The sequence below is a fragment of the Hoplias malabaricus genome, chromosome 9 (assembly GCF_029633855.1).
Source record: "Hoplias malabaricus isolate fHopMal1 chromosome 9, fHopMal1.hap1, whole genome shotgun sequence".
In the NCBI taxonomy this organism is placed as follows: Eukaryota; Metazoa; Chordata; class Actinopteri; order Characiformes; family Erythrinidae; genus Hoplias; species Hoplias malabaricus.
In genome coordinates this window covers 35657446-35728604 of record NC_089808.1, presented here as the reverse complement: position 1 = coordinate 35728604, position 71159 = coordinate 35657446, and the positions used below count along the sequence as shown (strand labels likewise).

At 39.2% G+C, this 71159-nt stretch overlaps 4 protein-coding genes and 1 long non-coding RNA gene across 6 annotated transcripts in view; all 5 read left to right on the top strand.

Moving 5' to 3' along the window:
- LOC136706613 (uncharacterized) overlaps positions 1-64 on the top strand; it is a 1644-nt gene extending 1580 nt beyond the window's left edge. Inside the window, exon 3 of the long non-coding RNA XR_010804133.1 lies at positions 1-64. This exon is cut by the window's left edge and continues 74 nt beyond it. This is a non-coding gene — a long non-coding RNA (uncharacterized lncRNA).
- A 3234-nt stretch (positions 65-3298) lies between these two features.
- On the top strand, positions 3299-7798 carry rgs9bp (regulator of G protein signaling 9 binding protein). The gene is made up of 3 exons (XM_066680321.1): positions 3299-3421; positions 4625-4931; positions 7408-7798. The coding sequence occupies exons 1-3, from the start codon at positions 3332-3334 to the stop codon at positions 7770-7772; spliced, it is 762 nt and encodes a 253-aa protein (XP_066536418.1). The 5' UTR covers positions 3299-3331; the 3' UTR covers positions 7773-7798.
- Positions 7799-11491: 3693 nt separating this feature from the next.
- mcur1 (mitochondrial calcium uniporter regulator 1) lies at positions 11492-18854 on the top strand. Of its 2 annotated transcripts, XM_066681602.1 has the most exons (9): positions 11492-12006; positions 12901-13020; positions 13343-13446; positions 13555-13656; positions 15199-15240; positions 15337-15408; positions 15512-15565; positions 16844-16958; positions 18295-18854. In XM_066681602.1, the coding sequence occupies exons 1-9, from the start codon at positions 11625-11627 to the stop codon at positions 18348-18350; spliced, it is 1047 nt and encodes a 348-aa protein (XP_066537699.1). In that variant the 5' UTR covers positions 11492-11624; the 3' UTR covers positions 18351-18854. The 2 variants fall into 2 exon arrangements, with proteins under 2 accessions (XP_066537699.1, XP_066537700.1); XM_066681603.1 differs by lacking the exon at positions 12901-13020.
- Positions 18855-23222: 4368 nt separating this feature from the next.
- On the top strand, positions 23223-52169 carry LOC136706678 (immunoglobulin superfamily member 1-like). The gene is made up of 13 exons (XM_066680272.1): positions 23223-23286; positions 24287-24322; positions 25480-25521; positions 26164-26430; positions 32388-32657; positions 34307-34579; positions 34999-35274; positions 35714-35815; positions 35973-35996; positions 43049-43333; positions 44291-44557; positions 51824-51925; positions 52083-52169. Exons 1-13 carry the CDS (start codon positions 23256-23258, stop codon positions 52106-52108), a joined length of 2001 nt encoding a protein of 666 aa, XP_066536369.1. The 5' UTR covers positions 23223-23255; the 3' UTR covers positions 52109-52169.
- A 5015-nt stretch (positions 52170-57184) lies between these two features.
- On the top strand, positions 57185-67234 carry LOC136707860 (low affinity immunoglobulin gamma Fc region receptor III-A-like). The gene is made up of 10 exons (XM_066682149.1): positions 57185-57316; positions 59627-59662; positions 60802-61086; positions 61698-61964; positions 62734-62838; positions 63264-63356; positions 63724-63780; positions 63924-63995; positions 64600-64659; positions 66327-67234. The coding sequence occupies exons 1-9, from the start codon at positions 57286-57288 to the stop codon at positions 64656-64658; spliced, it is 1005 nt and encodes a 334-aa protein (XP_066538246.1). The 5' UTR covers positions 57185-57285; the 3' UTR covers position 64659; positions 66327-67234.
- Positions 67235-71159: the final 3925 nt, after the last annotated feature.

Here is a 71159-nt window from a genome sequence, read left to right as displayed (position 1 = left end):
AGAGTTAGCAAAGCCCTAGTAATGACACTGCATCACCATTTAGAGAGAAGACCGAATGGAAAATTGGAAATAAAAAGCTTGGATGGAAGCTAGAGGCAGTGCCACAAACCCAGTCAATCTAGGATTTAAAAACAACAAAAAAAATGGATTCTCCAGTAAAACCTGGCCTTTTCCACATCCTGATATCACACGGATCTCTGATAAAATTTCTGCTTTGTTATTTCTGTCTCTTTAGCAGTGAACGAGTGAAGCAGTGGCCCTAACAGAGAAATTAACTACTCTGAGTCCTGTAATATGTCATATATGTCACAGCTGATGTGAAGATATCCAAAATAAAGGTGATTATATGTGACAGTATAAGATTTACAGTGAATATTTTGTTGGTGACAACTTGATGACAACTCTGTCAATACATTCATTCATTCATTCATTCATTCCTTCATTCATTCGTTATCTGTAACCACTTATCCAGTTCAGTGTCACGGTGGGTCCAGAGCCTACCTGGAATCATTGGGCGCAAGGCAGGAATACACCCTGGAGGCGGTGCCAGTCCTTCACAGGGCAACACACACACTCACACATTCACTCACACACACACACACACACCTACAGACACTTTGGAGTCTCCAATCCACCTACCAACATGTGTTTTTGGACTGTGGGAGGAAACCGGAGCACCCAGAGGAGACCCACACAGACACAGAGAGAACACACCACACTCCTCACAGACAGTCACCCGAAGGAAACCCACGCAGACACAGGGAGAACACACCACGCTCCTCACAGACAGTCACCCAAAGGAAACCCACGCAGACACAGGGAGAACACACCACACTCCTCACAGACAGTCACCCGGAGGAAACCCACGCAGACACAGGGAGAACACACCACACTCCTCACAGACAGTCACCCGGAGGAAACCCACGCAGACACAGGGAGAACACACCACACTCCTCACAGACAGTCACCCGGAGAAAACCCACGCAGACACAGGGAGAACACACCACACTCCTCACAGACAGTCACCCGTATGAGATTAATTATTTCATATTTATAGTCTGAGGACAAAATATTTACTGAGGACAAAGGACAGGGGTTCATGCTTTTTAGCTTCAGGCCTCGAGGACACTTTTTGTTATTTTAATGTAACTTGCTGGCAGCATGTTAATACAGACAAACAGTTTCAAAGATCAGCTCTCCACAAACAATACAGATAAGACTTATTTACCAGTAGTTTCACAAACTCCAGTTTTAAAAACTTGGAACAGTAGAATGTTTAACTGGGTTAATTCACTTTTCATTTTATCAACAGATAATTTACATTTGGGGACCAAACTTAGTGTTTTGATATTTTTGGCAAGTTTTATGTGGAGGTGTTGTGTTCTTATGATTGGATCAGATGCTATGAAATATCTCCCACATAATGGCCCTGTGGGTGTCCAGAACATTGAGGAACATGTGAAAGGGTGCTTAAACATACGCTGAGCAACAGCTGGACTACAATCTATAATTGCAGAACTACAAAGTAAACCTTTAAAGTGAATGGAGCTGATAAAACAGACAAGTGCACACTACATGAGTCGACACAAACATATGCACAAAGGAAATGGTTCATCTGAACTATCCAGGGCAACACTGCAGCTGCATTTCAAGGCTTATTTTAACCTGGCTTACATTGGATTTGTCCTGACACAGTGGTCACTAATACTTTATGATTATGTTTTAAGGAGGGTATGCAATGACTGCTGCAGTCTATCTGAATGATCATCATATTGCCGTGTACTGATGTGTAAAAGACGGAGAAGAATTTAACCCTTTGCTTTCTTGAATCAAATATCGAGGACAATGTCTACATTTAAAATAGGTCATAAAGCTTCAAGTACTGTATGAGAATTATATGATAGAAGATACATGCCTGCACTGCTGATAAAAGCTTTCACAGTGCATTCAGGGCTAGTGTAATTTAAACCTCAAAACGTTCACTTGAAAAGAGACCCATTACCCAGTGCTGCCCAGTTAAATATCAAAAGACCAAATCTACAAAGGCCACCCTTCACAGCTCACTTCGGTTCAAGTTCATGTCAAAACCTTTATCTTCCTCTTACACACAGTTATTAACAGAAAAGGGCTTTCTGTTGTGTTTCTGGATATAAGTTGGAATACTGTAAGGTCACCAGGGCCCACACTGACCTCGAACACTGGTGTGTACAGCTATGTATCTGCAGTGAGTACTATTTATTTAATAAATATATAAATACATACATACATGCATTGTCAATAAAACTAATAACACACCATTTAAACACTAGGAACACTCTCTATTTCCTGAATCATTTGATGAATTTTCACAGTTGTTGAGGGTGAGATTAAACGTCTTCTAATTATTAACTGAAGAATGTTGTTTTTAAAACAGCTGGATTACTTGCTGATACACGATAGATGTTTGCACCACCTCTTTAAGGTGTTTTTATGAACGTTTTACCTTCTTTGACTGAAGTTCCCAGAGTTAAGTGTCTGGCACAGGGGTCTAAAATCTCCAACACTGTGCTGTGGAGCAGTGGAATGGTGTTCACTGGAGAGATGGCACTCAATCCTTTACCTACGGAGTGAACTTTGTGATCCAGAATTTATCATCCATCATCAGTACCTGATGTCACTGAAGGTCATGTTACTGAATGTAACCAAATTTTCACAGCAGTGTTTCAACATCTGGTGTAAAGCATTCCCAGAAAACGAAAGGAGTCACTGCAGCAAAGACCAAGCAAATTGTACCAAGAATAATAGAAAAACCAGACCCCCACCCTGCTGCTTTTCTCTCAAAAGAGAGAGAGAGAGAGAGAGAGAGAGAGAGAGAGAGATAACCCTCAGTGATAGAGGGTTTCATATATGAATCTGAGGCAGTGCTGTGTTCTCAGGTTCCAGCATCGCTGTAGCTCTCAGCAGCAGATAATGAGCTTAGCTGCCCCAGTGGCCTGCTTCAGGACACAGGGGTCAGTTGCTGGATTAACACCGCACTGTTTACGGCTTAAAAACGCGATCCCTCTTCTTTTTCTCATTCTGACTTTTCTCTTGTTGAGCTTTGTGCACATTTTGGATGTATCTGTTGGTCTGTTTTTTTTCCAGAGTCTTGGATAAACCTTCCATTTTTAATGATTTTAGATGCAGTGAACTTCAGGCAGTGTCCGTTTCTGGGAAAGTTAAGGATGTTAAAGACGACTATGACTCTGCATCACCTTCAGACCGTCAGAAGCAGGTGAAACTGGGGAGTTGAATCGAGGCTTTTCTACAGCAGGAAAGGGACAAAACCCTGTCCACAGACAGAAACAGCCACATGCTGCTCTCTAACAGTAAAGTTGCTGATGATGGAACCTCTACACAACATTTACGTGAGGGCCAGGCCATGGTGGACTCCCTCATAAAGGTGGGTTTTATTTAGTTAGGAATAATTCTGATACGATTTTGTGCACATACACTTTGGTTAATGCTAAGGTACAATAGTTCATTTAGGATTATGTGTTGTGTGTATTTGTATATCTTAATATATCAAAATATACTTGTATATACTTGTACACATACCAATTTAATGTGTATTTCTGAAATGCTGAGGTTCCCCTGTTGCACACATCTGTAAATGGGTAAAAACTTGAAACTTATATTCTATTAGAATACAGACCAACTTGGAGCTTTGTTAAATTAAGTACTGTATTTATTTTCTGGTTAAGACCTGGTGTCCTCATTTCCTACGAGAGCATCACTGGCGCACTGATATGAAAGCATCTTGTAATGGCACGTGCCCCCAGCCTTAGGGTAAAAAAGCACTACCTCTGTAAGAGAACATGCCACGGTCCAGTGCATAATTACTTGCATTGAAACTTACAAGTGGAAGTGTGTTGAATTCAAACAGATCTATTAGGTAAGGTTCAGCAGAGAAAGTCAAATGACTTATAGAATCATATAACGAAAAACACATAGCTAATAGATAGATATACAGAGGCACAGAGAGATAACTTATGATATAACAATATAAATCCAGCAGAACTCTAATGGAGCACTTGGGTAATGCTCCTCCCAAAATAGACCTCTTATGACAAGTAGCTTATCAGCACTATTGGGTGCCTATAACAATCTCTAGTGCAAGCTCAAGGCCAAAGTATTACCTGACTACTGTTAAATGCTATGTAATAGTGAGACATTGAATGAACAACTCCTCCCCCTTTAGGAAAGAGGACAAGAGTCAAGCCACTACAACATTCCTGAAGCTTAGAAAAAGACTGATTTTGCCCAACTTTCTCCTATATAATTTGTCATCTTGTATTCACCAATCAGTAAGCCAGTTGTTCTCTCTAGACTTCAGGAACTGGATCAAATCATGCAGTGGTCTCCTGGTGATATGACTATTACCACAGCAAAGGAGACCACCATGGTCTAATAACAAATACCCCAACTTTCAGAAGGTGTCTATTAATCATTGCCTATATATTGTATTTTCCATCATGGTGTTCACATGGGCTTTCTTACCTGATCTGAGTGACATTGAATGTAAATTTGAAAACCAAACATTTTATTTCCGTGATTAACAGACCATATAACCGCTAATGAGATTTTGAAATTGTATTACTTATAGGTGGTGGCATGTTATCGGCACATGGCTTCATGTCTCGGTGGTTCTACAGACAACACAAGCCTGCGGCAGGAGCTCCGTCAGACTCGAGAACGTGCTCAGAACCTCGCAGTGTCCTGCCGCAACCATCTAACAGCCAGGCTGAGGGACAAGTCCTTGTCCCAGCATGAGAGGAAGGAGACAGAGCTGCAGTGGGTGGCCTTCTCCTCCTGTCTGGAGCTCTTCCACGCAGATATGTGCAAGGTCTACCACATGGGAAACTGCTTCTCTGTGGCCAAACACAGCGCCATGGTGCAGACAGGCCTACAGGGTGAGAACATGGAAGTGTGTCAGTGTGATAAAGCCATGATTCACTTTCTTGTTCGCTGATTACAACTTCGTGCGCCCCTCAGGGTGGTTGACCCAGTTTTAACCTAAATCGAAACACACTATATGTCAGGGCTGAATGGTTAAATTTATGTTGAAATTGCAGTTCAATAAAGCAAAATTAAAAACTACCACAATATAATCATGTACAATTTAAGTTAGAACCTTTAATAACATGGGGCTAGTAAACTGGCAGTTGATAAACAATGTCCGCTCAAGTACAGTGTGGGTACTGATGGCACTTAAAGGACACACAGACAGCAGGATATTTTCGATGTGATTTAACTGGCAGTATTCAAATGTTGAACTAAATCATACTTTATGTTAAAATGTTGTGAAACATGTCATGCACCTTGAAAATTAGACTACTGTTATCAGGGTCCTGGGGTTGTGGGTTCTAGTCCCGCTCCAGGTGACTGCCTGTGAGGAGTTTGGTGTGTCCTCTCTGTGTCTGCGTGGGTTTCCTCCGGGTGACTGCCTGTGAGGAGTGTGGTGTGTTCTCTCTGTGTCTGCGTGGGTTTCCTCCGGGTGACTGTCTGTAATGAGTGTGGTGTGTTCTCCCTGTGTCTGCGTGGGTTTCCTCCGGGTGACTGTCTGTGAGGAGTGTGGTGTGTTCTCTCTGTGTCTGCGTGGGTTTCCTCCAGGGTGGCTTTCTGTGAGGAGTGTGGTGTGTTCTTCCTGTGTCTGTGTGGGTTTCCTCTGGGTGACTGTCTGTGAGGAGTGTGGTGTGTTCTCTCTGTGTCTGTGTGGGTTTCCTCCAGATGACTGTCTATGTGGAGTGTGGTGTGTTCTCCCTGTGTCTGCGTGGGTTTCCTCCGGGTGACTGTCTGTGAGGAGTGTGGTGCGTTCTCTCTGTGTCTGTGTGGGTTTCCTCCGGGTGACTGTCTGTGAGGAGTGTGGTGTGTTCTCTCTGTGTCTGCGTGGGTTTCCTCCGGGTGACTGCCTGTGAGGAGTGTGGTGCGTTCTCTCTGTGTCTGCGTGGGTTTCCTCCGGGTGACTGTCTGTGAGGAGTGTGGTGTGTTCTCCCTGTGTCTGTGTAGGTTTCCTCTGGGTGACTGTCTGTGAGGAGTGTGGTGTGTTCTCCCTGTGTCTGTGTAGGTTTCCTCTGGGTGACTGTCTGTGAGGAGTGTGGTGTGTTCTCTCTGTGTCTGTGTGGGTTTCCTCCAGATGACTGTCTATGTGGAGTGTGGTGTGTTCTCCCTGTGTCTGCGTGGGTTTCCTCCGGGTGACTGTCTGTGAGGAGCGTGGTGTGTTCTCCCTGTGTCTGCATGGGTTTCCTCCGGGTGACTGTCTGTGAGGAGTGTGATGTGTTCTCCCTCTGTCTGCGTGGGTTTCCTCCAGGTGACTGTCTGTGAGGAGTTTGGTGTGTTCTCCCTGTGTCGACATGGGTTTCCTCCGGGTGCTCCGGTTTCTTCCCACAGTCCAAAAACACACGCTGGCAGGTGGATTGGCAACTGAAAAGTGTCCGTAGGTGAGAGTGAGTGTGTGTCACCCTGTGACTGCCACCCCCACACCCAAGGACTGTTCCCGCCTTTCACCGAGTGATTCTGGGTAGGCTCTAGACACACCACAAACCTGAATTGGATAAGTGGTTACAGACAATGAAAGAAATGATGGATAGGTAACACTTAATATTTTTGCTCCTGGGCTCCCTCTACAGAGTTTCACAGCACTGTCCTAAAATCAAGGGCGAGGGGGCTAGATTCCTACCCCTCCCCATAAGTTACATAATGCAGTTTCTTTAGTGCTCAGCCTGGATTAGCAACAACAGGGGCTTTGTTCTCCCTATTACAGGGCAGTGAAGCTTCACGATGATTTCAAAGCTGTAATTTTAATGTAAAAATTCTACCTAGTGTTCCTTTAAATGGCATTCATCACAAATATTATATTTAGGTATTTTCCTCAAATTGTCCAGACCTGTGTTTATTTAAACACATATAGAACAGACTACTACAATATCTCCAGCAACTGTGTATACATCCATTAGCCAACTTGAAGGGGAAGAAAATGCATAACATTCTATTTCACATCACAGTGGGTTGAGAGATTTTTCTTACAATGATTTGCTACAGTAAAGAGGTTTTAAATCTTTGAAGTTTGCCAGAGATAGTCATGTTTTTCAAGCATTTGAAATGTATTTGTTTGTTTGTATTTAAACATATTTCCCCTTACCTCAAATTCTGTCAAAGAGAGTTAACACATCTGAGAAGCTAACAGTTAGATATGCTTTAAGGATTTTCACATTGCTAAAAACAATAGCAGCAGCCATCTTGAATCCTGAATTTGTCCATGGTTCTGGCTGAAATGGATTCCTGCTCTCCTTGCTCTCCTATTATTCTACATGGGAGAGATTTACTTGGTTGACTAAATAGCAGTAAAATCTAATGATTGTTTAACTGGTTGTGTAAAATGTCCCTCAGGAGGAGCCACTGAGGTAGCAGCCCGAGCCCTAAGCCTGACTGACCTGCAGGAGCACAGCGGTGTTCAGACTGTCAGCATGGAGGGCCTAGACCAGAGTCAGCTGGAGCAGGAGATCGCGCAGGTGGACAGCACTCTGGAGGACATGGAGCTGAAGGTCAATGTGCTGCGCTGGACAGTGGAAGCCAGGGGACCTCAATACGCCGATCCAATTAACAGTGATAGCGCCTCCCTGGCACTGCTGTCTGTGGATGAGGAGTCATCTGCCAGGTTCTGTGACCGCAGCCAGATATTTGTGGTGATGCTGCTGTGTGGCGTGGCTGTTATTGCTGTGGTGCTGTCAGTGTGTGTGGTGTTTCTGGCATGAGGTCAAGACTACTATAGGTTTCATATCCATCTCTAGGAGAGGACTATTAGGCCTCTTTCAACTCTTTAAATGACTAGTCCAGATCCAGAAAGTCGAAAAGACTGTGTTCATTCCAAATCTTTAGCTTCTTTAATAATCTCAGGCCGTTGAAGCAAAATCCAGGTGAGCATTTTTACTTTCTGGACCTGTACTACACAACACTGGACCTCAAAGAAGCACTTTTTCAAAGACAGCATTTTTCACAGTGGGGAAATATGTCAAGTAGTTTAATAAAAACATATTTATTTTGGCCTCAATGGATCTCACAGAAATCATACTTTTATCAATGAAATTACAAGATAATCAAGAGTTCAAATTTGAACTGACCTTTGCTATATTTAAAGATTGTGTATTCTGACAGAATATTGATTAAATTTAGTATATTTATTATTTACCATCCAGCCATAACTTTGTAACCACCTCTTTCCACACTCACTCTATTCTCTCAGCTCCACTGACCAAAAAAAAGAGCAGCTTGTATCTCAACAATTACAGAGAAATACAAGGTGAGTCAAAAGTCACAAGACACCCTAAATACCCAGCACCATTTTCAGTCAGAATGGATGGGAACACTGTTTCCTGTAGCATTATCAAGTAGTGCTAAGCATTTCTGGTCTGGTCGAGCCTGTAATGAACAATAGAAGTTTTGAACTTTCTGGGTTGATCAATTTTGAATCACCATTAGCAAGCAATAAACAGAGAAATTCCAAATCTGATTGCAGCAGTTGATTTCTCAGACAATTCTGGTCTTTTTTGATATGCTACATGACCACCTTTCTATTAGATAAACTTGCTCTTGATCCAATATGGTGACTTTCAAGATGGTGGCCATAACCTGAAAAACAGGCCCCTCATCCATTGCTGGGGTATTCAGATGTCATTTTCCCTTTTGTGTCTGAAATAAACAGTTACATGTGTCCTTTGACTTTGACTCACCCTGTACTCTCAATCCAGCAGTGACACGGATGGAGTACACTCTGTAATTGTAGAACTACAAAGTGCTCCTTGATGCACAGTGAAGCTAAGAGAATAAACAGTGAATGTAGAAACAAGGCGGTGGTCATGATGTTATGGCTTCATGGTCTATATTATGAGTACAAACTTGTTTATGCTTCTCGATCCAACACAACTAAAGCCAAAACATTAAAGCCAAAAGTGAACAATTGGTTTGAGGAAATGAAAAGCTGATGTATATAGTAGTGTCTCCTCTTTGCTGCATTGTTCCTTTAGTAACTGTATGTAGTTTGTAACACTGGATCGCACTAACGTCTCCTTTAGTGTGGGGAATTAGGAAGCTCTAGGCCTGGAGGGTGCGTGGTGTGTGGTTAGCCGTTAGCATTTAGCACTCAGGACACATACTTGTGGGTTACACAAGGGCTAGTTTATTTACTACAGGGACCATACAAAGCCAGGTCACATGGCTGCTACTCATTCCGTTCATACAGAAGGGAAAGGTACAGCGGGGAGCTTCTTAATAGTGTTACTGGATTAATAGATAGTCTACACTAAGATGGAGGGGTGCAGCCTAAATCTGCCGTAGGAGCTTACCCTCTTCTCCCTGGGGTCACTCTACTATTAACTCTCTCATGGCAGAGAGCCCTGTATACATACACACATTTAAAAAAAATTGTATACTCTCTTAAAGGCACAGCGTAGCTGTAACCATTAGAAGTTGTGCCAGGTGAATTTAAAAGGGCTGCATCCAAAACACAAAACTTTATTATTGAATGCACAGCTATTGGTGCTGCACTGCTGTGATATACCTTTAAGTACAGTAATGAGTGCTTTTGGACACAGATCTTGTAAACCACACAGTTGCCATGACTGAAGGTTGTGTCAGATATTTCTGAACAACAGAAGTGAGCTAATAGCTAATAGATTTACCACAGATTTGATGATTACAAGTTTGAAATAAAGAAGTGTCAGCTTTCAGATCGCAAACCGGAGCTTGACATATGTTTCCAAAGGGGAGTAAAAATCCTAAGACCTATTCAGACTGGAAGATACTGGGACTGTCATTTGACAAAACTCTTGCATGTGAGCAACAAAAGTACAACAGGATAATCATGTTTCTAAAGTTTTCTATAAAACCAGATTACTCTCCATTTACAAAATGCTGCCCAAGAGATACTAGAGAAGAGAAAGGCACTGGATTTTATTTTCAGTTCAGGGTTGAGGTAATTTTTAAAATGTATACATTTAGGAGAGTACATAATAAAATCTCATTATTTTTATTTTTCTACTATAAATAACCCAAGTACCTCTGCTTTTGGCTAAATATAGTAGCTGTTCAAGGCCTTCAAGAACAGAGCAACGCATTGACATGGCTGTAATGAGGAAATTAACCCAGGACCACACTGAACTTAATACTGTCTCAAAAGGGCTTTGTGTTACTGTGCTCATCAACAAGATAATTACAACTGAAAGATGAACTCCATGATCAGCATTAAGCGGTCATGGGTTTGTTTAATTTTACAATCAAGTGCTCACTAAGAAAGCAACTTCTGTATTTTGTGATGTTTCATTTGTTTCTTCTACAGCACAATTACTTTTCGCATGCTTACTGTGCATTTTACTGCAAATACGGTATGATAATAGACATTTAGTATAGTTTCCTTTACCTCTTTAATTACATACCTTGACTCAGTGACTAATTTTATATAGCGTACGAACAAATGTGTGTTGGCTTCTTGCAAACAAACACATATTAAGGGACTTTGTTCCTGCCTCCTTTTCATACAAACTGTATTTATGAAATTATGGGAAAAATAAACCAGTAAAATACTCAACAAAAACTGACTGATGTTTAATTTATTTACAACAATAGTATGAATAACATTACATAACATAGCTTGTCCAAAATGGCATATAATTTGTATATTCTGTAAAAACATAAATCAGCTGCTTCTGAATATTTGAGGGTCTCTGCCAGGGGTCCAATGCCATCAACTTTCAAAAACTTTTAGAACAATGTAAAGTTTAAAAGTGCATCTATGGGGCCCTCTAGTGGCTGTAGGTTTAATGACTTCACATAGAGTAAAGTTATTATCTAAAGGTTTGTCCTACAATATTTACATCACAAAAATAATGCAGTATTAAATACATTTAGTCAAACAAAGTAGGTAATTGCCCATTAATAGTTGCAGAAATTTTAAAAATAGTTTGCTGCCTGGACAGTGCTTACTCCTCTTAAAATAATAAAGACCTTTAAACTGGACAGTGGCCATGTCTGTGTCCTAGGGGTCACTCACACTGCCCTTACCCAAAATAATAATTAATAAAAATTAATATTGGTCAACCGAGATGAGATATTAGGATTTATTAATGAATGGAGAGGGATTTTTATATGTAAATATAATTTATAATATTTTAAATTAAAAAAAATTAATACTGAATTTACTTTATTTTTTGTTATTTTTATGTAGTTATTTTGGTTACTTTGTTACTTATTATTAGTCATTTATACAGTTGTTTCGTGGTAAAATTGCTGTTTAATGTTACACATAATTTGACAATTTTTAACATTTTTATATACGTTTTTTTATTATTTTAACCAACTCTGGAGAAGAACGATAACCAAGTTTCATACAAAACTTTTAAAAACCTCTTTTTTAGTTGCGGTTTTCTCGCAGTAGTAACCGTTAACCCCTTTGTTTTGTGTGAGGTAAAAAGCAGCGCTGACGTTAGTCTCAGCCCAACGGTCTGGAGCAGGAAGTGAACTGTCTGTGGAGGAGAAAGTCTGGAGGGTTTCTCAGTTTATTTTTTATAAATATAAGATTTTAATACTAACAGTAACACACACCACACTGTACCATGTTTGTGAAGGTTTCTCAGAACAGAAGTCTGCTGAGAGCTGTAGTGAATAAGCGCCGTTTTCATTGTTGTTGTTTTGAGTGTGGACGAGATAGAGGTGGCGGGGTTCGGGCGGTTTCTCCCCGCTCTACTGCAGCTCTGAGGCGGATCCGGGTAGAGGAGCTGGCGCCGCTCTCTCCTCTGCCTCCTACACCGGTAGGATATAATCAGCGGCTCACACCTCGACCACAGCCCACTGGGTTTACTACAAAATTACTCTCATTCAACAAGGAGTCAATACACCTTATTTTCGAGTTTGGAGCTCCGTTTAACAGGACTCAGCCCAATCCTGCTCTTAAAAGTGCCACTGCTCTGAAAGGCCTGCGGAGGCTCTTGTTCAGAGGTAAGTTCAAATTTAAACACAACTGGGCTGTTTCAGTAACTGCCCTAATGCCCTACAGTCCTCTTTGAGGTGCACATATTCGTGACTGCTGTGTTCAGTGACCTTGCTCCAGTTCTTGCACTATGCCATCTCTGAAGTGCACACTTCCATCACACACTCAGAACACATCAAGGGTGTAAGTGTTCAGGCGACAGGTTCTTGAAAACAGAACCAAGACGCACTCCACTTGTGCACTCCTTTTTAAACATTCAGTTAGCTTCATTAAAGGCGCACTAAGCATTTTCACCAGAGTGCCTGTCTGTGTTGTTGAATTTCACCTACTTGACCACCAGAGGTCGTGCATTTTCGAGACCAACTAAAGCATTAGGCAAACTACAACCAAAAAGCCATTCTGTCCTGAGGTTTAGTTTTTCAAACAGGATTTCTCAGACACAGAAAGCCTTTTACTGTTTTTGTTTTAATTTTACTCCTCATATTTAACCGTTTAACTGTACCAGTTAGCTCCTTTGAAAGTACAGTGGGAGATTTTTTTTTAATTTTCTGTCAATCATTGCTATATTTATGCTATATTGATGACCAGTGGCCTGGATATGGCAGAGAATCTGCATTCAATCTTTTTTAAATGTATCTGTCCACCTGTGGAGGATGAGGTTTTCATTAAAAAAATCAAAACAATAATTTCTTTATCACATGAATCATCCTCTATAGAAAAAAATATGAAAATAATAAAGTACCACAATTTATTGTTGTTTTAATTGAAGGAAAATAGATTTTAATATCTTTTGGATAACTGTTTCATAGCTGAATAATTTTATAGTGTAATATTTTGTAGTCTGGAATTATGTTTTTCAGCATTACTTGACCCATTAATCAAACTGACCCATTGTATTACAGAGTTGAGCACCTCTGTCAGAGCCATGCAGTACGATCTGGGCAGGACAGACCTCGCCAAGTGTGGACACAGAAGACTTCTGTTTGATACTCACGCAATGGTTCAACTCATGGAAAACAGTGGTGAGAATGTGTTTAAAGTGTTTTCTAAAGCCGCGATTGTAAGTGGTGTGAAATATTTTTCAGATTGGATTTCTGAACATGTGGCTTAGTACCACCTGTCAGCTTGGATGTAGTGAGCTTCTTGATGTCTACGTCATTACTATGACAACCAGCAGATGCAAAAACAGTTTGAATTTGTTCACCTGTAACTTGCAAATCTGATTTACCCTGTTGTATGAGCACTGCATCCTTTGTGTTACAAAGCCTAGATACAGTTTGTCATAAGCTGATTCAGAATCAGTATTTAAGAGTTGGAGATAAAATTGCTGATTCTTGTCCTCAGGGTTCACAGGCCAACAGGCTGAGGTCCTCGTCAAGATGCTGGTCAACACAACCAACTCTAACATGGATGTGATGTACGCTGATATGGTCACAAAGACCATGCAAGTAAGTTTCTTTTATTTCATTCTTGGTTTTGGAAGCTACAGGTTTTGAATAGTACTTCTCTCCCTCTAAAATTCACTGCTTAAATTTTCTCTCCTTGTTATCTGACAGGAAATCATGTTGCAGAAGGTGATGTCTCACATTGCTGCAGTGAAAAAGGACATGATCATTTTGGAAAAAAGTGAATTCTCCACATTACTGGCAGAGAATGAAGTAACAATCTAGTTGTTCTTTATGTCTACATCACTGTGACAGATTTATGTAATTTCCAGTGAAAATGGCCATTAAATAAATATACAGACATGTAAAGATTTATTTCTAAAACATTAGATATTTGATAATGCACCTTAATAAGGAAAGAAATGAATGGTCATCAAAAATCAAATACAGTGGGATCTCTACCTACGAACTTGATCCGTTCCGTGACCCGGTTCGTAAGTGGAAAAGTTCATTTCTCGAGTCAATTTTCCCCGTTTAAAATAATGGAAAAGCAATTAATGCGTTCCAGCCCCCACCCCGAAAGTCACCCTTTCTGCACTGATATATGTTTACAACACTCTCAAATTAGTAAAAAAATACATGTAGCGTTACTAAAAATAAAAGAGAAATACGGTGGTAACAGTAATAAAAAAGAAATAAAGTTTTAAGTGGTTACATATCGCTACCTTGAAGACGTGACGACTGGCTGGAGCAGTAACACAGGCACTGGCTGTATGACGGGAGGTGGGGGGTGGGGGGTATGACGGGAGGTGGGGGGGGTGGAATAACGGAGAGTAGGTGGTGAATGTGGGGAGACGAAGCGTAGATACGGCTTAATTTAGCACGAATTTCGATGTATGCTATTTACGCTAATGCTAAATTGCTAAAGCTACAATTTGCTAATCTTAAAAGCTCACTCCAGTCTGGGGGCGCTGGGAGACTCGCCTATTGGGGTCAGTGGCCATTTCCAGGCGCCGGCTCGGTGGAGGCTCGGGTTCGTTTCTAGAGTCGTGGTACGTTGGTGGAGGCAAAAAATATTCAAATGCCCGGTTCGTATCTTGGAAAGTTCGTTAGTACAGGCGTTCTTTGTAGAGGTTACACTGTATTTGAAAAAAAATTCAGTGTATGTCCTACACCACTGAAACGGCCTTCGTCAGGTAAACTACACGTAAAGTTTTCCTCTTCAAGAAATCAAGTTCTAATATGAAAAAAAAAATCATGTGCTCCTTTTGATCCTTGCACTGTGGCATGAAAACACAAAATCATATTTGTGGAAGTATGTGGAGCTTACTGACTAAATAAAAAAATAATAATGTGCAAATAAATAAAAGAGGTTGCTGTTCTCAGACCAATGGATATTGCCCCTCAGAGCCAAGTTCACAACATCACTGAATGCGTTTGAGATTTTTGACATTTTGACTCGGACAGAAAATGCATCCACGTTTACAGACTGACCTTCAGTGGGTGTGTAAAATTACATTACATTTTGTATTATAACAATATACATTTAAGAGTTTGTAATTAGTTACTGATTAGATTTTGAATGACATGGTCTCTGATTTATTTTCACAGTACTGCCTTATTGAAATACATTAGTAGGAATTGCTCGGTTTGATTATTGTTAACAATGTGATATATAATTAGTTAATATAATTATAATTAGTGTGATATATATATATATATTTAGTTTTTTTGTGGGAGTAACAATATTTTAACAATTGTAATTTAATGGACTATGTTGATCAGTGGATTATTTTTCTCTTTTTCTCCTAACAGAGAATCAAGGTAGAGCTTTTGCAGCTGAGAATGCAGCTCTCTGTAGGTGGATATTTATTTTTCATTTTACTTTGACTAAAGCTAATTTAGGATTCTGACTGTGCTGTTCTTTTTCTGACTGATTTTCTGTATTTTCAGGATGTGATGAACAAAGTAAGCTTGGATAACAAGTTGTATATGAACGTGGAAAAAACTCAAGTGAAGGAGATGGTGAATCACATTCTTAAATTTAAGTGTAGTATAAACAATGAATGATGATGTAATAACCACTGGTACTGGTATTTGCTGAAATATAAAACTAGTTTCTTTTCAGAAAGCTGAGCATGAAAAGAAGATTCTGGAGACAAGGAATGACATTATGGAAATGGTAAATAAAAATGATAACTGTTTTGTTAGGTAGTGTTGCAGTCACACAGTTCCAGGGACCTGGAGGTTATGGGTTCGTTTCCCACTCCGGGTGACTGTCTGTGAGGAGTTGGTGTGTTCTCCCCGTGTCTGCGTGGGTTTCCTCCGGGTGCTCTGGTTTCCTCCCACAGTCCAAAAACACGTTGGTAGGTGGATTGGCGACTCCAAAGTGACCGTAGGTGTGAATGTGTGACTGTGTGTGTTGCCCTGTGAAGGACTGGCGCCCCCTCCAGGGTGTATTCCCGCCTTGCGCCCAATGATTCTAGGTAGGCTCTGGACCCACCGCAACCCTGAATTGGATAAGGGTTACAGATAATGAATGAATGAATGAACTGTTTTGTTATGTATGCGTGTTATTCTGATCAGACCTTCTACAGCCTTGTTCACACAGGCAGCTTAAATTTAATTTGAGAGGGACAGATATTCTGCAGTCTAAACAACTACAAGATATATGATAATTTATTTAAATTGGAAGCAAGTCAAATGTAATCCATTTCAAACATGATCTCTGAATATGTGACAGAATGAGTGGTCAGATGTTCTGCATCAGACATGTTATCCCAGTGGGACTGGGGCTGGGGCGAGGCTGCCTGCTAAGCCACCCCCAGTCACTAGAGGGAGACAGAGACACTCTTAATTTGGGGCAATTGGTTCCACCTGGGCTACTCCTACTTAAGGGAAGCCAATACACACCTCAGTGCTCAGTCTTGGGTTTCTCTTTTCAGAGTGCCGTGCGAGTCTGGCCGGTAATTTGGTAAAGGCTCTTGAGTTTTCTCCTGGGTCTCTCTATCTTCTTCTTCTCCACCAGAGCTTTCCCTCTGGTTTTTCTCTTGGGATTCAATATTTTCTTTTCTTTACCATTTTTTAGTATAAATAAATAATTAGAAATAAGTTGTGTTCTATCTTTAATTTCTTTTGTTTCATCTTGTCCCTCCCTTTTGTTTTGGGAAGCTCTCTTGCCTTTGTTTTCTTTTGCTCAATTTTGAGCTGATCAGTTTTCCCCTGACATCTTAAGTTTTCCTCTCGTGTTTCATTTTGTCTCGGTGTTCCTAACTTCCAGAGGGGTTGTTTGTGTGTCTCAGCACTTGAGGCCTATTTCTCTAGTGCTCTGTTGGTGGCTTGCCCTGTTTCAATCCACATTCCTGGGTGAGCTGCCACATTACAGGCGCCTCTGTAACTCGGGCAGGAGATACAGTGAATTCTAACGTTACTGTGTTAAAGATGTTTGTCTCTTTTCCAGCTTGCTGAGCAAGACCGTCATGTGACTCAGAACAATGTGAAAATTGACACAGAGGTGGCTGGCCTGAAAACCATGCTGGAATCCCACAAATTGGACAGTATAAAATATCTTGCAGGTAACAGATTGTGTTGTCTTTTGTTTCTTATCAGATATGGTTTGATTCCCAGTCCCAGGGACCCCTGCTCTGAAAAGTTTAACACTAGAATGGCCAAGATTTTGTAACTACTAGAACGTGCACCATGGTCATTTTGACGTCTAATATTTGCATGTGTATTGATGATATCATACAGTATGAATAAGTAAATAAATTAATTGTTACAATAGGTCATAAAATGTCAGAAAATGTCATTTATTTACTGATCATACTTAATGTGCAGTACTACTTAGTATACTATTGCGATATATGATGTTTTACATTTACTGTGAATTCAAAACTATAACAGTAAAAATAATTTAAAAAATTACTTGCAGATATGAAAAGCAATAACACTTAAATATGGTTTACACAACAATTTGAATGCTTTTTTTTTAAATAAACAGTGCATAAATGGTGGAGGAGCACTGCTTGGGCATTCTTTACTTTCATGTGATTTGCACAAAGTGATTCACTCTCTTTTTTGTAGCTAATTCAACAGTGCAAAGTTTTTTTTTCTTTCTGAGTTAAACTGTAGCTGCGTTATCAAGGTAATGACTGATGTGCTGGAAGAGCGGTAAAGACAGCGGGCTTGGGAAGAAGAAAGATCGTTCATAATGTAAACTGTCAAAATGACCTGGTCTTTTCGGGTTTATGTGCTTTTGTGATTTAATATTAATTTCAAAACAATGTTAGACTAAAATATGCTCCAATATAATTAAATCACAGCTCTTTGGACATAGGGGGTTTATTATGTGTTATATCTCAATTTCAAAAAGGTCAAAGACTTCCTTTCTAATGTTAAAGAGCTGTCTGCTCAACAAACACGATGGAAGCCCTTAGAAGCTGGATCAGGTGTCTTAAAGCTAGGAAGAGTTCCAGCTGTGCAGGGGAATGGGTCAAATAGACTGTAGCTGATCATTTTAATGATATGCTGACACCAGTGTTCTAAAATATTTAGATTCTCCCATTCTGCTTGTAGAATGGTAATGAGAAGTCTCATAATTTACTGAACTGAGTTTTAGAGCTTTGTATTTCAGAGCATCTGCATACATTTCTGAGAAGATGATTGAAAAACAAATAATTAAATAAAATACACACACTCCATATGATCAGTTAGTGTTCTTCTCCAAGGGTTTTTAGTGGTCTAATGACAATGTGTTGGTGGTAGTTTGAAAAAAGGTGTCTCTGACAAGGCCTTCGGTCTCCCAGCTTGGTATGGCTGTGTGATTTAGCTAGAGAGTGGAATTGACTGTGACTAAAATATGCGAATAAACTTGGGCATAAAATGAAACTTCTTCCTTTTGATTTCCTCCAGGTTCAGTGTTCACGTGTCTCACAGTTGTGCTAGGATTCTATCGAATATGGATGTGAATGAGAATTCATGAACTGGACATACAGTACTTCAGCAAAATTCGCTATAAAAAGTCAGCAACAATCTTCATCACAACCATCTCACACAGTGATGATCCACAGGCGGATACGTCACCAGTCGGGTCTGTTTGTTCCATGGGATGAACTTATCAGGACACACTCCTTCTGTTGATGTCAGAAATGTTTTTCTTGTATCTCGGTGATTGCAGTATATTATTAAGTACAGAGCAAGCTTTTTTTTTTTAAAAAAAAGCTGACATTCACATTTTTAATTAAGAAAAAACAAAACCAAAAAAAACACTTTTTATACATTTCAGAAGATATTTCCTCACCTAGCGAGCTCTCCATTCTGTTTCACACTGGAAACTGGACTAATGTGTTGACTAGGGATGCACCGATTTTGGATTTTTTTGGGCCGATATCGGTTTACGATAACCGATAATTAGCACCTTGTAGTAGCTTATACCAAATATTAATAATGGATAATCATCTTTTTGAATTGAGCAAATTCAAATTGGATTTAAGCAAATTCTATCAGGGTCTGTCTTCAAACAAAGCCTTTTTTTTTAGTACTTGTACATTTTCTGTTTTTTTTTTTTTTTGTTTTTTTTATCAATTTTATCAAAGATGTATATCTGATTCCACATGAATGGTTCCTAGAGGAGACATAAAGCGGCTTTGAGTGAGTGTGTGTGATTGCTTATCATTGTTTTTCAGTAATAAATTCAGACACTGAATGACTATTTTCATGTGTTTTATAAAAGAAGGGCTCCTGCACTGTGGTGGCTGAGAGTATCTTGCTGTGTGTGTTTACACCGCTATCTGTGTGTGCGCGTGTACTAAGCATCACTGATATTTTAAATGTTCACCACAGAGAAATTTAATGTGGCTTGGTCAGACATGCTAGGCTTTTTCTCTCTCTGCTCACGACAGAAATGGCTGAGAAAAATCCCCAAATTTTGAAAATCAAGAAAAGCGATATAAGAGATGGGCAATATTGACTTTTTTTTTTTTTTTTTTTTTTTTTTTTCCTTCCTTATGTTGGAACTGACCCTGATTCAGGAGACTGCTAACTTCTGTTCTTTCTACAAACCGGATTCCAAAAAAGTTGGGACACTAAACAAATTGTGAATAAAAACTGAATGCAATGATGTGGAGATGGCAAATGTCAATATTTTATTCGTAATAGAACATAGACGACAGATCAAAAGTTTAATCTGAGTAAATGTAACATTTTAAAGGAAAGATATTGATTCAAAATTTTAGTGTCAAACAAAAAAAACCTTGGGCCAAGTAGCAATAAGTGGCTGGAAAAAGGAAATTGAGCATATAACGAACAGCTGGAAGACCAATTAACACTAATTAGGTCAATTGACAACATGATTGGGTATAAAAAGAGCGTCGGTGTCTCTCTGAAGCCACGATGGTAAGAGCATCACCAATTCCACCATTGTTGAGCAGAAAGATAGTGCAGCGATACCAGAATGGTGTTACCCAGCGTAAAATAGCAAAGACCTTTTAAGTTATCATCATCAACCGTGCATAACATCATCAAAAGATTCTGAGAATCTGGAACAATTGCTGTGTGTAAGGGTCAAGGCCGTAAAACTCTCCTGGATGCTCGTGATCTCCGGGCCCTTAAACGTCACTGCACCTCAAACAGGAATGCCACTGTCAAGGAAATAACAGAATGGGCTCAGGAATAATTCCAGAAAGCATTGTGAGTGAACACAATCCACCGTGCTGTCCGCCATCGCCAGCTGAAACTCTACAGTGCAAAGAGGAAGCCATTTCTAAGCAAGCTCCACAAGCTCAGACGTTTGCACTGGGCCAGGGGTCTTTTAAAAATGAGTGTGGCAAAATGGAAGACTGTTCTGTGGTCAGATGAGTCACGATTTGAAGTTCTTTATGGAACATTGGGACGCATGTCATCCGGACCCGAGAGGACAAGGATAACCCAAGTTGTTATCAACGCTCCGTTCAGAAGCCTGCATCACTGATGGTATGGTATTGCATGAGTGCTTGTGTCATGGGCAGCTTGCATGTCTGGAAAGACACCATTAATGCAGAGAACTATGTTCAGGTTCTAGAACAACATATGCTCCCATCTAGACGTCATCTCTTTCAGGGAAGACCCTGCATTTTTCAACAAGATAATGCCAGACCACATTCTGCAGCAATCACAACATCATGGCTACGTAGGAGAAGGATCCGGGCACTGAAATGGCAGCCTGCAGTCCAGATCTTTCACCTACAGAGAACATTGGCGCATCATAAAGAGGAAGGTGTGACAAAGAAGGCCCAAGACGATTGAACAGTTAGAGGCCTGTATTAGACATGAATGGGAGAGCGTTCCTATTTCTAAACTTGAGAAACTGGTCTCCTCTGTCCCCAGACGTCTGAGTGTTGTAAGAAGAAGGAGGGATGCCACACAGTGGTAAAAAATGGCCTTGTCCCAACTTTTTTGGGATTTGTTGACGCCATGAAATTTTGAAACAACATATTTTCCCCTTAAAATGATACATTCTCTCAGTTTAAACTTTTGATCTGTGATTTGTGTTCTATTCTGAATAAAATATTAGATGTTGGCGCCTCCACATCATTGCATTCAGTTTTTATTCACAATTTGTTTAGTGTCCCAACTTTTTTGGAATCCGGTTTGTAGTTTGTTCAGAAGCTTAAAGTATTTTAAGGTGGAGTGGTTAGGGTTAGGGTTTGAGGATAAAAATGATTGTTTTGTACATGGCTCATTAGTAACTCGAAGTGTTTAGTTTTGTTTTAGTTTTGTACTATTGGCCTAAAGCAGCAAAAATAAGTCAATATTACCCACCTGTGGAGCAGAAATAAACCGATATCCCCATCTCTTTTCATGATTTTCAACGTTAGGAGTGTTCTTTGCTGTTTCAGTGCCGAGAGAGAGACTGTCTGACTGGGCCACTTACTTTTTTTTTAAATTTATTTTATATTAATATTTTTATTAATGACTATTAATTACTGACTTTAGGGTTCGTTAAACACATGATATCAGTTCCCAATGTGCAAACAGGCTGGAAAAAAAAGTTTTTTTTAAACACAGTTGTGAATGTTACCTTTAAATTATTACGACAGTCCATGCTCATGTATTTAAAATCATTACATAATGAAGCGCTCAGACTGAGGAATCACAGCAAAAAACCTTCAAATTCTCAACAAAAAAGCAAAACAGAACCACAATTCTGAGAGATTTTATCTCTGCTTTTTTATTTTATTGTTTTTTCAAAATTTGAGGATTTGTTCAATTCTACACATAAACACCTTAGTTTATAATAATAATAATAATAATAATAATTTATATTAAAATAATAATTATTAAACTTTCAAATAAATCTTTCATGATATTGTGAAATGTCTTTGTTTTTTTTGGGAGAGGAATATGAACTTTGTCTCAGACAATGACCAAGTTTATTGTACTTCACCGGAAAAACCAATGTCTTTTAATAATTTGAAGGTATTTAAGGGTTTGAGGCCTGGTGTCTGTTCAAAGGAAAATGTGGTAATGACAAAATGGAACAAAAATGAGGAACAGACTTCGAAACAGCATCATTTCACACTTATCTGAGCATTAACTTGTAAAATACACCATTCATCCAAAGATTAAAAAAAATCCAGAACACAAGCAAAATAAAATAATAGTTAAAAAAAGGTATAGAAGAGTTTCTTATTTTGAGTCATTCTCTGCCTCTGTCTCTTTCATCAAAACATGCGGCCAACTCCTCTCCCACAGGTTGGCCTCCCTCAAATAAAAATATCAAAGCACATCTTAGTAACTCCATAAATCAGCTGACAACTGTTGTCCTTCAGCATCTGTTTACCTTAAAACACCCCAAGTCCTGTATTAACTAGCTATTATCAACATAAATGATTTATAGTCTGCTCTTATCACTTAGCATGAATTATGATTTGTTTTTATCTGAAACCCGGCTGCACTGTTTAAATCTATATTTCAGAGAACGCAGCGCTTGGGGACTTCTTTTGAGGTAGTATCTAGGAAGTGTGTTAAAAGGTGCACCTCTGATTATAATACTTACTAATTATAAGATTACAGATTATAATACTTACTAAGGAACACCTCCCCTTTATCTACATTCATTGTCTGTTGTATCAGCTCCATTGGCCACACAGGAGCACTTTGTAGTTCTCCAATTAAAGTCTATAGACAACCTGTTTCTCTGCATACTTTCTTATCTCCATTTCACCCTTCTCTTCAATGATCAGGACGGGTATTTTATATCTCATTCTCCCATAAAAGCTCTTTAACCAATAAGTCAAAGTTGTGAATGTTATTGAGTGTAAATGGAGGCACACTATATTTCTCATTCTTTATGAAATTTATAAAGAGAAACTCTAATTATAACGTGGAGGTTACAAAAGGCAGACAGATCAGCTTTTTAGTGATCACCTGTAACAACACTAAAAACACATGCACCTTACTTAAATCTGATAGACTGAGAATCAACCACCACAGATAAAACAGAACTGTTTTTTGTGGAGAATGTAAAGAATTTGCAGCAGAGCTATTCCATACGGCCTCAATCAGATGATATTAACCTGAATTCACTTCAAAATATTAATAAAATCCCTAGAGGAAACAGTCCAGTAGATAAAGACATCTCTGTGTTTTGTGGGTTGGGTTTACCATGTACTGCATATAGCTACTTTATGAAGGAAGTCTTCTCTTGCTTAACAAGGAGTCTTACTTCCAGTGCTGTAAAGAGCAGTGATTTATTAAAGAAAAGTTTTTAAAAAGACTTGTCTCAATCATTTTACCCTCCCCCTTCCCCTTTCTGTTTCTGTATGATCACAGGAAGTGTTGAGTGTTTGACACTCAGTTGATTTTTTCAGTCAGTCAGACGTTACTGAGAGAGTATGGAGCTCAGATCACACTCAGTGATTCTCTGTGAGTAAACCGCTTCATATTCAGTAAAAGTGAATTTTCCAAAATGTGCATATGATGTTACTATAATATTAGGGATGATCAGTAATTAGTATTAATGTAAAATATTATGTATGCAATATATATATATTGTGCCAAACATTTGGCATACAGTTGTCTCCATTGATCATAACTGAAATATCAGTTCTTTCAGTACATATGGTCAATAAAACATCAATAACTTCCTCACATAAAATAATAATCAATAATTGTATTTTCTATTAGCAGTGAAACTGACATTAAATTGAAAATTGAAATAACACTGCAGTAATGACAGACCATTCGTGTTTGAGTTAATTCAATACAAATGCAAATAAATAATTTCACTCATATTTTCTGGTTTTCACTGAGAACCACAAAGAATTAACTTTTTCTTACACAAGAATTAGTACTGTATCATAATTGGAATGTTACCTTTAAGGATATGATGACTTTATCAGTAACACATTTTTGTTACTTTTGTTGTTTGTTTTCTGGCCACAGTACAAACTGATTGACAAGCCTCAGCCCAGTTAAAGATTCTGGGGTTGATACTAACTGAGGCTGGCTCACCTTTTAAACTAGTACTCTATAATTGTTCACACTGAAAATACTATTTTTTTTTCATACAACCCCAAATCTGAAATATTAGGGAGAGTTCAAAAAATGAAAAAAAAAAATCAACCACAAGAACATAATATTTCTTACTTTTACTTTCTTTTTAGGAAATATAAATTGATTCCATATTTAAGTGATTCCATCGCCTGTTTGTGTGATCATTGTGTCATAGTTTAAATGTAGGTGGGGATCTCATTGCTGTAACTTTATAATGATCTTCTTTATCTTGCTGTTTGTAAAAACTGCTAGTACAGAGCTGTGAAGGTTTTTAAATGACATGGTTCGTTCACCTTCAGTTATTCTACTGTAGTAACAGTTATTATTTTATATTGCTGCATCACATCATCTGTTCTTCTCCCTGCTTTAGTGCTGACTGTTCTTCTCCACTGTGGACAAGCGCAAGGTGAATAATTACATCTACATTCACAATTTCATAAGAAATGGTATACAGTATGTATGGTATACAGATCAGAGGTTCTCTGACTCGTCCTGAGTGATTAGCCCATGTTGATACAAGTGTAATTATATATAAGTAAACACAATAAATATAATGCATATTCAGGAGCATTAACATCCCTGGACTGGACAGTAATTTCCCTCTGGGATCAATAAATTATTTTTGATTCTGATTCTGAAATTCTTATTTGAATTCTATTTAAAAATCTGTGGGACTACCTAAAATAACATGTAAAACACCAAGAAAGGCAGCCACAAAATTCGGATGAATTACGGAATTTTTTAATGCAAGAGTAGCATTGAACGTTGATGTTGCCTACATCCAGAAATTGTCTGGTCCACGCCAAATCAAATTGCAGGTGTTTTTCATGCTTGTGGAGGTGTTACATATTAGGTACGTTTCAGTCACAGGTGACTAATTATTTTCCAAGTGGCCTTAAATACAGTGTGTTTTAAGGTAAAAAGGACCTAGTTTGTAGCTCACCCACATTCACATTGAGGTAAAAAGGACCTGGTTTGTAGCTCACCCACATTCAGCAGGCTGATGATTGTGCCATAAGTGGAAACCCATGGACAGTTGGGGTGTTTTGGGATGGAACGGAAATTTGATTGGCCACTAAAGGTGCTTTGTCTTAACAGCTGCATTTAGACATTTTTGGAACAAACAGTCAGAAGAGACCTGCTTGTTACTGAACCAGAGAACACTGAAATTATAAAACAAAATGATCTAAACCTTGGCTTTATGCACAGAACTAACTATAATATATTCCAAATATCTTTTCATGGGTGGCACAGGGGCACAAATCAGAGTCAACGGTTCAGCCTCCACCTCATGTCACTGTCTGTGTGGGTTTCCTCCAGGCTTCAGATGTTCCTGCCATACACCCAGTGATTTCTTATGGTCTTTGAACCTGAAAAAATCAAGCAGTTACAGATAATGCTTGAATAAATGGATGAATTAATTAATGTTTTTTTTTTTTATTCAGTCCGTATAATATTTACATTGTATTTTTAAAGCATGTCACAGATATTCTTGACCTACTATTAGTAGTTCACTTGTAAAGTAAAAACTGCTCTTATCTGTTCATCATTTCTTATCAACAGTGAACGTTAACGTAAATGTGGATGTCAAAGTTAATGTTAAAGGTAGGTTAATTTTACAACTTACTTGATTTTAAGAATTTTTTCCACATTATGCCATGCCTTCAAATACAATTCTGTGAGAAGGACAAGTTGAACAGAGTGTCTCAAAAGTAAGGAAACACTCACATTAAAAGTATGGTTTGGCGGATGGTGATCCAGTTTTAGAACAAGCTTTTGGCAGTGGGGCAGGGCTGGGACTGTAAGCCATGTCACTAATGTGATGGCAAAATTCAGTTCTGCTATCTTGTATTTAACTTCAGTTTTACAAGTGGGAACATAGGAATTTGATACATCTAACTAGTAGAACTTCACCATAAGTGAATCACAACAGTGGTAGGTTCATCTCATCATAATCTTATTCCTTCTCATGTTAAAAGAGAAATTTTAAATTGACACTAAGACCTACAGAACATGACTGAAATTCTGAAGTTCACCATATTCAAGTGTTAAGAATGTGCTTTTCTCCATTTCCTGATGAATGTTCTCTAAAATCTGTCTGAATGGTTTAGTTTAAACTGTTGTTTATGCTAAGTTTATTTACATATGCAATAGGTTAATTTAAATTAACCCAGGATCACGAATGGCAGCATCAGTTTAAAGACAGATTTCACAAAGAATTTAATAGAGTTTTTCATCCTGTCACAGTGAAACCAAAGGCTAAAGTGAGGGTGCAGCCGGCTGGGCATGTTTCCATCGGAGACAGAGTCACTTTCACATGTGATGTAAAAAGTGGAGATGTGTGGAATTACGAGTGGTTTAAGGATAATAAACCTCTCAGTGATGCTCAGAGGACAAAGGAATATGAAATCTCTGCTGTTGATGAGTCTCATATGGGTGATTATAGCTGTAGAGGAACACAGTTAACAAAGCAACGCTACTCAGGGACCAGTGATGCTGTTACACTGTCTGTAGGTGAGTGTCTCATATTTCTTATTGTATTTCTCATATTTCTCACTGTATTGCTGCAGACACATCATGCTTTACATAAACCTATGGCCATATTTTATCTTTTAAACACATGTTATTTAAAAACTTTTTCAGGTGGGGTTAGGTTTACATGAGGAAGATTGGTAATGTTATTATTAGGGCCTGAGCACCGAAGGGGTGTGTGTGTGTGTGGATACATGATTCTATAGAACCCAATAATATATTTTTAGATGTTTTTGCCACGAACTTTCTCCAATCTTGACAAATTTTGGTAGGACTGTTGCTCTCAACATGATGCACATATTATCATTGGCTGGTATTACCTCCACCCAAAGTTGGTCATTTTGGAAATAGTTCATTTTTCACAACTCATGCAAACTAATCCTAGTGTCTTGATCATATTTCTTCAAAATTGGGTTAGGATACACTCTAGACACACCAGACACCCTGCTGAGAAAACTCATTTCAGCCGCTTGTACCTGCAATCTCGTTCTTTCGGTCATTACCCAAAGCTCGTGACCATAGGTGAGGGTTGGGACGTAGATTGAATGGTAAATCGAGAGCTTCGCTTTTCTGCTCAGCTCTATCTTCACCACAATTGACCAGTACAGAGCCTGCATTACTGCTAACGCTGCACCGATCCGCATGTCAATCTCCATCTTTCCCTCACTCAAGACCCCGAGGTATTTAAACTCCTCCACTTGAGGCAGGATCTCACTTCCAACCTGGAGAGAGCACTCCACCCATTTCCGACTGAGTACCATGGACTTGGAGGTGCTGATCCTCATCCCTACCGCTTCACACTCGGCTGCAAACTGGTAAAGCAAGAGCTGGAGGTCCCGGCTCGATGAAGCCAACAAGACCACATCATCTGCAAAAAGCAGACATGGAATCCTGAGACCACCAAACCGGACACCTTCTGCCAGAACCATGAACAGAACCAGTGACAACAGGCAGCCCAACTTCGACTGGAAACCAGTCGGACTTAACGCCAGCCATACGAACCAGCTTCCTGCTCTGTTTATACAGGGACAGGATGGCTCGTAGAAAAGAGCCCAGTACCCCATACTCCCCGAGCACCCCCCACAGAATACCCCGAGGGACACAGTTGAATGCCTTCTCCAGATCCACAAAACACATGTAGACTGATTGAGCAAACTCCCACGCACCCTCCAGGATCCTAGTGAGGGTAAAGAGCTGGTCCTGTGTTCCATGACCGGGGTGGAATCTGCATTGTTCCTTTTGGATCCGAGGTTCAACTATCAGTCGGACTCTCTTCTCCAGTACCCCCGCATAGACCTTACCCTGGAGGCTGAGGAGTGTGATCCCCCTATAGTTGAAACACACCCTCCGATCCCCCTTTTTAAAAAGGGGAACCACCACCCCAGTCTGCCAATCCAGAGGCACTGCCCGTGATGTCCACGCGATGTTGCAAGACGTGTCAGCCAGGACAGCCCCACAACATCCAGAGCCTTGAGGAACCCAGGGCGAGGGTTTTTATTATTAAGGGAGAAAAAAAAATCCAAACCTACAGGGCCCTATGAGAAAAAGTGTTTGCGCCCCCAGTTAAAACACAACTTAACTGTGGTTTATCACACCTGAGTTCAATTTGTCTAGCCACACCCAGGCCCAATTACTATCAAACCTATTCTCAATCAAAAAGTCACTTAAATAGGACCTGCCTGACAAAGCGAAGTAGACCAAAAGATCCTCACTAGACATCATGCCAAGATCCAAAGAAATTTAGGACTAAATGAGAAAGAAAGAAATTGGGATATATCAGTCTGGAAAAGGTTATAAAGCTATTTCTAAAGTTTTGGGACTCCATTGTCCACAAATGGTGAAAAGGTGGAAGAGTGGTGAACTTTCCCAGGAGTGGCCAGCTGACTAAAAATTACCCCAAGAGCTCAGTGACGACTCATCCAAGAGGTCACCAAAGACCCCACAACAACATCCAAAGAACTGCAGGCCCCACTTGCCTCAGTTAAGGTCAGCATTCATGACTCCACCTTAAGAAAGAGACTGGGCAAAAATGGCCTGAATGGTAGAGTGCCAAGGCGAAAACCACTGCTGAGCAAAAAAAACATTAAAGTTCATCTCAATTTTGCCAGAAAACATCTTGATGATCCCCTAGACTTTTGTGAAAATACTCTGTGGACTGACGAGACAAAAGCTGAACCTTTTGGAAGGTGTGTGTCCCATTACATCTGGCATAAAAGTAACACCATATTTCTGAAAAAGACCATCATACCTACACTAAAGTATGGTAGTGGTAGTAGTGTGATGGTCTGGGGCTGTATTATTGCTTCAGGACCTGAAAGACTTGCTGTGACAAATGGAACCATGAATTCCACTGTCTACCAAAACATCCTGAAGGACGATGTCCAGCCATCTGTTCATGACCTCAAGCGGAAACGAACTTGGGTTCTGCAGCAGGTCAATGATCCAAAACACACCAGCAAGTCCACCTCTGAATGACTGAAGAAAAACAAAGTGAAGACTTTTGCGTGGTCTAGTCAAAGTCCTGACCCGAATCCTATTAAGATGCTGTGTCATGTCTGTAAAAATGCGGTTTATACTTGCAAACACTCTAATGTGGCTGAATTACAACAATTCTGCGAAGATGAGTAGGTAACAATTCCTCCACAGCACTATGAAAGACTCATTGCAAGTGTAGTAAAATAATTATGCCCCATGTTGCGGCAGAATAAATAATATGTAGCGGAGTCAATGATAATTAATTATTATTTGATTAATAATTAATTATTTCATTCATTTGGTTAAGTTCCATGTTTGGGAGCCATTAAGTAATATGTAGTGTCTTTACCTGTCCAATTTTAGCCTGGACAAGTAGGTCACCATGTTGGATGACTTTACATATAATATAGCAGAATTAGCTATAATTAATAATTATTAATGAATTATGATCATTGACCTGCTGTAGGTTCTTGGCTCCGAAAATCTGTACTAAAAGTAATAATTCTGTACCAGATAGATGCACACACACAAACAAATAACCAAGGATTGGTTTTATCAAACAACTGATTTATTAAATGTAATATCAAATAATGATTATTGATTATACATTCATATAATGAAATGGATTACAGCGATATATGAGGGAGCAGGGAGATAAATATCTGAGGGAATTTCTCTATGATAATTACCCTAAATTCTAGAAAGGCTATAGTTTCTAAAAGTGGGCTTTCTGGAGCATTGTAGACACAGGCCTTTAGCACTGCAGCAGCGCCCGTTCCTCTTCTCCCTCTTGGCCAGAGACATGGCGACCACTCCGTTGGAGCTGGTGGCGTTCTGAAGGTCTCTGTGGGGATTCTCCATCATTGCCAATCTGCCTCCTGGTGAGAGACATGTCCATGCAGGTCTCTCCTGGTCCTTTGCTCAGAAGATCGTTCTGAGGGAGCATGTGGCCTTCTTCTTTGTCGCTGATCCTGAAGCTCTTGTCACCACTTTGAGGGTCTGAGGTCTCCTTCATGCTCTGGGTGTGGCATTAAGTTTGCTTAAAACTTTTCTTAAACTATAGTTTTTCTACTAGAAATAAAAATAAAACTCATGGTTTGAATTTCTGGGCTCTCTTAGCTGAGCTTCAGGGCTGGAAGCGAATTCTCCTTCATTCCACCCCTCCTCTTTTCTTCTCTCTCTACATTTTCTTTTTATGTTCTGGGTTTGTTCTGTCTGGACACTGCTTGAGGAGCCCAAGACTGTTTAAGAGAGAGCCATAAGAGAGTTTGGAAAGCTTCAGAGAAAGCCTGAAGAGAGCTGAAGAGCTGAACTCCGAACTGAGAGCTTTAGAGAGAGACGGGGCTCTCACTTAACTGGGGATTCTCCCTGAAATCTAATTGAGTATAACTGACTGAACTGACTAAAAAAACTTGATTATTCATCTCTTCTCAGTGAATTTTTTGCACCACTGGGTTTTTAGGAAACCCACCTTGAATGCCTGATTGGACCTCAGGGATTGAGGATTGGAGCATCTCTTGCTCCTGATTGGATGTTTCCTGTACCCAATTTATGACACTTGACAAGACAAAGACTTGAGGAAGATTCCTGTTGAATGAATATCCAATAATTCTGAATCATACTTTTGCAATATAAAAGATTATATGTTAAATCAAATAATATCATTCAGGCAAAAACTTGTTTTACATAATTCTTAACCAAATAACACACAGAGTAGGTGGCTACCTTGGTTCCTACATAAGTTCATATAAAAAGGTGATTATAAACACATGTAAATTAATTCCACCTGTTTTGATTGTCTAAATGGTATTCATTTCATACAGTGGTAAACTTAGGAATTAAGGAATGTGTGATTATTTTAGTTTTAACAGATTTGTGAGAGGACATTTACTCAAAGTGGACTATTAGGTGACTCTGTGTGTCTCTTTGCATTCCATAGAGGAGACCTTGTGCCATAAAAAGGTCCCTGAAGTGTGGCTTATGACTCTTCTCTGGGTGTTATCTCAAATTCCCCTCTGGGCTGGTGTGATGAGAAGAGTGACTGAGAGTGAAGAGAGGTCTTTTGTCATATTAAGATAACTTCCGGCATATTAAGTTCCAAGAAGTCAAATTTCTTTTATTAGAAATTAATGCACATTCATCATACTGCACTACACCTGTTAAACGCTTGATTGCAGTTGTTGAAGCTAAGTGTGACCCAACCAGTTATTAGCTTTAGGGTAATAATAAAAACCTTCATTTTAGAACTGCATTTTGTGTTTACTTGTGTTGTCTTTGACTAATATTTACATTTGTTTGATGACCTGAAACATTTAAGAGTGACAAACATACAAAAAGATAAGAAATCATGAAGGGGCAAACACTTTTTCACATGACTGTAAACATCATTAATTATATTTTCTGAATTACTCGATCTCAAAGGAATTTGTGTTCACCTACCAACCAGTGTGTGTTTTGGGCCATGGGAGGAAAACCATGGGGAGAGCTCCTCACAGACAATGACCCAGAGCGGGAACACTACCTTCTGCCTGACTGTTCCACCCTGTTCAGGACACAGTTGTTCTGAAATTAATTACATTTGATTTGAACCTAACTTGACTAGTTTAGAAGTCACCTGGGTGCTCTGGTTTCCTCCTACGGTCCAAAAGCTCACGTTTGGGCAACTCAAAATTGTCCATAGGTGTGAGTGTGTGTTGCCCTGTGAAAGACTGGTGCCCCCTCCAGGGTGTGTTCCTGCATTACGTCCAGTGATTCTGGGTAGGCTCCAGACCCACCCCCACCCTGAAACCCCCATATTTGTCAAATTCATTAAAGTTTGAACAAAACTTTAGGTTTCTTTGGTCATTTCCCTCGTGAAGTTTGATCAGCTCCTAATTGTGCATGGTTACTAATGACTCAGTCCTACTTATATGTCTGAGGTATGGAGTCCCTATGTAAGGACATGTTTAATGTATCACAAGCAGATAGGGTTACAAAAACCAAACTGAATTTAGGGATTTGGTCATAATGGCACTTGTTTTTTAATGAGAAACCACTGTGTTCATCCTTTCATATCAACAGATAAACCTAAACCAACATTGAGAGTGGAGCCTCAGAGCACTGTCTACACTGGAGACACTGTTACTCTGATCTGTGAACTGCAGACAACATCCATTGGGTGGAACTTTCTCTGGTACAAAGGCATCTCCTCAGAACATCAGACTGCTCTAGATGGAAAAAGCAACAGAGTCCGTTTAACAGTGTCCATCCCAGGAACAGAAGAATACATATGTATAGCATACATGGGACAAAAACACTACTCACGGGACAGTGATCCAGTCAGGATTACAACGAAAGGTGTGTTAGAGGTTCAGTTTCTTTTTTATAAATAGTTAATACTACAATGATTAAAAATAAACTGAAATAATTTCCAAGTGCCTCATGTATGAATATTATGTCTCCTGTTTGTGTGATTTTGGAAAAAGGGAGACCAAAGGCTAAGGTGAGGGTGCAGCCGGCTGAGCTTGTTTCCATCGGAGACAGAGTCACTCTCACGTGTGATGTAGAAAGTGGAGATATGTGGAATTACGAGTGGTTTAAGGATAATAAACCTTTCAGTGATGGTCAGGGGAAGAAGGAATATGAAATCTCTGCTATTGATGAGTCTCATACAGGTGTTTATAGCTGTAGGGGAACACAGTCAACACAGCCACTCTACTCAGAGACCAGTGATGCAGTTACACTGACTGTAGTAGGTGAGTTTCTCATTTTATTTCAACAGTTAAACATTAAAAATTTAGAACTGGAGGTAGAAAATTTGGTGAACTTAAGGTAGTATTATCAACGTAGGAGCTGTAATAGATATTCACACCTAACTGATTGATATTAATTGCACAGTTGTGGTATTTCTGTAATATGGCACCTGGTTGAAACCTGTGGATGAGTGGCAAAAGCTGCCTGAATATGGTTAAAAAAAGATGGCTGCAGGGCATTTTTTGTATAAAAATTATGTATAAATTGAACAAGGAACAAACTATTATATTTACATGATCAAAGATGAAAACTGACATTAAACAGACATAAGATGATCTTCAGAAGTTTTAGAAAGTGAACATGTTTTAGCTTTGGTCTGTTTTGATGAAAAATACAGAAATACAATTTCCGGTTTTGAGGAATAATGAAGCATTAAAGACCTTTGTAAACGGACTCCAAAATTCTCAGAAGTGTGATTACACACTTTGTTGTATTTTCTTGTACAGTGATGATGAAAGTTCAGTTATTTGCTTACATTATTTTGAAAATTGATGTGAAAAATTCTAGATATGCTGATGACCTTAAAATTACAGCTTCTAAATTATTGTAATGCTCCACGGAGCTGTAATAGAGAGAATTGAGCCTCTGTTGCAGCTACTCCGGGTCCGCTTCTGGTTTACTGCACTAAGCAACTTCTGAATCATAGGGTGGAGGACTCCCGCGAGAAAGTGTTTTCATGTGTTGCGGTGCTAGTTAGTGATAGTTTTGTTGACTAAATGGTTATAATCAGTTTTTGAGAGTTACTGAGCATTGAGCCAGGGTTTGCTGCTGCTAGCTTTAGCCGGATTAGCTCACTTTTTTGCGTTAGACATTGATTGGTTGCTATGTAAATTAAATGACTGAAGTTACACTTTGTGTCTGTGGAACCCAAGCTTTGTAGAGCACAGTGTTAAAATCCGGTTTTGAAAGTTGCTAATGAATGAGGCCGAGCTCCAGAGTCATTTGCTAATTCTGTAAACCACTCAAATCACTCGATGAGTGAGTGAGTAAAAGAGACAGAGTGAGACAAACGGATGTCTGTTTGTGAGCGCGAGACAGGAAGAGTGTGTGTGAGAGCTAGTCATGTTTAAGTGAGCGAGCGAGCGAGCAAGGGAGAATAATGTGTGTGAGACTTGAATTCACGACGGAATTACACTCAGCAGCCAGGTAGGGGGTGTTCAGGAGACAAAAAAGCCAATTCTTACATTGCATTCTTTTTAAGTGTGGAGCCTAGTAACGTATCTCTATTCACAGACAGAAGGTGAATGAAATCTTTAGTGAAATCTGTGTTACTCATTTTATTCCATTTTTGAACTGTGACATATGAATGAATGATTTATTCACAGTCTGAAAATGCAGCATGTTTGAATGTTGATATGTTCTTGCAATTTTCAAAGAAGGTACAAAAGTTGTAGTAAGGTGATGTAGTAATAGAATGAGATTCTTCATCACAGGATCTGGGTCTCTCCTGCTCCACTGGTTCTTGACTCACTCTCTCATAAACCTTATTATCCTCTGTCACTTAGATTATTTATATACAGGTGCAAGTATTTAATCCAGGAATGTCCAAACTTATTCATAGATTTCTATGGAATTTTTCATCCTTTCATAGTGAGACCAAAGGCTAAAGTGAGGGTGCAGCCGACTGAGCGTGTTTCCATCGGAGACAGAGTCACTCTCACGTGTGATGTAGAAAGTGGAGATGTGTGGAATTACGAGTGGTTTAAGGATAATAAATCTCTCGGTGATGCTCAGAGGAAGAAGGAATATGAAATCTCTGCTGTTGATGAGTCTCATACAGGTGTTTATAACTGTAGGGGAACACAGTCAATACAGCCACTCTACTCAGAGACCAGTGATGCAGTTACACTGACTGTAGGTGAGTGTCTCATACATAATCCAATGACCATGATTTCTCTTTTAAACACGGTGTCTAAAGCCCTATTCACGTGTGATTAGTTTTACATGAGGAGGTGTGATAATGTTATTATTATCAGAGTTTCCAAAAATCCCAGCAAAGCCTCTAAGTGAATGACTCTGTATTTCTGTGGTGGGAAGGCGGTGTGTAAACCATGTAGCCCCTCCCTCCTCTGTCCTTCATAGAAAGGTCAGTTATTTCATGAGAATCAGCCATAAATATTAGAGAGATCCTGAGCTAAAATTTCATTACCCTACCTCCACATTTAACAATAATCCTGTTTGTAAAGGGTTTAAAAACCAGTTGAATTCTGGGATCTGGTCATAATTCCACTCACATTGTAAAGGGAAATCAGCTCTGATCTCTACATCATTTCATATCAACAGTGAAACCTAAGCCAACAGCAAGAGTGGAGCCTCAGAGCACTGTCTACACTGGAGACACTGTTACTCTGATCTGTGAACTGCAGACAGCACTCACTGGATGGAGGTTTGTCTGGTTCAAAGGCAATTCCTCAGAACATCAGACTGCTGTAGCTGGAGGCACCAACAGAGTCAGTTTAACAGTGTCCAACCAAGGAAGAGAAGAATATAAATGTATAGCGCTCTGGGGAGAAAAATACATCTCACATTACAGTGATACAGTCAAGATTACAGTGAGAGGTGTGTTAGAATTTCATTTTTTAATAGTTAACGTTATATTGACTGCAGATATAATATTTTACAGGGAAAGACCACCAACAGATCAAAGTTACTCAAAGCCTAATGATGCTGTTACACTGCCTCAGTTGCCCACTCCCCCTCTTTCTCTCTCATACACACACACACACACACATTCACACACACACTACAGCTAACCCTCCATTTAGCATTCATACACTGTAAATGCAATAATGATTTTTGTAGTTTCCATTCTTGTATTACATTTGATTTTGTGCTCAGAAATGTTCCCCTCTTGATGATATTTGAATGCTGATTAGTTTCATATCTAAATAAAAGAATTCACTGTATGTGTTATGCTACTGTGGTGAAGAATATGTATATGCTTTTGGCAGCAAAATAATTTGTTTGTGTGTGTGTGTGTTATGTCTGTCTGATTCAGGAGCTTCATTCTCAGTCCTCAGATTGCTCAGTAGTCTAATGGCAGTGTGTCCATATCTGCTGGTGTCTATCATACTGGGAATAAAGTGCTACAGAGCTCGAGGTAAGAACTCACACTCTTCATGAGTTTCTGTAAAGCTCCAGGAGTGGATCAGTAAAAGGAACTGAGCAGGTGTGTTACACACCATCAGCCTTCAGACATTGCTTCATTAAACCTACACTGAATCCTGACGTTATGTTCATCATTGTGTATTTCACAGCTAAACCAGATGAGATCATTACATGAGGCCTGACAGATGTTGGAGCATCTTACCACTGCTGACAACCACATTTATATTTTTAATTCCACTCCTCTGTGAGAGAAGCTCCTTCCACTGAAGCTCATACAGATCATAGGCCTTTTCTCACTTTCAATAATAATGTATTATATATTTTTCCTTTTTTTATTTACCATGTGCCTTGTTTATAATATATTCACAGTACTGTTGACCAAACATTGGTGGTGTCATATAATTGTTTCTACAATTAAAACAATTTATTTTTAAAAGGATCAACTTAAAACATACCGCGACCCTGAACTGGAAAAGTGGCTACATACAATGAATGAATAAATGAACTTAACAAACTAAAACTGACCAGTGTTTTTTTAAGGTGATGGATAATTTCTTTTTGCATAATTTTTTTTCTCTTTTGCTCAAAATAAACCAAACAGAATTTAAATGTTTTTATGACTTAAATGTTTTTAATTCAAGCACGGAATTGAATTAATAACAAAAAGTGTAATTGTGTCTACACTGAATACATTGGTATTATTTAATTTTTAATTAAGCTTTATTTAATAACCCTTTGGAACCAGTAGCATTTTTTTTTTGTAAACCGTAGGGTCCTCTGTTTTAAAATTGCAGTTGTAGTTTTTTTTACATACTGGTGATGTTTCATACTGTTAAAAACCTGTTCCCAGCTCTGTTATAGGAGTGTCATTTTTAACTCAGACCATCTCTCACTGACCCCACTGATCACCCCACACAGTTTCATCCTTGTCCTCGCCCTTCATCCTAAGATCAAGGCAAATTTAGTGCATTTACATACAAACTGAAGTCTGAATCTCAGAAGATCAGACTTTGGCAATAATCTGTTTAAAAAGTCATCACTGACTTCATTTATCTGATATATATATGTATATATAATGTGTGTGTGTGTGTGTATGTATGTATGTATGTATCAGTGGCGATTGCTCTAAGACTGCAAGAGAAGCTCAGCTTCCCCTAAAATGTCAAAAAGTAAGTGATCAAATATATACTGTTGTGTGTACATGTCATTGAATAAATATGTACTACAACGCGCTCAACTTTTGTTCAGAATCAGCTTCTTATCACTGGTAAAGACACGGCTTTCCTCTCAATCGTTCCCTTCACAGTGCTTTAAACAGTGCGGATGCTGAGCGTCCACAGAGTTCAATAGCGAAGCAGCGAAGTGCAGCGAAACGAGACGAGTCATTGGATAAAGGCTGGGCTTTGTCCCGCCCATCGGACGCTCAGCGTCTCTGGGGGTCTATGGGGCAGTGGGCTGGCCTCGGCTGGCCCGGATGCTCAGCTTCTGCATGATGATTGGATGATCTGTCTGAGGCTGAATCCCTTTTTGATTGACAACGAAATGAGCGAATCAGCGATCCTTTCATTCTGTTCTGAGTTGAACCAGACTTTATTAATCCTCTTAGCGGCATTTTCTTTGTTAAAAACGACTAGTGACAAATCGAGCTTCTATTTCTGGTGGGTTTTTTTGTAGCTGCTTGTGTTTGGAGACTGACTTCTATCACTCTTTCTGGCTTCTATCGCAGTTTCTGTCCAGCGGGTGCTGCTGAGCCCCTCCACCGTCACAAAGCACTCACAGGCGGACACACTTCACATGGGCCAAGGCCGTTTAAGCCTAGCTCTGATGGCCATTGAGAGGACACTAGTCAAGTCCCTGGAAAAGACGCCTTGTTGGTACGACACAGTCACAGATCATTTTCTTGAAAAGGAACGGAGGGTAGAATTTACGTATAAATAAACCGACACATTTTATGATGTAGGCCGAAACTGAGCTTCCCCTCCTTGAAAGACCAGCATCCGCCACTGGTGTGTATGTATGTATGTGAAATTCACAAGTCAAACGTGTCCATCTCAGAGAACAGAGAGATCTGGTGTCTGTTTTAAACTGTAGTAACGACAAAATGGAACAGAAATGAGGAATGATCCACAAAACAGCATCATTTCACATTTTTCTCTCACAGTTCTGAGCATGAATCTGTAGAATAATTGTACACTATGAATCCAAAAGCTTGTACGCACATTTTATAATCATTTGTTTATATCAGCTGTTTACATACTTTAAAGCAGGAGTCATTTTGTGTTTATTGTGGATGATCATATTAAATCTTCAGTTACTGCTGTGTCACCAACATTTACTATAAAGTAATGTATTACAGACTTTATGTACTTTATGTTATGACACATTCTTTTAATATCAGATTAGTTTTAGAACAGATTAGAAATGATTGTTTCAGTTGTGATATATAAATCCACTAAAGCATTTCACAGCAGTTTGAGTCTCTTTTTTTTCTTTCGTTCTCTCTCTCTCTCTGTGTGAGTTCATGTGAGAGAGAACAGAGGAAGTGCTGAGTGCTGAACTCAGACCGTTAGTTCTTCAGTCAGTCAGTGATTACTGGGACAGTATGGAGCTCAGTTCACTCTCAGTGATGCTCTGTGAGTAAATATGTTTTTATAGTTTATCTTTTATCTTTATTAGAGTCTGAGAGCTGTTTAAATTCACAGACCGTCAGAGTTAAATACAATAAAATATCCAAATAGGTTTTATGTTTTTTCTTCATTTTAATTCTTCCCAGTTTCATTCACAATTAACTTTAAGGTAATGAGTATATCATCAGTAGCACATTCTACTGTAGTCTGCTGTACTCTGTAGAAATTGTGTTACTTTTATTGTTTTCTGGCCACGGTTCAAACTGACTCATTACAAACCTGTTCCCAGTTAATGATTCTGGGGTCATTTCTAACCCAGACTCTCCTCATTTTCTCATCTCTCCAGTAAAGTAGGGCTGCCCTGAATAACATTTATCATATATTTTCCTTTCTGCATTATTTTACTGTGTTCTGTGCATTGAGCAGTGTGTGGTGTTTTAAGGTGGTATCAGGCCTGCACTGGGAGACACCTTTGTTGTTTTTATAACTTTTTATATTAATGCAACACATCTTCTGTTCTTCTCCCTGCTTTAGTGCTGACTGTTCTCCTCCACTGTGGACAAGCTGAAGGTGAATCATTACATCTTCATTTATTCTTTCATTGGCATTCAGAGATATTTTCATGTATCACTTGTGCTTTCCATTTAATCAGAGGTTCTCCAACTGCTCCTGAGAGAACCAGAGACTGTACAAATCTATTCCTGTTTTCTGCATTTTACAGAGGATCATGTATCTCTCTGAACCATGTGGGGATCCTGGGGCTGCTCTGAATACCACAGTAACAGTGTAATACAATAATAGATACTGTGTGTTTAGATACAGAACGCCTCATAGACCTCACATTCAACAAGATGAAGGTTGTGTCGTAAGGGGCCACACACGGTCAGTGGGGTACTTTGGGATGGAACAGATATTTGATTGGATCAAAGCTGTTTTTCTTTAAACTAGTATTTTATCAGTTAAGAGTGTTTCAGTCCTGGATAGAGTTTGTATCATCTGTTGTCAGTATTTTGATTCTACGAGTGCTCTCTCATTTCAGTGAACATTAGACAGTTGAGGAAGAATCTGCAGCAGGAGAGTGGCATAAACTAGAGAACATACAACTCTGAGGATTTAAAGAAAGATCAAAACTCTTGCTTTAATCACAGAAGCAGTAACTGTAGTGTCTGAATAGGTATTCTCCTGGAGCTCTGGTGTCCTCTAACTGTCCATTGACTGTTCAATTTACCATTGTCCATAGATGTGAGAGCGAGTGTGTTCACTGATCTGGACCCGCCATGACCCTGAAAAAGTTGAAGCAGTTACTGAGAATGAATTAATGAATGAATGAATTCATGTCTTTGTGTCAGGTGTCTGCCATAGCAACCTTCTTTTAGTTTTCTTTCACTGTTCAGTTCTGTTTCCATGTGCTTCTTTGTTTCTTCACAGTTCCCAAGTGTTTGTCTCGTCCCGGTGATGTTAGCCACAACCCCATGGTTTTATTTCTCTAGTTGTTTCATGCTCCCTTATGGTTTAAATTCAGGGTTGTGGCTCTAATATATATATATATATATATATATATATATATATATATATATATATATATATATATATATATATATATATATATATATGAAATTAAATTAATAAAATTGGAATTATTTCTTTAAATTTCAGATTCACTTTTATTTTAATTGTTATTTAAACATGCATATCAATAGATTATTATTCATAATAGTAATATTCATCATAATAATTTAATTATTTATTTATTACATACTTTGTTGCTACTATGCACCATAAAATAATTAAATCTGTCAAAATCTCCTGTCAGTGTTTGTGACTGAGCTTAAGTCTGATCTTGTTAATGCCTTAGATTCTGGTGCCACATAAAAGCTCTGCTTTGTGTTGGTGCAACTGTGTGATTTGTACAAGCAAAATTATAACCAAAAAACATAATGATAATAAAATTTGAATATAGTTTTATATATATACTCCGAATATGGCCGAAAGTGTTGGCACCCCTAAAACTTTTCCAGAACGTTATTGCAATTACACCTGTTTTATTATACATGTATATTTCCTTTGTGTGTATTGGAACAGCACAAGAAAAAAAGCCAAAATTGATATAACTCTAGCAAACTTCCAGCAAAAATGTTCTGGACAAAATTATTGGCACCCTCCCTCAACTTAATATTTAGTTGCACACACTTTGGAAAATGTAACTGAAATCAGTCACTTCCTATAACCATCAACAAGCTTCTTACACATTTCAACTGGAATTTTGGACCACTCTCCTTTTCCAAACTGCTCCAGGTCTCTCATATTTGAAGTTTGCCTTCTCCCAACAGCAATTTTAAGATCTTTCCACAGGTGTTCCTTGGGGTTTACATCCAGTAATCCAGTTTACTGGCCACTTCAGGACTCTCCAGTGCTTTGTTTCCATTCATTTCTGGGTGCTTTCTGAAGTATGTTTGGGGTCATTGTCCTGCTGGAAGACCCATGACCTCAGATGCAAACCCAGCTTCCTGTCACTGGACCCTACATTTCGACCCAAAAACATTTAGTAATCTTCAGATTTCATAATGCCTTTCACAAATTCAAGGCACCCAGTGCCAGAGGCAGCAATGCATCCCCAAAACATCTTTGAACCTCCACCATATTTGACTGTAGGTACTGTGTTCTTTTCTTTGTAGGCCTCATTCTGTTTTCAGTAAATGACGTGCTTTACCAAAAGGCTCTATCTTGGAATCATCTGTCTACAAGACCTTTTCCCAAAAGGATTTTGGCAAACTGCAGTCTAGCGTTTTTATGTCTCTGTGTCAGCAGTGGGGTCCTCCTGGGTCTCCTGTCATACCATTTTATTTCATTCAAATGGCAACGAAAAGTTTGCGCGATGACACTGATGCACCCTGAACCTGCAGGACAACTTGATTGTACTTCTTATATCTTATATTTTTCACACTGTCTTCACTGTACAAACTTGTTGGGGCTTATCCACCATCTGGACCTGCTTTGCAGCCTTTCATTTTTCTCTTCCGTCCATGTCCAGGGAGATTAGCTACAGTGCCATGGATTGTAAACTTTTTGATAATGTTGCGCACTGTGGACAAAGGAACATCAAGATCTCTGGAGATGGACTTGTAACCTTGTGATTGTTGATATGTTGTCACAATTTTGGTTCTGAAGTCCTCAGACAAGGGTGGCACTTTGGTGCAGCAGGTAGTGTTGCAGTCACACAGCTCCAGGGAGCTGGAATTTGTGGGTTTGAGTCCTGCTCCGGGTGACTGTCTGTGAGGAGTGTGGTGTGTTCTCCTTGTGTCTGTGTGGGTTTCCTTTGGGTGACTGTCTGTGAGGAGTGTGGTGTGTTCTCCCTGTGTCGGCGTGGGTTTCCTCCGGGTGCTCCTGTTTCCTCCCAGGGTCCAAAAACACACTTTGGTAGGTGGATTGGCGACTTGAAAGTGTCCGTAGGTGTGAGTGAAACTGTGAGTGTGTGCCACCCTGTTAATAAATGCCACCCCATACATGGTGTGTTCCTGCCTTGCGCTCAATGAATGTGAGGAGGCTCTGGACCACAGCAACACTGAACTGAATAAGTGCTTACAGGCAATGAATGAATGAAAGAATAAAAGGTCCCCGGATAGTTATCTTCTCCTCTTTCTGTTCAACGTGCTCAGTGTGGCACACACAGACACACAATGCAAATACTGAGTCCACCTCTCTCCTTTTTATCTGGATTCAGGTGTGATTGTTATATTGCCCACACCTGTTACTTGCCACAGGTGAGTTTTAACCAGCATCACATGCTTGAAACAAAATTATTTACCTACAGTCTTGAAAAGGTGCCCAAAATTTTGTCTGGCACGTTTTTTGAGTTTTACCTGAAATTATGTCCATTTTGGCTTTTTTCCCCACAATAAAACATAGAAAATAAACATATATATTTATTTTGTATAACAAAATATGTATTTGCAATAATTTTCTGTGAGAAATACTTGTCCTTCAGGTTACTAAATATGTTGCAGTGAGGGATGCTCTGTTCCTTTCACTGAGCAGAAATTTACAAATTTTTTCCATTTCTGTCAAAAGAAAAATGAAGGAAATATATTTTTATTGCTTTAGAAAATAATTATGTGAAATTTTTCACAGTGGAGGAGGACATTCAGCTCTGTCTCTACCTCACTGCTTTCACACTTACCACAGTCTTATGTCTCTGGACTGCCTGGACTTCTTATATCTGTCTGTCTCAGTCAGACTGTGGTCACTGAGCCGGTACTTGGTCAGGATCTGTCTGTGCTGTGGATCTCTTATGTTGGGTGTGTTACATGCTCTTACCAACATTTCCTGTGAGCAGGGGATATCTGAGTGTTTAATTTAATGGGGTTGTGTGTACTTTTGGTCGGTTTATTGGTAGTAGAGGGTTCTTCCTGTTTTCAGAGAGTAAGTTTAGATCCTGAAACTAAACTAAAGTAGAAGAAAGAAAAGATTATCAACGATGAACAACAAATTTACAAACTGCTTTAATGAACAAAGCCTTATCACTGAGTGTTTATCAGGGCGACACTTCCACTGTAAAGTAAAAACACCTCAGATCTGTTCATTGTTTCTTTTCTTATCAGCAGTGAGACCTAAACCAACATTGAGACTGGAGCCTCAGAGCACTGTCTACACTGGAGACACTGTTACTCTGATCTGTGAACTGCAGAAAACAGTCACTGGATCCCAGAAGTTTCACTGGTTCAAAGGCCCTACATTGATGACATTAGTAAAACTGAAAGATGTAGTTGGAGACAGAGTCAGTGTAACAGTGTCCAACACAGGAACAGAAGAATATCAATGTGTAGCCAAAGATGGACAAGACTACGTCTCACATTACAGTGATCCAGTCAAGATTACAGTGAGAGGTGGGTTCATCCAAATGACTTGATTTGAGGACAGTTATTTTCCACATTATTCCATGCTTTTGAAAGCAGTTCTGTGAGAACATCATTTCTATTTTACAGTGTGTCTCAGACATAAAGAAACACCCTAAAAATAAAAATGGTTTGTCAGATTGTGATCCAGCTTTAGAACAAACTGTGGGGGAAGGGGGAATCCTTTTAGTTCAGGTCCCCAATGTGACACTAACTTCAGCACCGCTATCAGGTGTGTGACACATCAAACTGGGAGAGGATTTCATCACAGAACAGTGGTGGGTTTGATGTCAGTGTAACTTCACTCATTCTCATGTTAAAACTGATTCTATGTGAAACCATAACATTGACCATAAGACCTTCAGGATGTGTTTGATAAACTGTCGACTGTGTTTGAGTGTTGAGGCTGTCCTTTTCTCCTGTTCCTGATGAACACCTGTTCCAGACGTAACACTTGAACACGGTGAAGAGCATATCGTACACATTCTGTAGTCTTTATGGTCAATGTTCTGGTTTCACATAAAAATCACTGCACTGTCCCCCCTCCCCTGTATTTAATGTTTATTTTTTATTGCACTTGTCTCTCATTGTTACACATTTGAACCCTGCACCTTAAGTAGTGCTGTGTGAGTGAGTGGTTTGGTGCTGGAGGAACAATGTTTCATTTCTCTGTGCATTGTACACACTGTAAATGGTTTAAATGACAGTAAGAAACACTTGAATTGACCACTGTTTGAACATGAGAATGAATAAAGTGATGACGACATGAAGCACAGCACTGTTCTGTGGTGAAATCCTCCACCAGTTTGATGTGTCACACACCTACCTCCCATTTGTAAAACTGAAGGTCAATCCAGGACAGCAGCATTTAAGATGTCTGCCGCATTAGTGACATGCTTTAACAGGTTTTACAGCTTTCTCCTGAACCTGGATCATTTCAAAACGCAGTGAGACCAAAGGCTAAAGTGAGGGTGCAGCCGGCTGAGCGTGTTTCCATCGGAGACAGAGTCACTCTCACGTGTGATGTAGAAAGTGGAGGTGTGTGGAATTACGAGTGGTTTAAGGATAATACACCTCTCAGTGATGCTCAGAGGAAGAAGGAATATGAAATCTCTGCTGTTGATGAGTCTCATACAGGTGTTTATAGCTGTAGGGGAACACAGTCAACACAGCCACGCTACTCAGAGACCAGTGATGCTGTTACACTAACTGTAGGTGAGTGTCTCATATTTCTCACTATGTTTCTGACAATAAACTTTTAAAGTGTGAGAGAGGATGTAGGACACTTTGTCAAATTGGGATTCTTCTGTGATACTCTTATATTTTCTGGATTTAAGGTAAGATTATGAACTTAGGAACTGTTTTTCTGCAATAGTCTCCAAGGTCCATGTCAGCAGGGTCCACTTCACCTCTACCTTGTGTCTGGTGACTTCACACCACACCCTTAATATGGATCTTGTGGGTGGTGAGCTCACACAATCTTCACACACTGCTCTTTCGGGCTGAGACCAGCCAGTTTATGAGGTCTGTGAAACCATCAGGTGCTCACCGTTAGAGACTACCCCAGGTCTGGCTCCAGGATTAGGTCCTATTCACCCTCTCCTGGGCAGAGTACATGCTGTTCTTTCTGTACTTTTCACAGGTGTTTTTTGAATTGTGTTTCTACTGAAGACATACAGAGGTGTACACTGACTGACACAACTTCATGTGTTAATTTCAATTATATATCTATACAAATATTTTATTTCTTACACCTCTTCCCTTCTTTAACAAGTAGAATGCCTTTGTTTCATTCTCTATGTCAATGAGAAAAAAATCTGGTCGTATAGTCTTAATATAGTTAACACATTGTGACCATAATTTTAAAAATGTAGTCATTTTCAGTCTGACAGAGAAAATATTTTTTTCCATCACATGTACTTCATTTACCAGGTTTTCCCAGTAATTTTTTACAGGAGGATCAGGAGTCAGCCACTTCCTGGCCTTTTTTCTTTAGATTAATAAAATGCCCCAAAAATATTTCAACTAACCCATAATGTTAGGGATATCTCTCCAAGAAACAGTGTATCAAAACCCAAAGGTAATCATAAATTAAATGATTTCCAGTTTTTAATGCATTTCTGTACAAAAATATTTTAGTTTCAGTTTCATGCACACCCAAAATATAAGCCAATGGCCAGCCTCCTGAACCCCACATAGTCTCTGATATATTTGGCTTTCCCTGGGGTTTTGCTTTGGTTTAATAAAAAAAACTAATTACACACTTCCACTTAAATTCCCTTGAGTTATATGTGAACTGATACATTTCCATTGAAGTTCACATATCCTAAGCCATACCTCTTTTTCCAATTTTTAGATTTATATATTTTTTATATAATTAAATTTTTTTGCCATTAGACATTTTATATATAATTCCTCTGTGGACTCAGACTGATAGACTCCAATAAACAAAGTCAATATTTCATCTTTAAAATTGTTGAGGTTGTTATCCTTCATTGTTTTCTCAAAGTAATGTCACAGCTGAGAGTAATGATAAAAGTCTTGATTTTCAAGGTTGTACATTTCTTTAATGAACTCAAAGTCTCTCAACTTGCCTTTTTCCACAGTCCTGCGATACGCTGTTATACCTTTGGTCAATCGTGATTTAAACCTATGTCAGATTTGGTGTTTCATTCCTTTCTGTTCTGTTCCTATTTTGTTTTAGTCTCATTCTCTTTCTCTGTTCTGTGTTTTGTTTACATTCTACATGCGCTTGCCTTGGGTGGCATGGTGGCGCAGCAGGTAGTGTCACACAGCTCCAGGGGCCTGGAGGTTACGGGTGCGATTCCCGCTCTGGGTGACTTTCTGTGAGGAGTTGATGTGTCTTTGGACTCCCACAGTCCAAAAACACATGTTGGTAGGTGGATTGGCGACTCAAAAGTGTCCATGAGTAAATGTGTCTCTGTGTTGCCCTGTGAAGGACTGGCGCCCCCTCCAGGGTGTATTCCTGCCTTGTGCCCAATGATTCCAGGTAGGCTCTGGACCCACCGTGACCCTGAACTGGATAAGCGGTTACAGATAATGAACGAATGTGCTTGTCTTCCTTGTGTTTTGGCAGTCACACCCCCGTCGTGTGTCTAAATCATTCCCAGATTCTGTTCTGTGTTCCCTAATGGTCTTCGTCATTCATTTGAGTTTTTTGTGATTTCCTTTGTGACTTTATACGTTCTCTATTAATAAATGTCTGTGTGTTTACCTCCACTTCCTCGCTCCTTGTGACACTCTATTACCTAGTTATTCGGTGTGAACTCAGTGTCATAGACGCACCAGTTAATTTCATACTTTTTCTCAAATTATATTGCCTTATTATTTTAACCCAACATTTTTGTTGTGTATCTATCAGAGGATTCTCTACAATATCAACATTTTGAACTAATTCAGTGGTTCCTATTAGCGCCTGTGTAGGAGGATCCTTTATCAATAATGATTCTTCCATCTTGCTCGATAATCAGGATTTCAGGATTGGAGAGAATTAGAGTCTTATTTGGGCTGAAATGTAGTATTTATCCAGATTTGGTCGAGCCATATCTCCTTAGTATTTTGGGAGCTGTAAAGTCTGAAATTTTATTCTTAGTTTTCGTCCCTGCCTCATAAACATGGAAATGATCTTATCCCATTCAGAAACAGCATTAGGAGGAACTTTAAAAGGGAGAGTGTGCCACAGAGAAAACATGGAAGTATGTTCATCTTTATGACTTCAACCTGGTCCTTAACCAAGAAATGAAGTCAAGCCCCATCTTTGAATATCTGTTTTAATATTTGCAGTAAGAGGCCCCAAAATGTACCTCTGACAATTTAGAATGATCATTATGTAAGTTAATAACGAGTTCCAGGAGTTTCAATATTGCACGATAAATGCACTGTGACTGAAGATCATCTGTTATTACTCCACAAATTACAAGTAACCAAGCACTGCACTCACAAGACAGAGGTGGTGTGTCTAGACTTTTTCAACCAATGGGGAACTGATTCATTTTTTCATTTGCAGATATTATTTTGAACAGAGTAAAGAGTTATGGCTTAGTGATCACATTATATACTTTCTGTTTTGTAAACAAAAGAAAGCTGCAAGCAAAAACATACCAGGAAGATGCTACGACTGTGTGGTTTCTGTGACAGTTTATACAAACAGGACCCAGTGATCCCACAGTTTTTGTTGTGGAAACCAGTGGTCAATCGTGTCACTTCCTGATTGGCTTCTCATGCAATGAATACTGGGAAAGTGAGAGGCTGCACAGGCGCCTGAATGACACAAATCTCCAGCGTGCCGTTCAAACAACCGTATTTTCCAACAACAAAAAAAATAAAGTTAGTGAGAATCTGTGCTCAGTTTGGTGTTAGTTATCACCATTACTAGAGAATCTTTCTGTTCTATTCATAAACTATAATGTGCATTTTGAATCTCGATAATTATTCCATAAGCTAAAGTTTTAATCATAAATCATTATTCTCCTCGTGTAATTCTGACTTATTCTCACAATGACGTTTACATTCTCACTGCATTTAGCAAGATTCTTATATCATTTTCTTGAGCCACACATTTACTGTGTCTTATTGTAAAAAATAAATAGTGGGTATGATTGAGATGTCATTAAAATGTATTAAAATGATATTACCAGTGCCAATATCTCACATTATAGCACTCTTTTTCGTGTATTATTAAGTATCATTTTCACACAGTTGATGCATGATCACATGAAGCAATATACATTGAGGAATAAATATAATTTAATTTAAATAAATATAATTATAAAGTGTTTAAATCAGCAGAAAAGCAGAAGTCTACAAAATTGCCAAAGCCAATTGAATGGAATGGATATTAAAAATTGAGTTTTTATTTTGAGCTCAGACTTGCAGGTAAGAGTGGAACATTTAAATAAAAACTCAGGGTTAAGTGGCCATTTTGTGTTTCATTTTCATTTTGCTACATGTTCTTTTGCCACATTTCAGGCTTCTGTAGTGGATATGATGAATGTGTATTAATTTCTAATAAGAAATTGTGACTTTCTGAAGATGTGATTTTAAATACCCAAGCTTTCTCTTGTTTTCAGAGACATCTCTAACCAAGATCGTAAGGTGAGATAAACCTCCAGAGAAGGCCCGTAAAACCCCCTCCAAAGACCCTTTTTTATGACTTAAGGACCCCCAGGGTCAAGAAAAGAATGCAGAGAGACACAAAGACTCAATCTTGATTGAAACTCACAATGCCCTCTTTAAAGGACACCTTTTTAAAGACTGTTAACTCTAAAAGACTCAAACATCCCAAAGTTCTTACATGGAAAACAAGTTGTATATGTGCACAACTGTTTTTAACATATTAATCCCGTTTTGACAATCAAAATGGGTGGAATTAATTTACATGTGTTTAAAATCATTTTTGTTTAAACGAATTTATGTAGAACCAAGGTAGTCACATACTATGTGTTTAGTTGGTTAATAATTATATAGAACATGGTTGTCTTTTTCTTAATTATATTACTTTGTGTAACATATAATCTTTTATATTGCAAAGTATTCACTCAGGGATGGTCAAGTCTTTGTCTTGTCAAGTGTCATAAATTCTATGTGATGCCACTCCCAAGGTACAGGAAACAGCCAATCAGGAGCAAGAAAGGCTCCAATTCTCCCTCATTGAGGACGAATCAGGTATTCATCTCTGGTTAAAAACCCATGGCGCCAAATGACACAAGTTTTTTTTGAGATTTTCGAGCTTTTTGAGGTTTTTAGGAGCTGTTTGAGATTTTTGGGCTTCTGCCCCTTTTTCTCCGATGTTCGACTCTTCACTTCAAGGCTCCAGACACTTGGGGCGTTGTCTCTTTTAGCTTTTTCAAGGCTAAAAGAGTAAAATGACCTGAGTTTTGGAAATGACTCTGCAGGCGTCAGACTCATGGCTTTCTTAAACAGTCTTGGACCTTTAAAGCGTGGTCCAGATAGAAACTACAGATTAAGAAAAGCTATAGTTTAACCCTCGCAAAATTTCAACGCCACACCCAGAGCATGAAGGAAACCTTAGACCTCTGCCCCTCCAAACGACGACAACGCCACGAAGAGGACGGCTGTACGCACCCTCAGAATGATCTTCTGAGATGCGGAAACCTGCCCAGGAGAGACCTGCATGGACATGTCTCTCTCTCACAAGGCTGCAGATCAGCGACGACGAAGAATCCCCACAGAGACCTTCAGAACACCACCAGCTCCGACGGCTGCGTCTGAAATCCTCGGGAGAAAACGCCCACGGTTGCAACCTACAAGTCTGCAATTCTCCAGGAAGTTGTGCCGGAAGGCACCATCAGCGGCATGCTCCCTGTCGATCTCCGGATACGTAAGGTCACATGGTCTCATGTCTCTCATGGCTCATGGGTTGGTACTGAGAGTTTGCTGGGATAAACAATAACCTTTCTTAGAACTTAGGACAATAATTATCATAGAGAAATTCCCTCATATATTAATCTTCCTGTTCCCTCATATATCACTGTAATCCATTTTATTATATGAACGTCTAATTAATATTCATTATTTGATATTACAGATGTCTCTGAAAACAAGCGAAAGCTTGGGTATTTAAGATCACATCTTCAGAAAGTCACAATTTCTTATTAGAAATTAATACACATTCATCATATCCACTACAGAAGCCTGAAATATGGCAAAAGAACATGTAGCAAAATGAAAATGAAACACAAAATGGCCACTTAACCCTGAGTTTTTATTTAAATGTTCCACTCTTACCTGCAACTCTGAGCTCAAAATAAACACTCAATTTTTATTATCCATTCCATTCAATTGGCTTTGGCAGTTTTGTAGACTTCTGCTTTTCTGCTGATTTAAACACTTTATAATTATAGTTATTTAAATTAAATTATAGTTATTCCTCAATGTATATTGCTTCATGTGATCATGCATCAACTGTGTGAAAATGATAAACCAGTTGTGTGATAAAACCAATCCTTGGTTATTTGTTTGTGTGTGCACCTTTCTTGTATGGAATTATAACTTCTAGTTCAGATTCCATTTCAGAGTCAAGAACCCACGGTGGGTCAATGAGCATAATTCATTAATAATAGTTAATTCTAGCTAATTCTGCTGTATAATATGTGAAGACAACCTACTTGTCTAAACTAAAATTAAGACAGGTAAAGACACTACATATTAGTTAATGGCTCCCAAACATGGAGCTTAGCAAAATGAATTAAATAATTAATTATTAATAAAATAATAATTAATTATCATTGACTGCGCTATGTAGTGCAAATGCCACCGTGCATACAACTTCCACTACACTTCAAACATAAAGATATAAAATTAAATTTTTTTCTGAAGAATCAACAAGTGGGACACAGTCTTGAAGTGGAATGAAATTTATTGGATGTGTCAAACTTTTTTAACAAATAAAAAACTGAAAAGTGGGGCGTGCAAAATTATTCAGCCCTTTACTTTCAGTGCAGCAAACTCACTCCAGAAGTGCTGTGAGGATCTCTGAATGATCCAGTGTTGTCCCAAATGACTGATGATGATAAATAGAATCCACCTGTGTGTAATCAAGTCTCCGTATAAATGCACCTGCTCTGTGATAGACTCAGGGTTCTGTTCAAAGCACAGAGAGCATCATGAAGACCAAGGAACACACCAGGCAGGTCCGAGATACTTTTGATACTGAACAAGACAATGGTCCAAAACATAATGTCAAATCTACACTGGAATGGTTCACAAATAAACGTATCCAGGTGCTGGAACGGCCAAGTCAAAGTCCAGACCTGAATCCAATCGAGAATCTGTGGAAAGAGCTGAAGACTGCTGTTCACAAACGCTCTCCATCCAACCTCACTGAGCTCGAGCTGTGTTGCAAGGAAGAATGGGCAAGAATTTCAGTCTCTAGATGTGCAAAACGGATAGAGACATACCCCAAGCGACTTGCAGCTGTAATTGCAGCAAAAGGTAGCGCTACAAAGTATTAACGCAAGGGGGGCGAATAATTTTGCATGCCCCAATTTTCAGTTTTTTATTTCTTAAAGTTTGACACATCCAATAAATTTCATTCCACTTCACGATTGTGTCCCACTTGTTGATTCTTCATGAAAAAGTTTAATTTTATATCTTTGTTTGAAGCCTGAAATGTGGAAAAAGGTTGAAAAGTTCAAGGGGGCCGAATACTTTCGCAAGGCACTGTTTATACATACACACATCTGACAGTACATGTCTGAAAATGTATGTATACACACTGACAGGTCAAATGACCGTTAATGAGTTTCAGCTGCTGTAGTTCTGTATCTACAGTTGAATGAACTGGTTCTGTGAAGAGTCTATTGGGAATGGGTCAGTGAATGGTCAGTGCGTTAGTGAATAGAGCTGTATTTTTTGACAGTGAGGTGAAACATCTGAAAAATACAAGATTGTACATATAGTGCAAATTATTTGTGTGTGTGTTATGTCTGTCTGATTCAGGAGCTTCATTCTCCATCCTCAGTTTGCTCAGTAGTCTAATGGCAGTGTGTCCATATCTGCTGGTGTCCATCATACGGGGAATGAAATGCTACAGAGCTCGAGGTAAGAACTCACACTCTTCATATATTTCTGTAAAGCTCCAGTAGTGGATCACTAAAAGGAACTGAGTAGGTGTGTTACACACCATCAGCCTTCAGACATTGCTTCATTAAACCTACACCGCATCCTGACGTTATGTTCATCATTGTGTATTTCACAGCTAAACCAGATGAGATCATTAGATGAGGCCTGACAGATGCTGGAGCATCTTACCACTGCTGACAACCACATTTATATTTTTAATTCCACTCCTCTGTGAGAAAAGCTCCTTCAACTGAAGCTCATACAGATCATAGGCCTTTTCTCACTTTCATTAATAATGTACAAAATTATTTTCCTATTTTAATAACAGTGTGCCTTGCTTATAATATTATATTCATAGCATAATGTAACAAACAATGCTCTATTCTATTTGTAAAAAGCTAAGGCAGTGGCAATGCTAAACAAGAGTTTTCACAAATGTATTATTGTATTTGTAAATGGCTCAATTTACATTTGAGAAGCTAAAACTGATCATTGTTAATTAATGTGATTAATCATTTATTCACTGTTATTGTTGTTAATACTGTTTTTCATATGGTGTGTTGCCTGTTCTACTCAGGGTTATTCTTTTATTTTATAAAAAAAATGCTGAACTGTGTTAATAAGAGTAAAGACTGTTTACTGTGTCTAAACTGAATAAATGAGTTGTTCATGGTATTTCAATATTTATTTAATAACTCTCTACTGTTTTAAAACCAGTAGCAGCTTATCAGCATCAGACATTACAGTCTCACTCTTGTTCATGAGATCAAGACAAACTGACAGCAATTACTTACACACTGTAGTTTTTAAAAAATAGTCTATTTAATAACTTTGTTAATCTGATCTCTAGTCTACATGAGTCACTCAGTCATCAGAACACATCCTGGAGTATGATCTACTGTCTCTGACTTTACATCTACAAGGTGGACCACTGAGGTCTGTGTGTCTAACAGAGTGGACAGTGAATGGACACAGTGTTTAAAAACTCAGTCTGTTTGGGGGTGGAGTGTCTGTGGCTGAGTCTACATTCAGGTGTAAAGTTGATAGAAGTTAAAGTGTAAAGTGAAAGGCTTCATCTGTTGGGTCACCAGAGACCAGTTTGAGGTCATTATCCACGCACACTCCCATCAAACACACTGCCACTGATGAGAGTGACTCCACTCTTCAATAAAATGAATCCACACTTAACCCTACTCACTCTCTCTTTACTGTAGATCAGCACAAAGGAGAGGGGGACATTTCTGGTCCTAAGTGTACACTGTTAACAAAAACGGTGCTACAAATGGTTTTTTGAGTGACGTCATAGAAGAAGCACTTTGGGTTCCACAAAGAACCATGTTTGTTTAAGAGATGTGTGAGTGTGAAGAACCTTTTAAAGGTTAAAAAACCATCAGTCGATCTTAAATTTCTTTATCCATGTAAAGTTATTAGCAAAAATGTTTTTTATTTTAAGGAAACAACAGTGTTTGGAGAGTAGGTCGCTCTGTATTGGATCTTTTTGGTCCACGTTCCTACAGGAGGGTTCCAGGAGTCAGTCCTAATCTTCTTGTACATTACTATTTTTCTATTCTGATCATTCATTACGTTTATGAGATTATTTTTAAGTTGCAAGAGCTTTTTCAATATTTTTTGCTGCTGACCCAGGTTTAACTGGAAAGTCAGCAAGATTTAAAATTAAATCTGATCATTTATTTCTTCCCATCTTTGGACCCAAAAGCAGGACATCTCTTTTGCTGCTGTTTAGAAGGAGGAAGTTACGCAACATCTAGCCTTTCACGTCTTTTACACATTCCTCCATTTTCTTGAATCTGTGTTTGTCATCGGGCTTGGCTGAAATATACAATTACGTGTTGTCTGTTCAGAGTTGCCTGGCCCCGGCTCTGGATTTTCTGCAGCTGTTTACAGTACTCTGCTGTCTAACTACAAGATTATGTGCTATGCTGCAAGAAAGTAAGGCAGCACCCTCCCGCATGGGGTGGATACCATCCCTACCAATAAGACCATGCTTGCCCTTGAAATGTAACCAATTATCTATAAAAACCACTTGATTTTCAGAACACCACTTGGACATCCAGCAGTTTAATGGCAAAAGTCAGCTGTAGGCTTCAGCACCGCGCTGCATTGGGATGGGACCAGAGCAGATTATGGCATCGGATTTCATCTGGGCCAGTTTAATCACCTCTGTGATATTACCCTTACTTACCTTAGACTGCCACAGATGAATGTCATTGGCACCTACATGAATGACTATTCTCGAATATCTCCTATTAGTTAACAGCCTAAGGTTGCCACTACTGTCCGGCGCTCTGGCTCCCTGTAAACAACGAAGTGTTACTGCTGGTGCCCCTAAAGGAGACACATGAAATTAGCTACTCCTCAGCAGGTGCTTCGCTGAGCGGGGCTAGCTTTGGACTTAGCATTGGCATCATCCTTAGCTTTCCATCTATGTTGCCAAGACGTCACTCATTCACCCAAAACAGCCAGCAGTAGCCATGGCATTTCAGGTACTTATCGCTTTTGGTTGATTTAAGAACTTACACCAGAAACATTACTGCAGGAGCAGGTGGCAGTTTTAATGCCTCCGTAATGAATAATCCTGTGGAGACAATCTATAAAATAGATCTATGGATGGTTAGTAAATGGTAAAAACAGAAACAAGTACAGAAATAACCGTAGAAACAAGTAACAGGAAAACCAGGGCAAGCAAATCAGCTTCTTCTAAACAGGTACATGAACGTCTGACTGCTTAGCGTATCTCATAACAGCTGATAGCTCACTCAGTTGGGTACTGGACACACACCTGGGTTTGGATTTGGAAGCTGTTCATTAAAATACCAGCTGGTGTTTGCATTGTGTAGGAGTTTTATGAACTCAGCAGTAGAAACAGCATAAAACACTTTGAATTAAAGGTTTTTACAATAATATGAAATGTATTTTTCCCTTCTCCTGTAAAATGACTTTAGGACAGAGGGTCTCAGACTTTATCGACCAAGGGTCACTCAAATTCAAACCAAACTCTACACGTACAAACTGTGAGTCTTGACACAGAACCAAGTGCCCTCCTGCTTCTTCCTCTGTTCCAGGGGCAGGTGAGGGGCATGAGGCAGAGTCTTGCCTTGAATTTCTACATGTTTTTGTTGTCTTTTATCTTGGAATTTGAATGATTTACACAAAATGATTCTACAATAATTACTAAATATTACAGAGAGAGCACGTGACTCGGCCTAAACTGAATGTTTTAAACACAGTTATATATTTATGAGAAAATATGGGAAACAAGCATTTTGAATGAATCAAAAACAAGGAGAGGTCAATTTAACATCAGTTGTGAGTTTTAGGTGAAAGTCTATAGGTGAAAACAGCACAGTTCTTGGGGCAGGTGTTCACAGTGGCTCTTGGGGTTCGTATCAGAAGATCAAGGAGGTGCAGCGCCTGTGTTAAACAGTGTTTTCTTAATGGGGAAAAAGACCATGTAGTTTTCCTTCAGCTGAATATATTCTTTTATTTTGTCTTCACGTGTACAGAGGTCTCACTTTGTTTCTCTCTGTTTTTGTCCTTCAGTGTTTCTCAGGCTTGGTTTCAGCCTTTTTTTTCTCTTGTTTTCACTTTCCCCTTTTTGTAATAAAGTCCAAATTGCTCATGTTTGTCTCTAGCCTTTGCTTGCATCCAGTAAGCAGCTGAAACTGGGCTTTCTTTACATTTTTTAAATGACTGGGGGATTACATGGGGGATTACATTACACCATGGGTGTAAGCCCATGCTGTCATTTTATTTATTTAGTTATTTATTTTTGACACAAATGAATTTCATTAAACATTAATTAAGAAAACTATGAAACATTATGTAATTCACACAATCTTTAGATCTCCAGTTATTAATAAATTAGTATTTTTGAAGTCATCTGACGTACCCCCTCTTGCTGCTTCACGTATCACCAATTGTGTGTGTTCCACAGTCTGAGAACCATTTTAGGAGATACAAGCTCTGACAGCGACAATATGTTAGAATTAGAGTTTAATGAACATGACAAGTCAAACGTGTCTGTCTCAGAGAACACAGGAGTTATGTTAGTGTCTGCTGGGGTCTGACTTCTGGTGTCTGGTTTAAACTGTGGTAGTTACTAAATGGAACGGAAATGAGGAACGATCCTCAAAACAGCACCATTTCATATTTAACTCTGACAGTTCACACCTATCTCTCACAGGTCTGAGCATGAACCTGTAGAATAACTGTACACTGTGAATCCAAAAGCTTGTACACACATTTGATAATCTTTAAATTAATCTGTTTAAAGCACACACACTGTAGGAGTAGATGTGGGTTAGAGGGGTATAAACCTCCCAAGCACTGGACTGTGGAGCAGTGGAACAGTGTTCTATGGAGTGTAATACTTTTGGGAGTGAATTAATCATCCAACATCAGTAGCTGCTCTCCCTATGAGGAAGGTACTAATGATTCATATCGTTATATAAATAATATTAATTATTTTTATTGATATTGCAGCTTAGATAATCTTAATGAAGCATTGCAGTGGATGACAGGACATGAGAAACATAAATAAATAAATAAATAAATAAACACAAGTAGCAATAACATGGTGAAAATAAACCAGAAAATAAAAATTCAGCTAAAATAATAAACAATATTATTAGAAAATAAAAGTGCAGTGGTCTGAGGGTTGGGGCTGTAACAGAGAGATGACCAGTGATGCCTCAGATGTCTGAGGCTGGGAGTCCAAGAGAACACTACTGGCCTCTGTGTGGGTAGGGTGACCCTTTATTCTCCTCCAGCTCCTAGCATAATGCTAATCAATGTGGGTGACACAACAGCTGATATAAATGATCTGGATATTTAGCATTCTCCTCCAAGTGTGTTGATGTGCTCAGTTCAGCTGTGTTTGCAGAGAAGTTTGAAAAGAAGCAGTAGTTGTCCTGAAGTGTCTCAGAGGAAGGCTGTGCTCCTCTTTCTCCCAGATTAGAGACAGTGTGAGACTGGGGGAGTCTGAGTGAACAGGAGGAATTATCTTATCTGAGGAGAAATATTACAAAAATGTAATTATTTAAAAATACATTAAAGCAGGAGCAACGTTCGGTTTATTTTGGACGATCAGATTAACTCTTCAGTTACTGCTGTGACACCAACATGACCTTGATATTTAAATCCACTGTGTGTGTGTGTGTGTGTGCAAGTGCGAGTGTGTGTGTGTGTCTGTGTGTGTGTGTGTCTGTGTGTGTGTATGTCTGTGTGTGTGTGTGTGTGTGTGAGACAGAAAAGAGGAAGTGCTGAGTGCTGAACTCAGACCGTTAGTTCTTCAGTCAGTCAGTAATTACTGGAACAGTATGGAGCTCAGTTCACTCTCAGTGATGCTCTGTGAGTAAATATTTTTTTATAATTTACTTTAAATCTTAATTAGAGTGAATTTCTGAGAGCTGTTTAAATTCACAGATGTTGGGGTAAGGACTAGAGAAGAGTCGATCAGTTTGAGTTAAAAATAATAAAATATTCAAATTGATTGTTTTGATATTTAGTTTTTTTTCATTCACAATGTATTCTTAGATTTTAAATAAATCAGTATTGAAACAGAGGTTGTGTCGTTTCCTGCTCCGAGTGACTGTCTGTGAGGAGTGTGGTGTGTTCTCCCTGTGTCTGTGTGGGTTTCCTCCGGGTGACTGACTGTGAGGAGTTGGTGTGTTCTCCCTGTGTCTGTGTGGGTTTCCTCCGGGTGACTGACTGTGAGGAGTTGGTGTGTTCTCCCCGTGTCCGCATGGGTTTCTTCCGGGTGCTCCGGTTTCCTCCCACAGTCCAAAAACGCACGTTACAGGTGGATTGGTGACTCAAAAGTGTCCGTAGGTGTGAGTGTGTGAGTGAATGTGTGTGTGTGTCTGTGTTGCCCTGTGAAGGACTGGCGCCCCCTCCGGGGTGTCATCCTACCTTGCGCCCAATGATTTCAGGTAGGCTCTGGACCCACTGTGACCCTGAATTGGATAAGCGGTTACAGATAATGAATGAATGAATGAAGTATTGAAACATTAGTGCTTTACATTAATGTATTTTATACAACGTCCTCATGAAAATATTAATGTACAGTTTTTGTAAAAAGCAAAATGCAGTTTTAAATAAATGTGTTAAAAAGGAACTACTCCCACAGACAAACATCACACACACACACACACAAACACACACACACAGAGAGAGAGAGAGAGACAGAGAGAAAGAGAGAAACATGAACAGTAAGTGTTATGTAATGACAGATCATTGTTAAGTTTAGTTAAAACTAAATATAAACATTAAACTGTTCCCAGTTAATGATTCTGGGGTCATTTCTAACCCAGACTCTCCTCATTTTCTCATCTCTTCAGTAAAGTAGGGCTGCCCTGAATAACCTTTTTCATATATTTTCTTTTCTCCCTTAATTTACTGTGTTCTGTGCATTGAGCAGTGTGTGGTGTTTTAAGGTGGTATCAGGCCTGCACTGCGAGACCTTTGTAAGACCCTTTACATAAACAGTGATAATAAATCTGTCTGAAATGTCCTAGTGCTGTCTCTAATGTAAACCTTAGCCCATCATAAATCTCATTCAGGATCATATCACTGAGTGTGGAGTCTCTCATTGTGTCGCCTGTTTGTGTGATCATTGTGTCATAGTTTAAATGTAGGTGGGGATCTCATTGCTGTAACTTTATAATGATCTTCTTTATCTTGCTGTTTGTGAAAGCTGCTGGTACAGAGTTGTGAAAGTTTATAAATGACATGGTTCTTTCTCCTTCAGTCATTTTACACACAGTAACAGCTAATTTGCTAGTACAGACCACGCCCGTAGAGGCTGAAATGTGGAAGTGAACTCAGAAGGCTTTGGAGAGGAGTTCAGGGCGGCTGTACTATGCGTATGAAGCCAGACCCCCAAGAAACTGCAGGAATGCTGATCATTAAGTGCTACAGAATAGACAGGTTCAGGTACTCTGGAGATGGCCAAGATCATCGCGTCGGCACAAATCAAATTGAACAACTACTGATAGAATTTTAAAGTATCACCAGCTAAATGTCATGAAGCTACAGTGTAATCTGGGGCCACAATTACAGTACATCAGACTGGATGCATTGGAAAGAGTGTTGCTAAGTCCAGTTTCTACTTCAGTGTAATTGGTGGTGGTTGGTTAATGGTGAGGGGTCTGAGGCTGGCAACAAAATGTGGAAAGTGGATTAGTAGCAGCCTTGAAGTCGAGTACTGCAAAGGGGCAGCATTAATAAAGAGAGATGTCCTCCTTTGGCAGGTGTGCCATAATGATACCTTTCCAATGGCATAGAGGGAATTGAGAAAAGGAAGGGTGATCTAGGGGGATGACAGGTGAAGCCAAATAAGAAGCCCAAAAGGATCAGCACCGCAGGAACCATGAGACAGAAAGAAGGCAGTTTGTCACACGGGAGCAAACTCTGAAATAGACAAATCCAAAAGGTGCTGAGGAGCTCAAGCAAGGTGTCAAGGTAGAAAGTTGACTCAAGGATAGTGAAGATGCCTAGATGTTGAAAAGCAAGTTTATCCGATGTGGAAATGATGTGAATTTGTGGGGTATATATAGGACTGAGAGGAGGAGTTTGGGCGTGGTGCTACTTCCAAAATTATGTTATTACATGTCTTCAATATTTTGTATTAATGCATTTCTGTTCTTCTCCCTGCTTTAGTGCTGACTGTTCTCCTCCACTGTGGACAAGCTCAAGGTGAATCATTACATCTTCATTTATTATTTCATTGGCATTCAGAGATATTTTCATGTATCACTTGTGCTTTCCATTTAATCAGAGGTTCTCCAACTGCTCCTGAGAGAACCCAAGACTGTACAAATCTATTCCTGTTTTCTGCATTTTACAGAGGATCATGTATCTCTCTGAACCATGTGGGGATCCTGGGGCTGCTCTGAATACCACAGTAACAGTGTAATACAATAATAGATACAGTATCTGGTGTGACCACCATTTGCCTTACGCAGTGCAACACATCTCCTTCACATAGAGTTGATCAGGTTGTTGATAGAGGACTGTGGAATATTGGTCCACTCCTCTTCAGTGGCTGTGTGAACATCATGATGCAGCATGATGTGATTTGACTGTGGTCAGCAGAGCTGGATGAGGCTCCTGTGTGTTAGAGGTCAGTGGGTCAGTTATTTACAGAAAAATTTTGGTATGGTTGAGGTGAGGTTTAGGGTGGAGGTCTTGGGTTTGAAGTGCTTTGTGCTGCATTGTGTTTGGATCTGGACTTTAGCTGGTTGAACTGGTAAAACCAAAAGGAATCAGACTAATCCTGCCCTGCACACCAGGGGCATTTCTAGATTAGTGTACTTCTTGTACTGGGGCACACACACTGGGTAGGTGGTTTATGTGCACTCCCTTCAACAAATAAAAACAGAAATTGTGTAAGTTTCCCCAGTTTTACTCCATTTTCCAAAACTCATCCACAGTCCTCTGACATATTTACACCTGGGGTTCACTGAAATGTGAGAGAAATATGTAATTAGACACTTTCTGCAGTTCCTAATGTAATATCACTTTGTCTAGAACTGAGAGATTCATAAACAACGTTTTTAAAATCAACAGTTTAATGAGAATGTTGGGTGTGTTACATGCTCTTACCAACATTTCCTGTGAGCAGGGGATGTCTGAGTGTTTAATTTAATGGGGTTGTGTGTACTTTTGGTCGGTTTATTGGTAGTAGAAGGTTCTTCCTGTTTGCAGAGAGTAAGTTTAGATCCTGAAACTACAAACTCCTTAAATGAACAAAGCCTTATCACTGAGTGTTTATCAGGGCGACACTTCCACTGTAAAGTAAAAACACCTCTGATCTGTTCATTTTTTCTTATCAGCAGCGAGACCTAAGCCAACAGCAAGAGTGGAGACTCAGAGCACTGTCTACACTGGAGACACTGTTACTCTGATCTGTGAACTGCAGACAGAACTCACTGGATCCCAGAAGTTTCACTGGTTCAAAGGCCCTACATTGAAGAATTTAGTAGAACTGAAAGATGTAGTTGGAGACAGAGTCAGTGTAACAGCGTCCAACACAGGAACTGAAGAATATCAATGTGTAGCCAAAGATGGACAAGACTACATCTCAGATTACAGTGATTCAGTGAAGATTACATTGAGAGGTGGGTTCATCCAAATGACATCATTTGAGGACAGTTATTTACCACATTATTTCATGCTTTTGAAAGCAGTTCTGTGAGAATATCATTTCTATTGTACAGTGTGTCTAAGAAACACCCTAAAAAATAAAAATGGTTTGTCAGATTGTGATCCAGCTTTAGAAAAAACTTTGGTGGAAGGGGGAATCCTGTTAATCCAGGTCCCCAACGTGACACTAACTTCAGCACCGCTATCAGGTGTGTGACACATCAAACTGGGAGAGGATTTCACCACAGAACAGTGGTGTGTTTGATGTCAGTGTAACTTCACTCATTCTCATGTTAAAACTGATTCTATGTGAAACCATAACATTGACCATAAGACCTTCAGGATGTGTTTGATAAACTTTCGACTGTGTTTGAGTGTTGAGGCTGTCCTTTTCTCCTGTTCCTGATGAACACCTGTTTTAGACGTAACACTTGAACACGGTGAAGAGCATATCGTACACATTCTGTAGTCCTTATGGTCAATGTTATGGTTTCACATAAAAATCACTGCACTGTCTCCCCTATACTAAAATGGTTTACGGTGTGTAAGTATCATCATGTCTCTTGTTTGTGTGATTTTTTAAAAGTGAGACCAAAGGCTAAAGTGAGGGTGCAGCCGACTGAGCGTGTTTCCATCGGAGACAGAGTTACTCTCACGTGTGATGTAGAAAGTGGAGATGTGCGGAATTACGAGTGGTTAAAGGATAATAAACCTCTCAGTGATGCTCAGAGGAAGAAGGAATATGAAATCTCTGCTGTTGATGAGTCTCATACAGGTGTTTATAGCTGTAGGGGAACACAGTCAACACAACCACTCTACTCAGAGACCAGTGATGCAGTTACACTGACTGTAGGTGAGTGTCTCATATTTCTCGTTCTATTTCTGACAATAAACTCTTAAAGTGTGAGAGAGGATGTAGGACATTTTGTAAAGTTGGGATTCTTCTGTGATACTCTTACATGTTCTGGATTTAAGGTAAGATTATGAACTTAGGAACTGTTGTTCTGCAATAGTCACCAAGGTCCATGTCAGCAGGGTCCACTTCACCTCTACCCTGTGTCTGGTGACATCACACCACACCCTTAATCTGGATCTTGTGGGTGGTGAGCTCACACAATCTTCACACACTGCTCTTTTGGGCTGAGATCAGCCAGTTTCTGTGGTCTGTCCAACCATCAGGCGCTCACCATTAGAAACTACCCCAGGTCTGGCTCCAGGAGTAGGTCCCGTTCACTCTCTCCTATGCAGAAATTTTCATCCTTCCACAGGCTAAAGTGTTAGTCCAGCCGGCTGAGCATGTTTCCATTGGAGACAGAGTCACTCTCAAATGTGATGTAGAAAGTGGATATGTGTGGAATTATGAGTGGTTTAAGGATAATAAATTATGAACAGAGCTATGAAGATAATGTATCTAACAAGTGCAGGAGACTTAAAGTGTAAACTATCTACGTCAGTGTCACACACCTGTGTTAAACCATGCAGAATAATCTCAGAACGCATATATTTTCTGAAGTCGTATGATATGCTTTTATCTTATATTTTTGTGCTATTTGATTTCTTCTATAATACTACAGTAAACAAAGTGTTTAAAAACCAGTTCAGGTTCCTCTCTTTATTTTCAGAGTCTGGGTTGAGTCGTGCGGCAGTGGGACTGGCAGTGGGACTGGGTTTAAGCTTTGTTCTCTGTATGACCCTGGTCCTGATCTGCTGTTACAAGAAGGGAAAAGGTTTGTTAATCGTACCATTCTATCAGTATAGCATCACTGTAGGTACAAAACCTTGTATCTCCAATAATAAAGCAACATTACAGAAGGACAAACCACTTCTAACTTTCAGTGTAAGTTAGTTACAATATTTTAGTAAGTTCATTAAAGGCTAGTTTTATTGCTGTGCTTCATGAAAAATAATGACACAGTGTAAACAGTTAATGTGGTACATTCAAATGTATGTAAATGAAACTTCAAAAATAGTGCCACACAATGTTGATCCATTTTAAGAACTTAAATATATTCTTGGATCACCTTTGTTTATTTTTGTTATTGCAGTTTTACACCTGTTGCTTCCTGCCATATTCATGGTTTAAAAAAAGGTTGTAAAAGTTTATTTTTTTTAAGTTGATCTTTTCTCTTTTTGTCACTGGTTCATGGTGCAGGTGCAGGATCTGTTTTCTCCTCAAATGAAAACCAGCAGAACATGGATCAGAGTGTGTCAGGACCTGCAAACTCTCTCTCAGAATCAGCAGCAGGTCAGTTTACACCTTTATGAAACACACCAGTTTCTTAACCCCAAGTCAGGCTCCATCAAAGTTCACATCAGTTTTCTTTCTTAAAGACACAGGCAGGAGGTCATTGGATTGTGAAAAGAGGGTGTTATATTTTTTTTTAAATGTGAAGGTAAAGTGAAACTACTCTTAGCCTGTTAACATCTGCATTTCTTCCATTTATCAACCACGTTCACACTCCATTAGCGGTAGTCCATCAGTGTAGTGAGGTAACTTTAACAGCTAAAAAGAAAATGAGAGGAAATGGTAAGAACTGTGTCTCTGTAATAACACAAATCTGTTTTCTATGTAACTGACTCAGCATAAAAATCTAAACTGATTTCTGTGATAGATGCTCCCCAGACAAAAGCAGGCGATGTGATATATTCCCAGATAAACCACTCCCAAGGTAAGCAGTGTCTACTACATACACTCGAAAGAACACACAACACTGTGGTGACACATAAAATCAATACTCACTCTGTAAAACAAACTTATTAATGAATCTATGAACACATTTATTGGTTAAATCCTTATTTATATTTTCATTAGAGGATGATGCTGTTCCAGGGCCAAGTGGTGCACTCCATGCACAGAATAATAAAAAGAAGGCTAACGGCAAAGGTAAAAAGAAACTAATGATAAAACAATTCTTCTGCTCATCATGCAATGATTGCCTCTGGTGCTGGGCCTTCTCTGGCCACCAGAGGGAGATACCTCTCCAAACACAGAGAATATCAGGCTCAAAAGCCCACATCTGGCAAAAAACATGGAGTTCAGGGCTGGGTCATTGTCTAATCTACTGACTCAGGGTGTGGTCCACCTGCTAAGTGACCTTCCTCGTTATACACAGACCAGTGCTGAGGGTGTTATGCCCTTTAGCTGATGTTTAGCACTGAGCATGGAGAACCTTAGGCTCATGTGCAGCTGCTCCACATTTACTTCATGTTTTTCTGTAGTGACAGATGGTGTTCTTAAGGCCTCAGATTTGAGCTGTGTAACAGAGGAACTGTTCTATGGAGCATTGGAGCATCATTCAGTGTTGAGATTTTTTCCAACACCTACTCTAACAAACACTCACTGTAAGTGCATGTGCTGTATGAGCAGGTGTCCAAAAACTTTTGGCTATTATATGGTGTAGTATCAGAACTGAAATGTTCAACACTTTGTTTTCAAACACCAGTTGTTCTTGTTCACTGTTGACTCTGTGTCTCTTGTCCATTATTAGGAAAGGCCACTGCAGACGCTGACATTGTTTACTCAAAACTGAAGTACAGTGCACCTTAATGTAAGATTAAGCTCTACCTGGTCAAACAACACAGCTCAGTTTCATAAATGTTCAATGATGATATTAAGCACATGAGCCTAACTGTGTGTGGGGTGGCTGGGGTTTGGGGGTTGATTAAATTTCAAACTCAGAACTGATTGGACAATCCTGAGTACACTGGAAGGTATTACGTGTTCCTGCCTGAGCAGGGAATAGAACACTAGTCTGCCATGTGAAGGGCAGTGATGTTATCTGCTCTGCTACAACACTAGAGGGAGGCAGAGAGCAGCATCTCCACCACAATTGGGACAAACCAAAACAGCTGGACAGACTGTACTCAGTGCTGCACTATGTGCTGGTAAAAAAACCCTTGAGTTTATGCCTTGAGTTCCCCTTCACTTTTTCTTACATCAGACCAAACCCTTTCTGACCTGTCCTCTGAAGTTTCTCTAAAGCTTTTACCTTCAGTCAGTGGCTCATTCACTTTGATCGACTCTTGTGCCTTCAATGTTTGATGTACTGTTTATTGCAATTTGACAAATGAAGATAACATTTATGACTTTAGACATTATTTCTCCAGAAATCTCTGTCTAATGAAGTGTACACTTTTTAAATCTTATTCCTGACTAAACCACATGATCATGTTATGGGTTTCGTTAAGTTATTTTTACCCAGAGTAATTTACAGTGGACGTTAAATAGTACCCTATTCCCTTGGTTTGGATCATCACACTAAATACACAGTAACAGAATAGGCATGAGTTACATGTTCTCAATTTTTAGTTGGCCTCATTTTTGGCCTCAACTAAAACCTCAATTTTTAGTTGGTGCAGCAGGTAGAGTTACAGTCACACAGCTCCAGGGGCCTGGAGGTTGTGGGTTCGATTCACGCTCCGGCTGACTGTCTCTGAGGAGTTGGTGTGTTCTCCCCGTGTCCGCGTGGGTTTCCTCCTGGTGCTCCAGTTTCCTCCCGCAGTTCAAAAACACACGTTGCAGGTGGATTGGCAACTCAAAAGTGTCTGTAGGTGTGAGTGAATGTATCTGTGTGTGTCTGTGTTGCCCTGTGAAGGACTGGCGCCCCCTCCAGGGTGTATTCCCGCCTTGTGCCCAATGATTCCAGGTAGGCTCTGGACCACTGCGACCCTGAACTGGATAAGGGTTACAGATAATGAATGAAAGAATGAAAATCACATTGTAATTCATTCTAAAGATGTTCCATCATGAGGTCAGAACTCAATGCCTTTACAAAACCATTTATTTTTCAATCTTGCTCAGGGACTTGGGGACACGGGCATAGAGCTTCACCAAATTGTTCTAATCTGATACTATGCTGTAGCTTTGAGATTTCCTTTTTCTGAACAAAGAAAAGCACAAACCATGACACACCCACACAGTTCATTATTACTTTTCTGCTATGATCAGCACTAGGCATTTGAGCGAATTGTGATGTTCTCCTGGCTTCCTCTAAACCATGATTCGTGTGTTAATCAATCTGCAGTCATCATTAGGACAAGACTGAGGGATGCAGTTATACCTTATTCATGTTTGTACAAAGTTAGAAATAAGTTCAGGAAATCTAACTCTGGTGTTGCTTAGTTGCTTGTTTCTTTACACTTACTACGACCAAAACCTTTGCTTTGTTAGTTGTACAAATCAAATCCCATTTACTAAGGGCATTTCTCTTAACAGATCCCTGAAGAAGGCCTTTGTTGATGTTGAACTCGTCTGTGATCATCTGCAGTGGCTCCTGACTGTGACTTTACGGGAACAGAGAGAAGAGACAGCAACTGAACATGCAGAAACTTTTACTAATGGAAATTAATAAATGTAATGTGCTTTTACTTATTTTAACTTTTACTCATCATTGCCTGTACAGCCTTGGAAATCTTGAAGGGTAAAAACTTAAATTATGGTTCTACAAGGGCTTTTTATGAAAGGAAATTGTTCTATACAGAACCCTGAACACGTGAATATTTTTTTATGATTAAAACTTGACATGTTTTTTGGTGCCGTATAGAACTCTTTTCTAAAAGGTGCTGTATAAAATCATCTATAGTACATTCTCCATCAATCTGAAACCCCCTTCACAAAGAACCACCATTTTTAAGTGTGTACTTATAAATAAAATGTAATTATTTTATAATAATTATTATTCCTCCAGTGTGCCATATTTTCAAACTGAAAATGGTCTTGACTCATTTTGTAGCTCTACTGTTTAAACACTGATTACTGCAGAGTTTAAGAGTTTTCAGGAGTTCTGAACTCACTGTACTGAAGAGTCAGTAATGTCAGTGATGATGTGTGCTGGTGTGATGAGTTCCCTGGAGCTCTGAGTGTTTGATTCAGAGAGTAATCTGGTGTCTTTTATTGTATAATTTGAACCTTTAAGCTAGGTTTGTAGACACCCTTATACTCAATGAACCAGGCTCCTTTACACTTCACCCATTGTTGACACTGATATTCAGCTGCACACTTGTAAAACCCCAGAAGAAAAGCATCCAACTCTGAAGCAGCTGCACAGGAGTCTGAAATTAACATAGTGTGTGTAGTTTTATATTATAACTGATTTATGTAATAAACACATAGTTTAATCTTTAATACCTGGATCAACACAAATAAATAAATAAATACATTTTCTAACCTCAACAGCTCTACATTGTTTTGTGTTTTTAGAAACAATGTATAATAACATTTAGGAACAAAACCAGCAGAATGCAGGAAGATATTAAAATGTCAGTGAAGTATATTAAAATGAAGTAGAATTTAATATCTACATAGGCATATATTATTAAGTGGGTGCAGTACATAGGATGACCCATTGTTCTTAAATTTTTGTCTCTGTGTGAATGGGATGTTGGGTAAGCTTTCCTGGAGGTAGCAAGGCAGGATGTCCTTACAAGTGATCTCTTTTTACCAGGACAGGAAATGAAGTAAACAAAAGCCATAGTATTAACTATATGTTGACACTGACCAACCCTCTATAAACTAAACCTGCAGTTAACCTGTCAGAAGATATTGGCTAACTTCTCAGCAAGCTGTCTACAGGGGCTTGTTAAGATGCTGTTCTGTTCATTGTAATAAACCTGATAATTTTGCAATGAAAGAATGGTGTCGGCGTAGAGGTCTTTTTCAGCGTCTTCTTCACAATACTGAAAATAAACTACAATGTCATAGAAGAACCGCTTTGGGTTCCACAAAGAACCATGTTTGTTTAAGAGTGTGAAGAACCTTTTAGAGGTTTAAAAATCCATCAATCGATCTTAAGTTTTTTTATCCATGTAAAGTTATTTGCAAAAAGTTTTTTTTTTATAGAAACAACAGTGTTTGGAGAGTATGTAGCTCTGTACTGGATCTTTTTGGTCCACATTCCTACAGGAGGTTACCAGGGGTCAGTTCTAAACTTTTATATAACTATTATTTTATTCTGATCACTCATTAAGTGTATGAGATTATTTTTAAGTTGCAAGAGCTTTTTCAAGATTTTTTGCTGCTGACCAAATTTTAACTGGAAAGTCAGCAAGATTTAAAATTAAATCTGATCATTTTTCTTGCCAAATTTGAACCCAAAAGCAGGACCTCTGTTTTGTTGCGGTTTAGAAGGAGGAAGTTACGCAACATCTAGCCTTTCACGTCTTTTACACAATCCTCTATTTTATTTAATCTGTGTTTGTCATCAGGCTTGGCTGAAATATACAATTGCGTGTTGTCGGTTCACGGTTTGCCGATAGTCGGTTTAGCCTGTCTCTCTGCAGCCTGGTCCTGGCCCTGGATTGTCAGCAGCTGTTTAAGGTACTCTGCTGTCTAACTACATGACTATGTACTATTCTGAAAGAAAGTAATGCAGCACCCTCCCGCGTGGGCTGGATACCATCCCTACTTATAAGACCAGGCTTGGCCTCAAAATGTAACCAATTATCTATAAAAACCACTTGATTTTCGGAACACCACTTGGACATCCAGCAGTTTAACGCCGAAAGTCTGATGGAAGGCTTCAGCGCCGTGCCGCATTGGGATGGGACCAGAAAAAATTATGGCATCGGACATCGTCTGGGCCAGTTTAATCACCTATCTAATATTACCTTTACTTGCCTCAGACTGCCACAGATGAATGTCATTGGCACCTACATGAATGACTATCCTCGAATATCTCCAGTTAGCTAACAGTCTAAGGTTGCCACTAATGTCCGGCACTCTGGCTCCCTGTAAACAGCTACCTGTTACTGCTGGTGCCCCTAAAGGAGTAGCTAATTTCATGTGTCGAAATTAGCTACTCCTCAGCAGGTGCTTCGCTGAGCGGGGCAAACCTGTTTGACATGCGAATCGGAGGAACGTGGTGTCTCAGTGGGCTAGTTTTGGCCTCAACATTAGCATCATCCTTAGCTTTCTGACTATGATGCCAAGACCTCACCCATTCACCCAAAATAGCCAGCAGTAGCCATGGCATTTCAGGTACTTACCGCTTTTGGTTGATTTAGGAACTTACACCAGAAACGTTACTGCAGGAGCAGGTGGCAGTTTTAGTGCCTCTGTAATAAATAATCCTGTGGAGACTATCTATAAAATAGATCTATGGATGGTTTGTAAATGGTAAAAACAGAAATAATAATAATAACAGTAGAAACAAGTAACAATAAAACCAGGGCAAGCAAAACAGCTTCTTCTAAACAGGTACAGGAACATCTGACTGTTTAGTGTATGGGTCTGATCTCATAACAGCTGATAGCTCACTCAGTTGGGTACTGGACACAGACCTGGGTTTGGATTTGGAAGCTGTTCATTAAAATACTAGCTGGTGTTTGCATTGTGTAGGGGTTTTATGAACTCAGCAGCAGAAACAGTATAAAATACTTCGAATTAAATGTTTTTACAATAATATGAAATATAGATTTACCTTCTGCTGTAAAATGACTTTAGGACAGAGGTTCTCAGACTTTTTCGACCAAGGGTCACTCAAATTCAAGCCAAACCCTCCACGTACCAACTGTGAGTCTTGTCACAGAACCATGTGCCCTCCTGCTTCTTCCTCTGTTCCAGGGGCAGGTGAGGGGCATAAGGCAGAGTCTTGCTTGAATGTTTACATGTTTGTGTTGCCTTTTATCTGGAATTTGAATGATTTACACAAAATGATTCTACAATAATTACTAAATATTACAGAGAGAACACATGACTCGTCCTAAAGTGAATGTTTTAAACACAGTTATATATTTATGAGAAAATATGGGAAATAAGCATTTTGAACGAATCAAAAACAAGGAGAGGTCAATTTAACATCAGTTGTGAATTTTAAAGGCTATAGGTGAAAACAGCACAGTTCTTGGGGCAGGTGTTCACAGTGTCTCTCGGGGCTCGTATCAGAAGATCAAGGAGGTGCGGTGCCTGTGTTAAACAGTGTTTTAAGATTCTTGATGGGAAACAGACCATGTAGTTTTCCTTCAGCTGAATATATTCTTTTATTTTGTCTTCACGTGTCCAGAGGTCTCACTTTGTTTCTCTCTGTTTTTGTCAGTGTTTCTCAGGCTTGGTTTCAGCCTTTTATTTCCTAATTGTCTTCACTTTGCCCTTTTTGTAATAAAATCCAAATTGCTCACGTTTGTCTCTAGCCTTTGCTTGCATCCAGTAAGCAGCTGAAACTGGGCTTTCTTTACAATGATTTTGTAAATTACGGGGACATTACATTCCCTCCCTGGAAAAGAGCAGAGGAACCCTGTCTCTACTGAACTATGGTGTAAGCCCATGTTGTCATTTTATTTTATTGAAAGTTTTTAACACGTGAATTTCATTAAACATTAATTATGAAAACTGTGAAACATTATGTAATTCACACAAACTTTAGATCTTCAGTTATTAATAAATTAGTAAGTTTTCTTCGGTCATCTGACGTACCTCCTCTTGCTGTTTCATCTATCACCAGGTTAATGTCTGCAGTCTGACTTCTGGTGTCTGTTTTAAACTGTGGTAATGACAAAATTGAACTGAAATGAGGAACAATCTTCAAAACAGCATAATTTCACACTTATCTCACAGTTCTGAGCATGAACCTGTAGAATAATTGCACACTATGAATTCAAAAACTTGTACACACATTCTATAATCATTAAATTAATCTGTTTAAAGCACACACACTGTAGGAGTAGACATGGGTTAGAGGGGTATAAACCTCCAAGGCACTGGACTGTGGAGCAGTGAAACAGTGTTCATCCAACATCAGTAGATGCTCTCCCTCTGAGGAAGGTACTAATGATTCATATCATTATATAAATAATATTAATGATCTTTATTGATATTGTAGCTTTGATAATCTTAATGAAGCATTGCAGTGGATGACAGGACATGAGAAACATAAATAAATAAATAAACACAAGTAGCAATAACATGGTGAAAATAAACCTGAAAATCAAACAGCTAATAAAATTATAAACAATATTATTAGAAAATAAAAGTGCAGTGGTCTGAGGGTTGGGGCTTTAACAGAGAGATGACCAGTGATGCTTCAGATGTCCGAGGCTGGGAGTCTAAGAGAAC

What these genes read in the sequence shown, in the direction of transcription:
- LOC136706678 (XM_066680272.1), top strand. Translation starts at nt 23,256, where the DNA reads ATGGAGCTCAGATCACACTCAGTGATTCTCT. An exon ending in AGTCAAGATTACAGTGAGAG is followed by an intron (nt 35,275 to 35,713) that starts GTGTGTTAGAAT and finishes TGTCTGATTCAG; the next exon opens with GAGCTTCATTCTCAGTCCTC. An exon ending in TGCTGTTACACTAACTGTAG is followed by an intron (nt 44,558 to 51,823) that starts GTGAGTGTCTCA and finishes TGTCTGATTCAG; the next exon opens with GAGCTTCATTCTCCATCCTC.
- LOC136707860 (XM_066682149.1), top strand. Translation starts at nt 57,286, where the DNA reads ATGGAGCTCAGTTCACTCTCAGTGATGCTCT. An exon ending in CTGTTACAAGAAGGGAAAAG is followed by an intron (nt 62,839 to 63,263) that starts GTTTGTTAATCG and finishes TTCATGGTGCAG; the next exon opens with GTGCAGGATCTGTTTTCTCC. An exon ending in CCAGATAAACCACTCCCAAG is followed by an intron (nt 63,781 to 63,923) that starts GTAAGCAGTGTC and finishes TATTTTCATTAG; the next exon opens with AGGATGATGCTGTTCCAGGG.
- mcur1 (XM_066681602.1), top strand. Translation starts at nt 11,625, where the DNA reads ATGTTTGTGAAGGTTTCTCAGAACAGAAGTCTGCTGAGAGCTGTAGTG. An exon ending in CATTACTGGCAGAGAATGAA is followed by an intron (nt 13,657 to 15,198) that starts GTAACAATCTAG and finishes TTCTCCTAACAG; the next exon opens with AGAATCAAGGTAGAGCTTTT. An exon ending in AAACTCAAGTGAAGGAGATG is followed by an intron (nt 15,409 to 15,511) that starts GTGAATCACATT and finishes GTTTCTTTTCAG; the next exon opens with AAAGCTGAGCATGAAAAGAA.
- rgs9bp (XM_066680321.1), top strand. Translation starts at nt 3,332, where the DNA reads ATGCTGCTCTCTAACAGTAAAGTTGCTGATGATGGAACCTCTACACAA. An exon ending in TGGTGGACTCCCTCATAAAG is followed by an intron (nt 3,422 to 4,624) that starts GTGGGTTTTATT and finishes TATTACTTATAG; the next exon opens with GTGGTGGCATGTTATCGGCA. An exon ending in GGTGCAGACAGGCCTACAGG is followed by an intron (nt 4,932 to 7,407) that starts GTGAGAACATGG and finishes AATGTCCCTCAG; the next exon opens with GAGGAGCCACTGAGGTAGCA.